This window comes from Cololabis saira, chromosome 17, assembly GCF_033807715.1.
Source record: "Cololabis saira isolate AMF1-May2022 chromosome 17, fColSai1.1, whole genome shotgun sequence".
NCBI lineage: Eukaryota > Metazoa > Chordata > Actinopteri > Beloniformes > Belonidae > Cololabis > Cololabis saira.
This window is the reverse complement of record NC_084603.1, coordinates 7,323,240-7,375,115: the sequence shown is the minus strand read 5'-3', so window position 1 is coordinate 7,375,115 and position 51,876 is coordinate 7,323,240. Positions and strand designations below refer to the sequence as shown.

At 38.0% G+C, this 51,876-nt stretch overlaps 2 protein-coding genes across 4 annotated transcripts; one reads left to right on the top strand and one right to left on the bottom strand.

Moving 5' to 3' along the window:
* The first annotated feature begins 21,158 nt into the window (after positions 1–21,158).
* On the top strand, positions 21,159–32,412 carry msh6 (mutS homolog 6 (E. coli)). 2 transcript variants are annotated; one of them, XM_061744842.1, is made up of 10 exons: positions 21,159–21,531; positions 23,415–23,617; positions 23,712–23,890; positions 25,034–27,611; positions 28,893–29,179; positions 30,124–30,241; positions 30,334–30,423; positions 30,523–30,677; positions 31,916–32,115; positions 32,198–32,412. In XM_061744842.1, the coding sequence occupies exons 1-10, from the start codon at positions 21,266–21,268 to the stop codon at positions 32,277–32,279; spliced, it is 4,158 nt and encodes a 1,385-aa protein (XP_061600826.1). In that variant the 5' UTR covers positions 21,159–21,265; the 3' UTR covers positions 32,280–32,412. The 2 variants fall into 2 exon arrangements, with proteins under 2 accessions (XP_061600826.1, XP_061600825.1); XM_061744841.1 differs by having other exon boundaries at positions 23,412–23,617.
* On the bottom strand, positions 32,362–51,340 carry LOC133463349 (F-box only protein 11). 2 transcript variants are annotated; one of them, XM_061744843.1, is made up of 22 exons: positions 51,068–51,340; positions 43,511–43,635; positions 43,319–43,400; positions 42,013–42,157; positions 41,375–41,504; positions 40,841–40,924; positions 40,619–40,751; positions 40,423–40,529; positions 39,485–39,596; positions 38,922–39,028; positions 38,534–38,671; positions 37,982–38,199; positions 37,698–37,878; positions 37,497–37,619; positions 37,192–37,277; positions 36,269–36,345; positions 36,009–36,152; positions 35,397–35,507; positions 35,160–35,267; positions 34,930–35,038; positions 34,740–34,838; positions 32,362–33,827 (listed from the first exon to the last, which is right to left on the bottom strand). In XM_061744843.1, exons 1-22 carry the CDS (start codon positions 51,159–51,161, stop codon positions 33,698–33,700), a joined length of 2,643 nt encoding a protein of 880 aa, XP_061600827.1. In that variant the 5' UTR covers positions 51,162–51,340; the 3' UTR covers positions 32,362–33,697. The 2 variants fall into 2 exon arrangements, with proteins under 2 accessions (XP_061600827.1, XP_061600828.1); XM_061744844.1 differs by having other exon boundaries at positions 42,013–42,154.
* Positions 51,341–51,876: the final 536 nt, after the last annotated feature.

Genomic DNA, 51,876 nt, shown 5'->3' with positions numbered 1-51,876 from the left:
CTGGAGAGAAGGGGACAAACTCGTGACAGCAGCGGAGGTTGCGGGTGTTGAGGCGGTGTTAATCGACTTCTACAGATCCAAATTCATGTGCAATGCAAATCTTTGGCCAAGAGTTCAGACACTGCAATCATCCATCTTCCAGCATGTCCTCTCTAATGCCCCCCTCCCTTCCTCACCCCCACTCACCCAGCCCATTCTCTTCTCCTTCACTGTCATCTTTGCATTCACTTTCCACCTACTGCTGCTAGAAAACCTTCCTGCTTCCTCTTTTTTTTCATGCAAATCCCTGCTCCTTCCTCGTGCTCATCACTCTTACACTGTGAATAATTTACACGCCATAAATGTATATATCTGTAAAAGCATTGGAATGTCCTAAAAAGCTATTTTACAATAAGGTGTAAATTGAAGCTGAGTGACTTCAGTGCATAGATCTGAATAATTTCCTTTACTCCCCAGTCTCACCCAAGAGGAATAGAGAAATTGACTCAGGTAGTTAAAACTTCAGGCCGGTCTTAGTTTTTCCTGCATGCCATTATGGTGAAGCCATAGCTGTACATAAAACAGAGTTCTCTTTAAAGTCTATTTTTCTACATACAGCTTTCAAATATATCTTCATGTGGATAACTGGGAGAAAAAAAATCCTCACTGTCACATGTCTCTAATGCAATCAGCAGATTGATGAGACGCGGCTTTTAGCACTTATAAACCCTTACAAAAAAAATGCAAATGAGAAAAAAAGTGAACAGAGCATCTCCAGATATTAAAGGAATAATTTGACATTTTTACACAGTTAGATCAGATTGATACCGCTCGTACATTCTAGATTGGAATCAGCTTTTCTTATCAAACTGTCTGCGAGACTCAGTGCTACATATTTCCACAATATCAATTTGTTCCTTCAGCAGTTTCCAGCACAGTGGCAGTGAGGGGAGTGCATATGGCAGCGCGGCGCTTGCAGCAGCACCAGCGAGGTTGATGCACTGACACAGCCAACAGGAAAAAAAGTGGCAACCCCTGCCATACTTTAGCAGAAGCATGGGCATGCTGTACCTATAACATATTGAATTCAATTTTTTGTTTCCCTGAGGAAATGTGTCTCCAAGCACTGGGAGAAGGAAGAGGTGGCTGCAGGGAAGTGGTCTAGAATATCTTTGGTGAATGATGTTAGCTCTCCTCAGCCCTCTTCTGAGGTTTCAGTTTGCAATGATAGAGGTGTCAGGGTTTCTTCTGTAGCTTTAGTATCAGTTGCTCTTCATCCGTAGCCTCGCTATCTACAATATATGTGTAAATCCAAATGACAGAGGACCGAAAAAGACAACTAAAGTAAAGATGAATTCAATTACCACCCCTCCTTCCCCCAAAAGAGGTAGCTTGATGTAAAATGATATTAATTTAAAAGCATTTTCCTTCAGCCTAAAAAACATCAAGCTTTTAAGACACAGAATTATTGTATTTAGAGTAATGTTAGGTCACCTAAAATGCATGCGTGGCTTTAAATCAATTGCCTTATTAGTCCTTGCATATTACGAAAATGTTCATTTTTGAAACAATAATAGTGCATAGAACTTGTGTGTATTGTACTTTACACTTTAATCTTTTTTTTGCAGTTTTGCAAAATTGATCTCCATTGATTGCAATGGTTTTAGCTGCCACACCTTCCTCTGTGTGTTCTGCAAGCGGAGAAAGGTGGTCTGCAGGCTATTTGTATGCATTAAAAGAAGATATGCCTCTTCTGTGATCTCCATGAACCTACGTTTTAGAGCTATTAATAAATTCATGTCCTAATAATAAACAAAAGTTTAGTCTGAAATGATGCAAAGAGTGGAGGTTGCAGTCTATGTACATAATATGGGCTAATAGCCGATTTGATTCACAGTGCATGAGAAACGCTGAAATTGGCAAAGTTGATTTAGGCTCAGCTTGTTCAAATCACTATTTCCAGTAAAACCCATATTGCAGCGTCTTCACGCTGCTCTGCGGGCAACATCTCCTTGCTGTTTATAAATAATAAATAATGAAATAAATAAAGCTCCATTAAAAACCACGCCACCACGGTCATTACTACTTCAGTAATAAAATCAATTGTTTGGAATAAATAAAGAGTGGGATGTTGTTCGCTCTGCAGTGACACAATAATTGTCTTTTAATCAGCATTTAGCTCTTTTTTTTCCATAATCATGATGTGATGCATAACATTTGCTGTGTGCAGTTTGAAGAAAAGAAGAATCCATGAACTATTTAGTGTATTTAGTGTTTAAAGACTGTTAAATCCCTGTTTTTTCCAGGAGCAACACATTTATTTGACTCTACAAAGAGTTGCATTGTTGGCTTTGATGGAAATCCACAGAACATGTATGTCTGGTGTTTTGTCTGTTTTCTATGAAGGCAGATGTGGAGCTGGGACGTAGCTCTTGATCTGGAACGTGCTATGTGTTTGTGATCCACAGTTGTGTTGACCTCTGACTCTGCTGACATCAACATAACTGCACACCTCAGTGTGCGTCTCATGTTGCTTGCATCGTGGTGTAACATCCAGTTAATGTATGCAAATGAATTATGTTTGCAAGTTGCACATTTATACAAATGATTGTACTTTTATATTTATGTAATTTAAAGGTAAAACCTATACGATACAAGAAGATGCTCCATTAAACTCTGATATTTACTGACATTCTTTTGATTTCTCTGAAGTGTCATTTTGTATTTAAAGTTAAACGGTCTAATGGCAGATTTTTCAGGCAAGCTAAAGGGAATTATTTTTTTCAATCAGACTTTTCAGAGAAGTCCAAGTGATATTAACTCTGATATGACATGATTGAAGCATTAAGTTCACTAATGATCCTGCTGGAGCCGTGTCACAGAGCTCGCCAGACAGCAGCAGAGATTCCAGGAAGTTACTGAGACCTGCCAAGAAGCGGCTGCTGCGTAAGCCCTGCAAAGCCAAGACACAACATTTGTACACCCTGGCATTTGTGCAGATCAAATAAAGCTAAAAAGTCTTAAGAAGCGGGTTTATTTGGGAGATATTATTTACTTAAATGAAGCCAGGAAAGCTTATTTCCTTTGTTTTTATGGTATTTATCTTATATTGAGCTTTCTGTTAAGTCTTTTTTAAATTAACCAGTAATACATCCAGTAGTTAACAGCAATGAGCAAAACTCTTTATGTTGCCTAATAAAATAAGATATAAAAGATTATTAAAAAACCTGAGATGATGTGAGAATTCTGCATTCAAAAGTACATTCAATATCACAATAAGGCCATTGAACCACAGGATCAGTTCCCTGGACATGTTTTTATTTGTCTATTTCAGCAGCAAATATGTCTGTGTGTGTTTCTAATAATCCCCTAAAATAAACTACTCTAGATGAGAGATAAATGAAAGAAAAAAGTTTCTATCATCATTCACTAAAGGCTCTTTGACTGTATTTATAAATGCTGATTTATCAGTAAATATCTGTATGTAATTCCAATAAATTAATTTCCTTGAGCGTTGTTCTACCAGAACACACACGGCTCACAGAAAGAGCCATGAAACAGCTTGGCTCTTCAGTAATGGGTCGATCAGGATGTTAGGCATAAAGGGGAACTTGTAATTGCATTCATTATTGAGATGAGTCTGATCCAGCAAATTATGCCGAAAAAACAGCATACATTATCTCGCTGCACAGGGGTTAAGATGAGTCTGTAGAGGAAATGTGCAACAAAGTCTGTCTTCACCAGCTATTTTCTTTTTAGATTCCTCCTGTGAGGACAGACACATAACATTGCAGTTTTGCTGTTAAAGCAGCTGATGCACGGCTAAATTGACTGCACCTTTTTTTGTTTTTATTTTTTCCTCCTTATGCTCAACCACCATTGATCACTGGTGCTGTTGTTTACTGGAATATCAGCATGTTACCAGAACCTTCTTTTTTCCCACATGAGACCAAATAAAAGGTTAAAGCCACCTCTACAGAAACGCCTCCAATCTTGCTTTAATTTAGACAATTACATGCCTGAAAACAAATCCTCTGTTCCAGGCACACAAACAGAGCTGTCTGATCTCAGCGTGAGCGGGGAGATTATTCCACAGGGAGACGGGACTGCAGTGAAACCTCCAGCAGCAGGCTGAAGCGTCTCCTCTGGGTTTCAGCTGCTGTCACAGCCACGCGCCTCCATTCTTACACTGCGGCACTGTAGCCCTATCGTTCTTTGAGGACTGTTCACACTGTTTCTCTGCACCTCACGCTTTTTTCTTACACACTTTATCTTCCATTTAGTACAATGTCAACCGGATTCAAACATTGTGGCTACAGCTGCAGTCAGATTAAGCCTTTCCATGGTACCACATGTAAAATGTAATTCATCTTCATTTAACATCCTGAAAAGAGGTTTGATTGAGAAGCCTTTGGTGGTAAGATGGTTTTCAAAAGCTTTTCTGATCCGTCTTGAAAGAAGAAAACCGTGACAGACAATATTATAGTAAGGTGGCAGGTGGAAAATGATCATTTGAGCCTGGAGACTTGAAATCACTTAAGGACCACATGGCATGAAAATCAATTTTTACTGTGCTGCATTTTGTGTGATTACCAAAACTGCCTTAAAGGAGGATTTTCATGTCAGTGCTTCAATGTATTGCTCACTGAGAAAAAAAGGGATATAGCAGTTTATAATGTGCCTCTACTGTTTTCCGAATATAATTGTAAATATTAGTTTGAACTGCATCATAGGTCGCTGAGCGGGTTGTTGCTTCCTTTAGATGGATTTGTGAACTGTTGTTTATTAAAAATTCACCACCTGCGTTTTCTTAGTTTCATGGTCCAAACTCAGCAAATCCTTGAAGTCACTGGTCACTGGCTGCTTTATTCAGTCTGCGCTAAAAAAAAAACAACGCTAATAAAACACTGACAGGCTTTGTTGCTACCTTCCAAGGTGAAATATTGTGCATTTCTGCCTCCTTGAATTTCAAACAGAATTTAAAGGTGCTACAAAGGTGGAATACACTAATGGTCTGAATCCTGCAAAGAAAGCTAAAAAGCCTTGTGTCCAGAAAGTTAGAAAACTATTTTAAACTATTTGGTAGTATTAAGAATTCTTGTCAAGAACATTTTTCTTATCCCATTGGCAAAGACAATTTTTCTTAAAACAAGACAAAATTAAATAGATTGATGGAGCCTTGTTCCTACTTAGATAGTACCTTGTACTATCTAGTCCTATAAGCTCAACAGGGGCTGTTTTTGAAGTGTTCAGACGTATACTGTACCGTAGGAGGTGATCAACACTGAGCAAGCCTGCACGGGTAGAAACTAAAAGATGGTTCTCAAAATGGAATTGCAAAGAATTGGGGAATTCTGTTGTCTCCAGTACATAATATCATGAAGGGATTCAGGGAATTTGGAGAAATCTCCACACACGAAAAGATAAAAGCTTTAAAGCAGCCTGTAATATGTGGGATCATCCGCAGTACATTAAAGACTGCAGTGGAGATCACTGTGTGGGCTCAGGAACACTTCTGGAAGACCCCGCTGCTCAGAGACTAAACTAAATCACGTTCTGCGTGTTCTGCAAAAGCAAAGCTGCTCTGTAGGAAGTCTGTGCGCCAGCCTGCATGCAGTCCAGGGCTGTCGTTCCTCCGAAAGCATTTAGCTAATTATAACAAAGGATGTTGCAAACAACTGAACCACTGACATTATATAGAATAATAGAAGAGTCACAAAACATTTATCTTTCAAAACAATGTGAACTGGACTCATCAGTTCCATTATCAGGTAGATAAAAAGTTAATCTAACAAAAAAATAAACATATCTGTCCAAGATTGTGTTGGAGGCATACGTTTCAACATGATTACAGTTTATTTTAAGACCATATCAAGCTTGGACTTCAAATGTTTTGAAAATGAATACATTCTGCTTTAATTTAAACAATCATTGTAATGAGAAGGTTCATTTTTCGTAGCTGCCATCAACTCAGATCTTTACTTGTAATAGTTTATAGTTTATTATTTAGGCTTGACATGGAGTAATAACATGTTTCCCCACATTCGTGATGTGCAGGAACCTCTCTTCATACTTGCCTTTAAAACAGGACAGTGGTGTGTTTAGAAAGCGCGGGGGAGGCGAGCTCTAATGGTGTCTGAAGAGACCACGAGCATATTTGATTTAAAGGTAGAGTGTGAAAATCAAAAGCCATTGTGGAAATGGGAGATTTACATGCAGAGGAGGTGAGCAGTCTGAATGATGAGGCAATTACCTTATAACATCTGCTCTTTTAATAACCACCAGGGTGAAGATAGAGGAGGAGAGGGGTTAAAAGATAAAGGAAACTCACCGATTCAACTAATGAAGTTAAATATGATCTTGTCCTCCGATTAAAATAGAGTGATGCTTCCTGTTGCAGAAATGAGTCCTTCCCTGCTTGTTTAATAAACCAGAGTTCACAGCAGATAAAGCTGAGGTAAATGCAAATCAAGCTGAAGGTTTGGAATAAAGGCTTCCAGCTTTGACACCTCAGTGCCTCAGAAGTGGAGACATAAAGTATGTTTCAAATGTTTCTTTTTTATTATCTTTAGTCATTTAAAGTCATTTAAAACAGCACAATGTAACTTTCAGCTTTTGTTGAGTTTGGCGGCTCCTTTGGACAAAAGCGGTATTGCTTTACCAGAAAGAACACTACGTTTCCCATGAGCACCGTGCATTTGTTTTGATAATTAAATAAGACAGGACGGACTTTCAAAACAAATTTTCTGTTTTCAGCGGTCGTTTGCAGGATGGATAGCGAAGAGGTAATGTATCTATTTTTGGCTAAACAATATAATATGAATAATAATAATAATAATAATATGACGATGTTAAAAATCACTAAGTTCAATTTGGTTTTATTAGTGAAGTCACCCCCGCCCCCCTGTGCTGTTTCAGCGAGATAATGCGCCCCAAACTGCAAACGTTTTTTAGAGGGACTTCGTCATAGATTAGTAGTCCAACATACTTACTGACAAAATAAAAAAATACTTTATAACCTGTGAATAACTGAATGCCCTTCCTTGCAGATCAGGGGCCTCATTTATAAAGCTCGCTTGCGCACAAAACAGGGCTTGAAAGTTGCGCAAGCCACCTTCTACGCCAAGGTTGGGATTTAAAAAGAAAAAACTAACCGAAAAATGTGTGTATCTCTACGTCAACCCTGACCCTTGCGCACGAACAGTCTGAAGATATGGGGAACTGGCGACGCAGGCGGTGAGGTGGTGAAATAAAGCCAGATTCATGTCGTACTTTTAATGTCATCACATATCAGACTTATAATATAATAGCGCGGATTGTGTCCCTCTGTGTTTGAAGCACAGAGTCAGTCAGGACACTCTGGTGCTGCTGCTGCAGCCGCGGTGCAGGACACGCCGGGAACCTCCTCGTCACCCACCGCTTCCAACCGTAGAGTGACTGAGGACAGAACAAATGAGTGCTGGGCCACGTGAAACCTTTACGCACACGCGTAAGCCTAAATTATGGTTCCGCGTTAAAACGACGCAGAGCCTACACCGTAGGTTGGTGTAACGCGGAACCATAAATCAGCCTTAAAGGTTTCACGTGTGCACGTAAAACTCATATATATATATATATATATATATATATATATATATATATATATATATATATATATATATATATATATATATAAATAAATATATATATATATATATATATATATATATATATATATATATATATATATATATATATATATATATATATATATATAAATAAATAAAAAAAATCCGTGTCCCTTAAGGGCTCCGTACCTCTTTTCTCTGCACCATCTGTCCGTGGCACTCACGGTGTTTACCGCAGCAACGACGTGCTGCCACTCACTCGCTTTATTATTATATAATCAGCAATATTAAAATAATAAAAGGATTGCAATATTTCAGTTGATTTGTAATGAATCCAGAATGTATGACATTTTTGTTTTTTTAATTGCATTATAGAAAATAAAGAACTTTATCACAATATTCTAATTTTCTGAGACAGTCCTGTATATTAAGGTGGAAAAGTTACATAGTGCTGCTTTAAAGGAGCTTGAGGCAGGATTTATGAAAAAAATCCGTATACATTTTAAGTTTTCTAGTAATAATGTCAGATGAAGCGTTCCAAACCCAAAAGAATGAGCCCTCTAGTGTATCTCTCCGTTGCCTTGAACAGGCTGTGTGCTGCAAAATGTGCTGCAATTCGGGCCCAAATTTCCCGCGCTGGGCTGCGGATGTGACGTCACATGACGCTGCATGTGCGTTCTCCCCGTTCTCCCGTGCCGGCTTCGCTGTTGGCTGCAGTACCCCCAACGGCCGTCGTGGTGAAGGGTGGCGCTAGAGAGTCTCATTTCTTAAAAAGGAGCCTCATGCTCCTTTAAGTGAAGAGTTTACATTCTACAGTAAGACATCCTTTTTTTTGTGCATCTTGATTTTAGTATTGCCCCAAGCAATAGCGAAAATAAACAAGCCCTCTTCGTATCAGAAGATTATTAATAATTACTAAATTACTAAATTAAAAACTAACCCTGAGTAAATGTTAGGCCATTAAATGAAAGACAGAAAAAACTAGAAGCAGCTTGAGATTTAGTTGGGTTACTTTTAGTAAAAACCTTTAAGATGGTCAAACATTTTTGTTTTGTTATGTGTTCAATAGTTCCTGTGGGATGAGCAGCTGGCACATCTGGAGAGGAAACATCGATGCTCAAAAGGTGTATAGTTTTAAAGCAACATGTGCCCAGAGGACAGCTTTTTTCAGGAAATATATTGCATCTTTCAGTAAAACAATCTCATGTATGTGTCACAAAAGCATGCATCTGTATTAGAAGAGTCCAGCGCATGTAGTGGAGGCACCACAGAGCACTGTGCACCAAAACACCAGTCACAGAGCTGGTCTCTACCCCCAGGGCCTGCAGTGCTGCACAGTGATGGAGGAATATTTCTGCAATATCTTCATGTCTGTAAATCTTGGTTCTATCTTGTATATTGTGTACAGTAGCTTTTATTTTGGTTGATTTCTTTATATTTTATTTTATTTTTTACTGACCGTTGAGAGACAAAGTGTGCCAAATCAAACTCCTCGTTTGTTTGCACAAAGCTGGCGAATTAAGTTGATTCTGTCATGACATAACTGTGCTCCACCATCTGCAGTCTTCATCCTGCACATGTCACGACTATGAAAGTGACCACTGCACCGCAGGAACCACCCTGAAGGAATCATACAGTGAATACATCATTCATACACAAACCTACTGAGATGGACCTGCTTGTTTTGCTTCTCGAGAAGCTCACAACAGATTAGAAACATCGGCAGCTAAAGCTGTGCTTAATCTATAAAGAGTTATAAGGTTAAAGTTATTGATCGCTGCTCAGTTAAGGAAAAAAACACTAAAAGTCACTTCATTTAAGCACGATTTCACAATATAATGAAAGTAAACCATTTTAGGCTTTGATTTTGTACTTAGTGTCTTAAATAGTCTTTAGTGCTTCTTGGGATAAACTTAAAAGCCTCCAAATGTACTCAAATGTGCTATTTTGAGACACCATGAATGTCAATGTGTACTTTTTAGTGAACTATCTGTAAACCTTAGGAAAGTGTTATACTTGATTCCATCTTTCACACACCTATTTGTATATTTATCATATTTTGAAAATATGTGTACACATTTTTATGTGTAAAATAACATCTCCGGTTTACTGAGAATATTGTAAAAATATTGTAATATTACTATCAACCACATATTGATGTTGTCTTACAGTAGTAGACAAGTACTAGTGCTAGTATGTACATTTGTATCACATCTACTACTATTATTAGGGCCCGAGCACTGACAGTGCTTTTTTTTTCTCGTTTTTATTTTTATTTTTCTGACGAAATGAGGGCCTTTTTGCCCCCCTAAACGTGCCCCAAAAGTCACCAAATTTTGCACGCAAGCCAGGCCTGGCGAAAAATGTGATATTTCATGGTTTGCATTAATGGGCGTGGCCTAATGGCTCAACAGCGCCCCCTAGAAAACTTTGTGCCTCAAGCCCCACAATACGGTTTGACGTACATGCACGAAAATCGGTACACACCTGTATCATGTCGCAACTTTAAGAAAAGTCTCTTGGCGCCATGGCCGAAACCGAACAGGAAGTCAGACATTTTGAATTAATCGTGTAATTTTGGCGCAATTTATGCCATTTCTTCGTCCGCTTCTTCGCCCGAACCGTAACGTACACCCAGGTGTGTTATACAACAAAATGTCTTGATCCTGCGACGATGCGCATTACTTTGCTCAGTCAAAAGCGTTACCGTGGCGACAAGAGACGCCAAAAAGCGGTTTGACATAAAGACTCGTGGGTGGTGTCATCGGACTCGGTTTTGAGTCCTTGACCATAATTGGTGCAAATTAGCCCCGCCCCTTCTTCTGATTGGTCGATATTTGATAGTCCCTATTTTCTGCCATAACTTTTGAATGGTTTGACATAGAGAGTCGTGGGTGGTGTCATCTGACTCGGTTTTGAGTCTTTGACCTTCATTGGCATGAATTAGCCCCGCGCCTTCTTCTGATTGGTCGATAACTGATAGTTCCTACTTTCTGCCATAACTTTTGAATGGTTTGATACAGAGAGTCTTGGTCCAGGCCTGAAGAATCTACATGCAAATCATACAAGCTTCCACTGCAGCACGCCTGAACGTACACAAGGGTGCGAGGGCCCGTTCATCGCTGCTTGCAGCTTTAATTACTATTATTACTGCTGCTACTCTGGAGGCCGTGATTGTGGCCATAAAGTGTTTTTTGGTAGTTGTTTACATTTTCTTTACATTTCTTTTCACTTGTCGTATCTGTTCATAAGAATGTTGCCTTTCATTTTATACATTAATTTCTACAAGAGGTAAATGAATAAGTCACAAAAAGTAAACAAGAACATTTAAGTGTCATTAAGACAGTTATGAAAGTTATTTTTTGACTGTGGGGTTTCTATAACATCCTTTTAAGGCTCCTTTCTTTGGAGTAATAGAGAGATAAATAAACTCTTCTGACTTTCTCTGAATCTGTATATTTTGTCAAATCAAATGACTTGATGATGAAAAAGTGTAGTAATATCTGATATTTCCTCATTGGTACTTTATAATTCATGATGACATATTTTATTGGCGTAGGTTCTTGAAATAGCATAACTTGTAAAGCTTAAATGTATAAATGCATCGAAATACTGAAAAAAATGTAATAATGTGTGCTATAAAAAGGCCTATCTCTTCTATCTATCTTCTCTATTTTAGTCACAAATTCCTCATTTCTGTGCCAACAGAAAAATAGCCCTGCAGTTGGATTTAAATCTGCTGACTGCGTTCTGCTATCTGTCCCCCTTCAGCTCTCCCAGAGGCAACTGAATTAACATCCAAATGAACCTTTAAGGTGTTTCACTAAGGTGTAGTAGAAAAGAGTTATGAAAGCACGACAGACTTGGAAGACGAGTTTGTCATCATTTAATTACTGTCTATGTTTTATTATGAAACAGTAATGAAAGCCTGTGATCATAAAGTCTGTCTTAGAACCTACGAGAACCTACAGTATGTTTATCTGGTAACCATATAAAGCAGTAGATAGGGAAGGGAAGAGAAAAGATAAGAGAAAGGAGGGAAGAGCTGACTTTTATTTCATGTTGTTTCTCTCCCCATGCAGTCTCAGTGGTGCTTCGGGAATTACTCTCTTCATGAGCCTCTTGTGCGCTTCTCATTATCGTTGTGAAACCCCATCAAGCTTGCTCTGTTGCAGCAGTGATTCGGGAATGGTTGGAGGGGATGTGAGACACGCAGGAAGGACAAAAAAGGTAGATAAATCAATGAATAAGCAACAAAAAAAAGACAGACTGTATTGGGTAAGGTCATGGTGGTGCAACCAATTAGAAGAAAACTGGAATAAGGAACAATAAGGAAGGAAAGTTTTGACAGCTTTCTTGCAGAGTTCATTAAGGACATTGCTTTTAAATTGAAAACATTTTTATATAGAGTTCTTTTGAGGATAATTGTTTCCAATCAACAGAACTGGTGCAAGATATTTTAAGTGACTCGCAGGAACTATATTTTAAAACATCCTTATTCTCTCTTGTGTCATTTGTTTTTCATGCCTTTAATTAATAGGATGTGTTTTCTGTTCGTATACCATTGCGTTATTGATTGAAACATTCATACAGCATTGACTCATGCAGTGCAGTGTACAGTTCTGCATGGTGTTTCAAGGCATGAAAGTAGCGCAGGACATGGAGGAGCCCCCCCTTCAGTTTGGTCTGCCTTTGAATATCTCAAAAATAGAAAAGTGGATCTGCAGAAAAAAGGTACACGGGCAAGGCTTCAGAAAATCACCTGGGAGTTTGATAGTCTCAATAGCTGACAATAATGATAGAAAACAATATTTACTATGTGTAATCATCCAAACATCCTATATAACTCGCACATCTTCTTCTTTTGACTGGTAGATTTGGGGAGGTTGCAGGTGCACCTTGCTTTGCTTTTTTCTGCCTGGTTGCTGCCATTTGTAATAAAATGTTTTGTTGCTCACCAAGCTTCAATTTGGCACTTTCTGTATGCAGACTTGTGACCATTCCAAGGACATTATCTTGAATCTGCGGAATAAAGTGGGGAAGACCAGTAGTCTGTTTTGCAGCTCACTGCACGTCTTGCAGATGAGGTTTCCGCATTTTGCAAAATTGAACAGAGCAGAAGGGCAGAAGAAGATGCAGTGTTTTATAGGGTTATCCAAGGCTGCTTTTTAGACTTCTTGGCCTTTCTATTTCATACAACAGTTGACACAGCTCAGACGAGCACGCTTGCAAAAATGCCCGTCATCCAGAAGGATTGTGTGGAATATAAATACTTTACGAGTTTGAAAATCTAGTACATGTTGTTCCGAGCGTATACAAGGCTGAGGGCCGAGGAGAAACTTGCCATTATAAAACTCACTTTAACATTGACCACAGAAACTCACCATGCCAACCACCGCTGCTCCTCGCTGTTACATCAGTCCTGTCATTTAGTTTGTGAGCGAGCAGCCGCTGTGGACGGAGGAGGTACAAGCAGAGGGGGCACAGGAAAAGAAGAAAAAATGAGGACGACTGTTAAAAGAAAGAATTTAATTAGTGTGTTTCTTGTCTTTGGGTTTACTTTTTTTTCCACATGAATCAGCACATTTTGGATTACTGTTTCTTTTTCTTCCGTCTTACATCAGAGATTTGCTTCATCTTTGTTTCCTAAGAATAACCTCGTCTCACCACTCTCCTGCTGATCAAACTTAAAACCGCATCTCATATAATTACTCGCTTGCATACATTAGAATCTTTTTGATCTCATGTAAAAATAAATATGTTGCGAGAGCTTGCTGCTTTCCATCAAAACTAGGTCCTGATAATGATCTGGAATTGATGCTGTGTAAAACTGCAGCTGTTGCAGCAACTTTGAAAGGTGGAACTACCTCACACACCCACCTACTGTAATGAGCAGCAATCTGGAGCTAGTTTGTAGCAACATAGCTGTGGCTCACATTGCAGTGGCTCGCATTTACTTAAATTGTTCGAAAGCATTTATTAAGTCATTAGCAATTTTCAACGGCATTTCACTCAAGAAGCAAACAAGCGCTAACAAACCTTTTCCCGAGATTTTCAGCGAAGGTAAGCAGGTGTAACTGAATGAGGAAATTGTGATGGTTTACATGGATTGTCACCCTCACATAATGTCGTTCATAGTACACGTCATTACACAGTGATTGCTGTTGATCTTTGTAAAAGAAATTGATGTCCATTTATCCATCATCCAAGGATGGCAGGGTCTGCTGGAGCCTATCTCACTCATCCTTGAGTGAAAGCCAGGGGTGCACTCTGGACAGGCTGGCCGTCCACCACAGGGCCAAACAGGGACAGACAACCTCACAACCTCACAACCCCTCCTAGAGTCCGGGTAGGCTCACCAGGCCACTTAACGTGCATGTTTTTAGGAAGGAAAATGCAGTGCAGACACACAAAGAACATCCACACAGAAAGACCCAAACCGGGGATTTGCACCACAAACCTTCAGGCTGTGAGGACACAGTGCCAGCCGTGATTTATCAAAAACTATCTTGTTGAGAAAATGCCTTTGTTCGCTTCGGGTGAATTTTGTCCTTGTTAATTAGTTTCAATTAAGGGAAACAATGAGGAATTGCTGTGTTTTCTCCTGAATGTAAAACATCTTTAATTATTTACTACTTCAAAGATATTTAGCTCCATTCATCCCACCAAAAGCCAGCGTGTTAACTGTATGACTTAGGTCAGTGGTTCTCAAATGGGGGTACGCGTACCCCTGGGGGTACGTGAAGGCACTCCAGGGGGTACATGAGATTTTAAAATATACATATATTTAAAAAGTACTATCCATGCAAAAATCCTTTAAAAATAAATATTTCATAAATAATTGAGGAAAATATAAGTCTAAATTCATAAAATGAATTTTATCTTCAGGAGTAGGCTATTCAACTTATCATCCTAAAACCGCAGAGTATCCCCCACACCAGGATGGTTCCACCAGTACTCGAGTTGAGGGGGGATGAGGGGGGGTGGCATCCCCCCTGAAATAAAAACGGTCCAAATCATCCCCCCTGAAATAAAAACGGTCCAAATCATCCCCCCAGTAAAACTGCCATCCTGCCTTTCCATCCCTTATGTCATTTCATCAATTAATGTGGTTTTACTGTTATTTCAACATTTAGAGTCATCACCAGAAAAATAACACCAGAAAAATAACTTATTTGACAATTTTCACCTGTTTCAAGTACATTTTCACTTGAAATAAGTAGAAAAATCTGCCAGTGGGACAAGATTTATCTTCTTATTACAAGCAAAAAAATCTTGTTCCACTGGCAGATTTTTCTACTAATTTTAAGTGAAAATCTACTTGAAACAGGTGAAAATTGTTGTTTTTTCCAGTGATGAGTCTTGTTTTAAGTGTAATAAGATTTTTTTTTTTTCACTAAAATGAGACATTTTAACTAGAAGTAAGACAAATATTCTTGTTAAGATTTTGAGTTTTTGCAGTGATCCATTTTACTTATCCTGTGAAGGACAGAGTCATATTGATAAGTTCAGAAAAGTGTTTTTTGTTTTTTGTGTTTTGATGTATTTGATGTAAGCCCAGTGGATATTTAAAGCTTACAAAAGGCTGCATTTAACTGCTGCTATGACATTCCTGCAGTATTTCTGCAGGTGTTTTGGTCACTGCTATTATTTGTAATATATTATATTATTTGTAATCAGCACAAATTATCTGTCCCCATATGATAAAATCCACCATCCCCCCTGATTTTTTTTTACAACTCGAGTACTGGGCTCCACCTAACCTGTCAATCACCTGGCTTCACCTGTCAATCACTTGGACCAACGATGGAGTCGTGGTTGAAGCATAGCAGCAATATTTTTATGTTTAATAAATCAGTTACTGATGGCACAATGCTCTGTTTTAGGTCTTTTTTTACAACCAAAAATGCTTTGCGCTGGTTAGGGGGTACTTGGCTGAAAAAATATTTCACAGGGGGTACATCACTGATAAAAGGTTGAGGACCACTGACTTAGGTGATAGATACTCAGGTCATTACCTGAATCCAAGACATACCTTCATTTCAATTCTTGGCAAAAGGATTGTCACATCAGGATCCATGCTGGCGTGACATTTCATTTATTGCTTATATCTTGAGCAGTGATGGTAAAACAGTCTCCGCGGATTGTAACAAAACTACTCCTCTTTTGAAGTTCCATCTTAATTATATGCTTTCTATCACCCACGCACAGTGAGCCAAAGTCATATGTGGGTGGATGTTTGGTTGTTTTGAATATGTAAGGATGCTCTTATATCTGACTGGTTATTGCAGTGTTTACTCACACTTTTACTGGAACACAAATACATACTGTTAGATATTTTCAGCTGAAGAACTTTGCCAGCAAAAGGCCAGTAAATGTGCACTTTTCCTCTAACAGTTTTCTATGTTTTCCAACTATGAAAGCAGCAGAACAAATGACATAATGCAAAATACCCAGGGATCAACATATATTGTTATTGTAAATTATTAATTCAACTTTGTGAATTTTTGGGTCAGATTCTGCCTTCAGCAATTTTAAACATAACATGTAAATATTGTTCTGTCATTTCAGAGTTACATAATAAAAACTGCATTCAGACTTAGACATACTGAAGTCTTTATAATGAGTATGACATTGCTGCGGTTTCTCATGAGGTGTCTGGTATTCTGCTGCGCTCTGCTGGTTGTAACTGACTTGTACAGCTAACACAACCAAAGTAGGAGGCCTGTAATGCCAGAACCTTCTAACTGCATCATTAAGCTGCACATAGGGGTCATTAATATCCTGTATTCATTATTTTTGCCTACATAAAGCTTTAATGTCATAATGTCACAGAAGGGACAGAAGATGGAAAAGTGTGGGCTGCACTTATAGGCAAACAGACTGAAGACATGACCATCATATGTGCCATCTTGTGATTCACATGATTCTTACTCATTATATCTTTGCATTCTGTTGAGGGAGGTATCATCTTCCTTTTTACTACAAGTTTTTCTAATGATCATCCTTGACCCCTCCTCTAGTCTCCATTTGAGGTAATTTGCTTTTAATTAGCTGCTCTTCGGAAAGCTCCATCTGCTGCTTCCACATGTACACAACTTTCTGTTGTCATGGCAATTTACCTTAAAAAGTTTTGTTCATTTTTTTGTCAGAATTACAAATAAAAATCCTACAGGCAGAGCAGAGTGGGATTTATTTTCATAAATCAAAGTTACAATGGATAAAAGCTCATTATAAAATCTCAAGCCAAAACAAATAAAGACACATTTTGGCAAAGGAACTGCAACAGGCTGCCGCTTGAACATCGCCGCTCATCTGTTCCAACCTTGCTGCCTTGTTCTTTATCTTGCGTTATCTTGTGTGCTTAATTTATTGCTAAGCATGTTTTACTTTATTATGGTTGTTTTTGTAGAACGTTATTTCCTTGTGCATAGTTTTGCTTCCTGCTTAATTCACACCTGGATTAAGTTACTCATTGCAACACCTGCATCACAATATTCATTAACTTTCTAACTATTTGTACTCCTGGGTTTCTTTTGCTCAGTGCCATATTTGTCTAAGTTACTCCTTACAATTGTGAATTTTCATTACTGTTATTTGTTGATGGAATATTTTACCTGCTTATATCTACAGAACTCTCCATCGGATGCATCCTCAATAAAATGGGCAGAGCAAGGAAACATCCAGGTATTGCACCTCTACTTGATGCAGACTACGGCCATTTAAAAAACTGCATACTACACTACTGGTGCATACCTCTTCATACAGTTTGTAATGTGTGATGATTTTGTGGTGTATAATGATGAGCCACATAGTCCTAAAAGTCTGCACAGACCAGCTTGTGGTACAGGGTCAGTGACTTAAAGAAACTGAACAAGTTGATAAAGAGGGCTGGCAGTGGTTCTGTTCTGGAAACTGTTCAGTAGCCTATGGATCTGGTTGAAAAAAAGAGAATAAATCACAAAATGAAGAAGATCATGGACGACCCTGAGCATGATTTAGGGACAACCCTGAATCATTGTGCACAACACAATGATTCAGCAACAGAGTCTCTTTAGTCAGGGGCTTCTTCGGATCCACTGCAACACAGACCACTACTGAAATCTTTCCTGCCTACAGGCATAAACCTCCACAATGACTCTCTGAAGAGACTTAAATCACAAAAACCACTGAAACAATGAATTTCCTTTTGGGAATTAATAAATCATTTTTGAATTTCCCCAAAACGCAGTATGTGAGCAATTGCACAACCTGCAGCTTGGGAGACGTGCTTATTCTGGGAAAATGTCAGTTCAACTGACTAGTCTTGCTTGCTTACTGTATCCCAAAATCCACTGTACCACTAGAATAAAAGTCAGTCACAGCCGTCGTGTACCCAGATTTCAGGTGTTCTTGCTTTTATGGATGCGTTATATTAACTAACGATGACCTGCACTTAAGTGTGCAGAACATATTGAATGCACAAGACAACTACGCAGTTTCAAAAATTGCTTTTAAATTAGAATATTATCTCGGATGCGATTGATGACTATATGAGTCCACAACAATAGAAGTACAGACAATAATGCATCTTGGAAAATGGCCCTGGGTAGGTGTGCATGCATGCCAGATGATAATATCCTATTTTTATATCAAATTGCCTCGACCAGTGAAACCTCATACCACACTAATCCTCTGATGAATTCATGTGATGAAAAGTTTCATCACAGCATAAAAGAAGCCAGGCATAAAAACTTTGCAATGACTTGCTGTAACTTCACTTGTCTCTCTGAGGACAAATGGACCTAATCCAAGCTACTAAAAAATTTAACGACGACATAAGAGTCAGTGGACCCGATCCGCTTGGACTGTGAAATATTCAGGCCAGTATATTTTGTACACCACACATAGCGCACACACTTGTGGGGTATAGAGTGAAGGATAATACATATGTAACATCATATGTTACATTTTTAAGCACCATATTAATGCACTTTAACCTTTCTACAATGTTCATCTATATGCACTACAGCAAACTCTGTCTGATAAAGTCCTGTTCTGACATTTTCAGTTACCAGTAAATCAAAGCTTCTTCTGTTTTTCTTGAAATATTGCAATGATAGAATAGGCAAAATCAGTTTTAAAGGGATGGCCATGGTCTCCAACTCTGTGTTCAGATGGTCAAATGGTTAGATGGTCCAAAAAAGTAGAAATGTTGTTGTCATGGTGCCTCCATAATAAACTCAAAGTCTCACAAAGATATTCTACTTTGCCATTTTGACATAATATTACCTTCTAATCATTTCAATCCACACCGCAGATGATAACGGGGCATTGATTCCTAAAATGTGTCACAAAATTTAAGAATTCATAGTAAGCCTGCATTATATTAGTTGAGGTTTCGTGTTAATCTGTTATTTTCTTGTGTAATGTGATACATAATACTGGTTTTATGGTAGTTGGTATCATAATGTATCGAGTGGCTGTTTTAGCAGACAACCTCTTTCTTGAGATTATGCCATCATTCAAACTTCAGTCTCACTTTTACATGTAAACTAAACCTGTAGCCTACATGATGTCCAGAAACAGGCTGTCTGCAAAAGATCCTGTACGTCCGCCCTCAGCTGCATTTGATGAGTACAGTAATAACTACTGTTGCTCTCCTTGAGTTAATCCATGCAAGACGAAACTAAACACAAAGTCATGTAAAAAAAAAAGTACAGCGCATGACAATTTTAAGGTGCACCAGGACATAAAAAAACAACAAAAAAACAAATTCTTATCAAGTCTAAAAATTAAGTAAATAGACACACCGATGAATAACAAAAAATGGCAAAATAAAGTGCCCGTATTTGAAGCATATTGTTCAGCCTTCCCAGGGTTGGGCACCCTAGGAGTTTGCCTTCAATTCAAATTATGTCCACAAGACACATTTCTGATTCTTAAGCCTCAATTAGGATGTTACAAATTATGACATAACAAATAGAAAAACTAAAAAACATGCATGAGCAAGAAAAGATAAAGATAACCATTGGAAAGATAACCAAGAGAAAGCCTCTCATCTCTAAAACGCAGGATTGATTGTTGCAGAGAAGGTGATTGGCTGCAATCTTCCATCTCTCCAGGACCTGCACGCCTCCAGGACCCTGAAGCGGGCAGGAAAGATTGCAGCAGACCCCTCCCACCCCGGACACAAACTGTTTCAGACTCTTCCCTCTGGCAGGAGGCTGCGGTCCATCAGGACCAAAACCTCACGCCACAAAAACAGTTTTTTCCCAACTGCAGCTGTCCTCGTCAACAAGGCCCCGGACCCCCCTCTCCCCCGTCCACCACGGACTGCCCCCCCACCCCACTCTACGTTACATTAACGTAAAGACTCCAATCCTGACATTATGCGTTACATTACCGCACATCCTAGGTCAACCTTGCACAGACTCATATCCGGCACTTTAAAACCTCATGTTGTACATTTTCTCTTTTCATTATATATTTGCTCTTTGTACTGCACCAATCACCACAACAAATTCCTTGTGTGTGTCTAACAAACTTGCCAATAAACTTATTTGCAGAGGTGTCAAGTAACGAAGTACAAATACTTTGTTACCTTACTTAAGTAGAAATTTTGGTTATCTATATTTCACTGGAGTAATTATTTTTCAGACGACTTTTTACTTTTACTCCTTACATTTTCACGCAATTATCTGTACTTTTTACTCCTTACATTTTAAAAACAGCCTCGTTACTCTATTTCATTTCGGCCTTTAAAAAAAACTATCCAGTTAAATTGCTCCATCCAGATTGAGTGAATTTGGTTGTGGTTGTTTCAGATGTTCTTGTCCAGTTTTGTTCTTACATCCGTTCCCTCAGATTCCTGCAACTAAACTTGGATGTACATTCCAATAAAGGTTAGGATAAATTATGACATGCCTCTGAAGTTTGACTTTTTGCACCATTACAATACTTATAGGCAACTAGTCATCATATCTCCTGCTCCCTGAAACACATGTTAATGCTCAATAGTACACAGTATGGTTCTTTAATATATTTGCATTATACTAAGATGCATTCATTTTCAATGGCTTTTGTCCTTAATGGCTTTTTTTCCCCCTTACATTACTTTTACTTTTATACTTTAAGTAGTTTTGAAACCAGTACTTTTATACTTTTACTTGAGTAAAAAACTTGAGTTGATACTTCAACTTCTACAGGAGTATTTTTAAACTCTAGTATCTACCTGAGTAATGAATGTGAATACTTTTGACACCTCTGGTTTCAAGTAGGAAACTCAGGAGTGAGTCATTGATTAACTTGCAAATATTATTTTGTGTTCATTTCTAGCCAATCTGTTATTGAACGAGATGGAGCGTCATGAACCACGAGGGGTGGTAAAGCCTCAAGTAAAGTTCCTTAAAAATAAAGTTTACCAGAAAAAAAGAGGAAAAGGTTTATTCTGAGCGCCAACACCATGACCAACAAGAGGAGCGGTGTTTGGATCACGTGACCCGCGTCATCGCGTAGCTGCGTTGTGATTGGCGGAGGCCCATGACCACGCCCACACCACGTGGCCACGCCCACACCACATGTGTGGGTTTCCCGCGCAGGAGCTGCTTGCTAGTAGGCGATGCAGAGACGCCCCGGGCTGACACTGCGTGTTGGATTATCCCTGAAATACGGCAAGAAACGCGTTTAAACCCACAAACATGGCGAAGCAAAGCTCGCTGTTCAACTTTTTCACCAAGTCTCCGCCGCTCTCCAAGCCCAAGCTGAAGCCGAGCCCCTCTCCGGCCGAGGCGGACCTGCCTTCCTCCGTGGAGAAGTCCAGCTCTTCTCCCAAAGAAGAAGCCAAGCTGGTACAAGGACAGCGGCCAAACAAGACCCCCAAAGTTAACCAGAAAAGTGGTGCCAAGGCTGTGAATAAAGGATTCAAGAAGTTATTTGGCGACAAGGGCCCGAAGACTGAGAATGGGTTAGTTTTGGTGCCGTCTAATTGCCGGAGTCACGTTTCCCTGTTTGTTATCCGTCTGCAGAAAATGGCGAAGATGAGAGGCTTAATTGACTCTCATGCGTTTTCTAGAAGGCAACAGTGCTTGTACACTTGGACAAGTCTGTTGAATGCTGTAAAGTGGCTTTCCTGATAGCTTTTCCTGGTAATTTCGCTTTAAATTGTCCTCAGATAGTGAAATGGTAATGCTACCTTTGACATGCTAATATAGGATCTGTGATTAAGTTGAAAGGACATTGCATTCGTTTTTGTCGTTTGTCAGAGATGAGATTGATGGCACAACACCTGTCACCAAAATAAAACTATGCTGCATAGTTTTTATTCAGAGTAAAAGTAAAATTTGTCTTTGCATTGTGACTGCAAGTTCTAAGTTAGTATTTCTTTCATTAAGCCATAACTCTGCACCAATGCACTTACATACACTAGGAGCTTTATGGTCGAATGCAAGAGTGAAATCAGGGTGTGATTTTACATTTTTGTGATGAAGATTTTCTCTTGGTCAGATTCAGACAAATTATCTTGTCTTGAAAAGCTTGCAAGATGTACTTCTGCAGTATTTTGATCACAAACTGCACCTTGTAACCTGGTTTGTAAAAGCTAGTTGTCAATCAATCAATCAATCAATCTTTATTGTCACATCATATTACTCAGTAACATGGGTAAAAAACTTGTTTGTGCAGGCTCATCATTTACAGTTAAAAGATAGACATAAAAACAAAGTGCATAGTGCATGAACAATCTACATTAAAACAGTACGTGGAATAAAAGGATAGAAAAACGATAAATAGTCTTGGGCTTGTGTGTATGATATAAAAATCTATTTGCAAGAGATATGCTCAGTTCAGTCTTTCACAAGAACTAAGTCTTGTTCAGCTACGACGGAGTATTAGGGCCAAACTAAAACAAATGCATTTTTGGAAATTACGATAATAAAGTCATAATGTTGCGAGAATAAAGTCGTAATAGAATAAAGTCGTAATATTACGAGAATAAAGTGGTAATTTATGAGAATAAAGTCGTAATATTACGAGAATAAAGTGTTAATTTATGAGAACTCTAACAGGAAGAGCATCTTCTCCCTGTGTTAATACTCCGTCGTAATATTGAGCATCTTGTGAAGTTATATTTATAATATATTTAATATTACGACTTTATTCTCGTAATATTACGACTTTATTCTCAAAAAATATTACGACTTTATTCTCACAACATTATGACTTTATTCTGGTAATTTTACGATTTTATTCTCAAAATATTATGACTTTATTTTCGTAATTTCCATTTCTTTTTTTGTCTTAGTTTGGCCCTAATACTCCATCGTATTCAGCAGTCTATTTGCTGACGGATAAAAACTGTTCAGGAATCTGGTGGTGCTGCTCTTTATGCACCGGTACCGTTTGCCCGGCCATGGGTGCGGCAGTGGCTGGAACAGGCTATGGCTGGGGTGATGGATGTCCCGGATAATGTTTTGGGCCTTAGCCACACAACGTCTCTCATGAAGTTCCTGGAGAGGTGGAAGCTCCCCTCCCACGATGCGCTGTGCTGTTCGCATCACCCTCTGCAGTGCTTTCTTTTCTGCAGCGGTGCAGTTTCCGAACCAGGCCGTGGTGAAAACAAGCTTTAAAATCATCACTTTAAATATTAAGATTAAATTTAAAACAAAATAAACAACAACCAGGAAATATTTTGCATAATCAAGTCTTGAAAACATTTGCCACATTAATTGTGTCAGTTATACCAGCTGCAGTTTAAATCAAGGGTACATGTGTTTGTCTGCAGCAGTATTTAACTTCTTACTGGTACCTTGTTTTTTGTGGTATTTACTTTTATTTTCCTGTCTTTAGCAGCTCGACCTGCCCATTCAAAGCTGGTGCCCTTGTGTGGGCGAAACTGGAAGGACACCCTTGGTGGCCCTGCATGGTTGTACCGCAGCCCCTGACTGGACAGCAGATGAGGGGACGTGGGGGACAGCAGCGCATACATGTCCATTTCTTTGATGAACCTCCTACCAGGGGATGGGTTCGGACCAAATACATCAGAGAGTACCAAGGTTGGCCACTCATAACTCCCAGTGTTGTCAAGTTTTTAATTCCACTGTGTGCCTGGGTATCAGAATAAACGTGACTGTTGCATGTGATCTGCAGGCTCTGACAGCAGTGACGTTAAACCTGGAGGGGTGTTCTTCAGCAGCAAACCCGTGATCCGCCGTGCAATGGAGCTTGCTGATGGATTTATTTTTGACAGTCCTGAAAAAAGATTAAAGATGCCTCTTTGCATGGATCCATCTGACGAGGAAGAGGACGACGATGATGAAGAAATGGAGGTGACATTAATATAATGCTTTTTGAAATGTTAAAAACAATGTTTTTCGTAATGAATATTGTGTAACAGCAATGATAACAGAGGCTATATTTGTCAACACTAGGGGTGTAACGATACACTAATCTCACGATACGGTACACGATATTGAGGATACGATACGATATTATAGCAGTATTTTTTTAACAACCTTGAATGAGGAACATATGACTGGAAAAAATTTTCTTTTATTTGAAACACACAAAATACAAAACAATACCGTGCGTTTGCCCTATTGTTACAGTTTGTAATGCTTTATAACTGTTTAAGTTTTAAAGAGAAAGCCAGGCCAACCATTTTCCACAAACTGAACTAAAAGTAAATGTCAGGTTTGCATTATGCATCTTCAGTTTCAGACAAATAAAAATATTTTGCCACAAACTGAATAGTTTCTCTCATGTATGATTTGACTTTTTTCTTTTCCAGAAATTTAACAACTAAAATTAAATGAATAAATAAAAGTAAATACATACAATTTTACATCATAAAAAAGATTGATTCATGCTCACCTTATAAGTGTAAAATGAGATTTATTTCTGTTAAGGTTATTTTGGTAATTCAGGGTTCATTATTTTATAAATATATTCTTTATATTCTGTAAATCAGGGACTATAATGACACTAGTCAGTTTATCTGAAGTTGTAATGTGTTTTAGATTGGGCGGAGTGATACAGCACTAGGTGCTGTGTTGATGCTCTAAAATCCTACGCTGTTGAGGGACATTAAAGTACATTCCAACTCAGCAGAAGTTCTCCCTGTGTTTATCCTACTCACGACCAGAAAAAGGTTTAATTTAATAAGGTAAGGCTTAACTCTACACCAGCCTTACATAAGTAAAAGTTCAGAGCTCAAAACGGGACTAGTTTCTTCTGAGCGGAGTCAGATTTTGGTCGGCGGGTCGAGGCACGGTCGTCACGCGTGGTCGGATGCGCGTTTCTAGTCAACGCACTAGATTAATATTAATAACCCAATGTCGCGATACACTTTGTCACCTCCACGACACGTTTCGTGCCGTTATTGTATCGCAAAACTTCGTGGCACGATATATTGTTACACCCCTAGTCAACACTAATCCCATCAATAATACAACTTTTATTGTTTTTTCCAGATTGACAAGTCGACAGTGACTGATGAAGAAGTGAGTGATGAGGACGAAAAGAGAAGTGAGGAGGAAAAGCTGCCTAAAGTCAGTCGACGTGCATCCCGTGCTTCGACAGAAAAGGGAAGCAAAGCCAAGCGCCGTCGTATTATTGTAGCCTCTGACAGCGACGGGTCAGATGAGGAGTTTAAACCAGAAAATGCTTCATGTAGCACTGAAGATGAGGAAGAGGAGGTGACAGTGAGCAGTGAAGATGAGAAGGAGGAAGAGAGCACCCAAGAGTCAGAAGTAGAAAGCCCCATCAAGCCCGTAAAGCGCAAACGTCCTGCAGAGAAAGAGAAGCCTGTGAATCCAAAAACAAAGACATTTGCCGGCCCATCGGCTGCACCAAAACGAGCACCGGCAGCAATCGTGGCTAACACAAAGTCTCGTTTGTCCGCCTTTTCTGCTCCGGACAACTTTGAGAGCCAGGCGAATGGATCAGCAGCAGTCGGAGGGGAAACAGTTTGGGATCACGAGAAGCTGGAGTGGCTGAAGGAAGGAAAGAGAAAAGATAGTAAAAGGCGGCGACAGACGGAAGACGATTATGATCCGACCACACTGTATGTGCCTGAAGACTTTCAAAACAGAAACACTCCTGGTATGCGGCGGTGGTGGCAGCTCAAATCTGAGATGTTTGATGCAGTGCTTTTCTACAAGGTTGGAAAGTTTTATGAACTTTACCACATGGATGCAGTGATTGGAGTCAATGAGCTTGGGCTGACGTTCATGAAGGGGGCCTGGGCTCACTCAGGCTTTCCAGAGATTGGCTTTGGACGTTTCTCAGATGGATTGGTCCAAAAAGGCTACAAGGTGGCTCGTGTGGAGCAAACGGAGACCCCAGACATGATGGAAGCACGCTGCAAAACCATGGCCAAGCCTACAAAATTTGACCGCGTAGTAAGAAGAGAAGTGTGCCGGATTATCACGCGCGGCACACAGACCTACAGTGTGTTAGACGGTGCTCCTTCAGAGTCTCAGAGTAAGTTCCTCATGAGTTTAAAGGAAAAGTCTGAAGGAGAAAACTCTGGTGGCCACCGCACCTATGGTGTTTGTTTTGTGGACACCTCTGTTGGCTATTTCCACATCGGCCAGTTCCCTGATGACCGTCACTGCTCTCGTCTTCGCACCCTGATCGCACACTTTTCTCCCGCTGAGGTCTTATTTGAAAAGGGCAACCCATCCGTTGAAACACGCAAAATACTCAAGGTGTCTCTGTCCTCTGCTCTTCAGGAAGGACTTAATGCAGGAACGCAGTTCTGGGATGCTCAGAAAACCCTCAAAACTCTCTCGGAAGAAGATTATTTTAAAGAGACCACTGGAGAAGATCAAACCGGGAAAGGTTTTCTCCCAGCTTTTCTAAAAACGATGACCTCTGAGAGCGATTCACTGTGCCTAACTCCCAAAGAGGGTTACGAGCTGGCGCTGTCGGCTTTCGGGGGATGCATCTTCTACCTTAAGAAATGTCTGGTAGACAAAGAGTTGCTGTCCATGGCAAACTTTGAAGAATACGTCCCCGTTGATGTTGAGTTGAAGAAAGCTGCCGGACCTGCTAGTTTCTTTGCACAGACGTCTCTGCGGATGGTCCTTGATGGAGTGACGCTGACAAATCTGGAGATCTTTCAGAATGGTTTGGGGGGAACAGAAGGGACCCTGCTGGATCGTTTAGACACCTGCTCTACCCCCTTCGGCAAGAGGCTGTTGAAACAGTGGCTGTGCGCTCCGCTATGTAACCCCAAGTCCATCCGGGACCGGCTGGATGCGGTGGAGGACTTAATGGCCGCTCAGGCTCAGGCGACTGAGGTCTCCGATCTGCTGAAGAAACTGCCGGACTTGGAGCGTCTTCTGAGTAAAATCCACAGTCTCGGTACTCCTCTGGACCAGGACCACCCCGACAGCAGAGCTGTTCTCTACGAGGAGGTCACTTATAGCAAGCGCAAGATAGCAGACTTCCTTTCAGCGCTGGAAGGTTTCAAAACTATGCAGGAGATCATTTCTATCTTTGCTCCAATCTTTGGGCAATTTCAGTCCACGTTGCTCAGTCAAGTTGTGAGTCTGAAAAGCGAGAAGACTGGCCTCTTCCCGGATTTCTCTGCTGAACTCAAGCGCTGGGAGACCGCGTTTGACCACCAGAAAGCCCGCTCTACCGGCGTTATAACCCCTAAAGCTGGCTTTGACCCCGAGTACGACCAAGCTCTGTCAGAAATCAAGAACTGTGAGCGAGACCTGCAGGATTATCTAGAGAGGCAGAAGAAAAGACTTGGCTGTAAGAGCATGTCCTACTGGGGAACTGGGAAAAACCGCTTTCAGATGGAAGTTCCTGACAGCGTCTCGGACAGGAATATCCCCGAGGAATACGAGGTGAAGTCTACAAAGAAAGGCTGGAAGCGTTACGTGACAAAGGAGACCGAGAGCCTGTTCGCAGAGCTGCAGGGATTTGAGGAGAAGAGAGATGCAGCGCTGAAAGACTGCATGAGGAGACTCTTCTACAACTTTGATAAGAATTACAGAGACTGGAAGACTGGTGTGGAGTGCATGGCAGTGCTTGGTAATGACATTCTCTTTACCTAAAGTTAATCATAACGTATTTATTTATCTATATTTAAATATTTGTTTTAGGGCTGGGCGATTTCGGACAAAAATAAAATCCAGATTTTTTTTTTTTTCTCTGAAAACCCGATTTTCGATTTCGATTTTTTTGGTAAAACTACAAAAGACAATGGAATAAATTGTTTCAAATATTTTATCTTTATTTTTAAAGAAAAATAGCAAACAAATTTCCCTATTGGGAATTAAGTGCAATTGAAAGATACTGTAAATCCTCCTTGAGTTTAGTAAAGTGACAACATTTACAATTTTCTTGACCAAACAAAGATGACTAGACGAGCTCTGTCTGTAATGCAGCCAGCTGCAAAAAAATCGATTTTCCGATTTTCCTTTTTTTAACATCGATTGTGATTAATAAATCCGATTTAGATTTAAAATCGATTAATCGCACAGCCCTAATTTTTTTACAGTACAAATAAGTAGGGCTGTGCGATTAATCGATTTTAAATCTAAATCGGATTTATTAATCAAAATCGATGTTAAAAAAGGAAAATCGGAAAATCGATTTTCCTTTTTTGCAGCTGGCTGCATTACAGACAGAGCTCGTCTAGTCATCTTTGTTTGGTTAAGAAAATTGTAAATGTTGTCACTTTACTAAACTCAAGGAGGATTAACAGTATCTTTCAATTGCACTTCATTCCCAATAGGGAAATTTGTTTGCTATTTTTCTTTAAAAATAAAGATAAAATATTTTAAACAATTTATTCCATTGTCTTTTGTAGTTTTACCAAAAAAATCGAAATCGAAAATCGGGTTTTCAAAGAAAAAAATCGGGATTTTATTTTTGTCCAAAATCGCCCAGCCCTACAAATAAGTGGTGTTTTTCTGATTTTTCACCATGTTATTTATTTGGATTACATGCCTTATATCTGTATTCTGCAGATCATGCTTCTAAAGCATATTTTAAGACATTGATATTGCACCAGGGTGCTTTTTGGAAATTATCCAGTCATTGAATGAATATTTCAAATAAATATTTGCGTTATTAATACCAAAAATGTTTTTTTTTTCTGCAAGGTTGAAATTTCTCACAGGTGCTTCTGACAGAGGAAGACAAAATTGCATAATTTATCACTGATCAGTGTTTCAGCAACATATGTGAAACGTGTTTCCATCATTTTTAGTTTCTATTTATTAATGAAATTCAGCAAAAAAAATAAAAAGTAAAAGGTTGATAAAAAAGAAACTGAACATGTTCCCAATGTCTGTCCTTTCCTTGCAGATGTGCTGTTGGCTTTGACGCGCTACAGCCAGGGTGGAGATGGTCCGATGACCAGGCCACAGCTGGTGCTTCCCCACCAGGACGACAACCAGGCGGCACCCTTCGTTAAACTCACGGGATCCCGTCACCCCTGTGTCACTAAGACCTTTTTTGGCGACGACTTCATCCCCAACGACATCTTCATCGGCTGCCCTGGAAGCAGTGAGGGTGATGAGGAGGGAGGCTGTGCTTCCTGTGTCCTTGTCACAGGACCAAACATGGGTGGAAAGTCCACTCTTATGCGGCAGGTGGGCCATTTATGGATGCTGTATGAAGCCACTTAGGCTTTGGAGGTTGATGTGAAGTCCATGTTTGCTAGAGATGGGCGGTATGGACTAAAAAATGTATCACGATCATCTCTGGCATTTATCCCGATAATGATAAAAATGACGATAAAAAAAAATACCAATTCAACTCCATCTTTTTAACTATAAATCTATCTCGCTCTCAGATCCGCCATGTTTGTTACACAAAAACGTCATCAACGGGAATTTATCTTTTTCTTTCTTTCTTTCTTTCTTTCTTTCTTTCTTTCTTTCTTTCTTTCTTTCTTTCTTTCTTTCTTTCTTTCTTTCTTTCTTTCTTTCTTTCTTTCTTTCTTTCTTTCTTTCTTTCTTTCTTTCTTTCTCTCTTTTTCTCTCTTTTTCTCTTTTTCTCTCTTTCTTTCTTTCTTTCCTTCTCTCTCTTTTTCTCTCTCTTTTTCTCTTTCTTTCTATCTTTCTTTCTTTCTCTCTTTCTTTCTTTCTTTTTCTTTTTTTTCTCTCTTTCTCTTTTTCTCTCTCTTTCTTTCTTTTTTTCTCTTTTTCTCTCTTTATTTCTTTCTTTTTTTTTCTTTCTTTTTTCTTTTTCTCTTTCTTTCTCTCTTTTTCTCTCTTTCTTTCTCTTTTTCTCTCTTTCTCTTTCTTTCTTTCTTTCTCTTTTTCTCCTCTCTTTTTCTCTTTTCCCTCTCTTTTTCTCTTTCTCTCTCTCTCTTTCTTTCTTTACGTTGTGCGTCGATTTAACACAGAACCATAAATCAGCTTTACACAAAAACATCATAAACGGGAATTTATCGTTTTTACCGCGAGATGACAAATTCTTGTCGTGAGGAATTTTTTTGGCGGTATATTGTGAACGGTAAAATATCACCCATTCCTAATGTTGGCCCATATTAAGATGTTCTGGTGTTTTTTTTTTTTTTTTTTTTCTACAGTGTGGGCTTGTGATCATTCTAGCTCAGCTTGGGTGCTTTGTTCCAGCAGAGAGCCTCAGTTTCACACCAGTTGACAGGGTCTTCACCAGACTGGGAGCCTCAGATCGAATCATGGCTGGTAAGGTTAAACACACATTCATCATTCATCAGAGCGTGAGCTTAGCTGGCACTTGGAGGGTAAATCTTGACCTCTTGCTCTGCTTTGTGTAGGAGAGAGCACCTTCTTCGTGGAGCTGAGTGAGACTGCCAGCATCCTGCACCACGCCACTGAACACTCATTTGTGCTCCTTGATGAATTAGGTACATGTTAAGGTTTTTCATAGTCTGTCTCTTCAGCTTTGTTGTGCTCATGTTGGTACTGTTTTCATTGCATAAGCACTGACTTATGAAATGTTGTAGGAAGGGGCACTGCCACATATGATGGCACAGCGATCGCCAGCGCTGTTGTGAAAGAGCTTGCTGAGAAGATCTGCTGTCGCACACTTTTCTCGACACACTACCACTCTCTGGTGGAGGATTATGCCAACAACCCTGCTGTGCGTTTAGGACACATGGTAAGTCCAGAAATATCAATGTTGACTAATACAACATGACAAAGGCAAACATTTGCTAATGCCGTCCCTGACCCAAATCCCATCAGGCACTAGTTCCCAACATGATTTTTATTTGCAAACTAGCACCAAGAAAAGGTTGTATTCCTCCCCCTTCATTCAAGCATATTTGTACGGTACATACATGCTTTGTGTGTATGAAAAAATGTAAGCTGTAACTAGGGCTGGGGATCGATTAGATTCCGATTCTTAATATTCAGAATCGATTATCAAGATTCGATTCGATTCCGATATTGATTTGGGTTAGTGTTATTAAAACTGTTTTTTGAGCTGTTGAATAAATTATGACTGTAGTTATGCAAAATATTACTACTAGTATTATATTGAGATTAAACAGCAAGTATTGCAGCTAATGATGCTGTAAGGACCAATCAGCTCCCAGAATGCTGATAGAACTGCTTTCAGAAACATTGTGGGTCAGAATTATCAAACAGATCCAGGGAGGAAACAGAGGACGAAAGAAATCGGTTTTATTTTTTCCCACATTCCGTTTTTATTTGTTCTATTTTGGTTTTTAATTTTTGAGCATTTGGTTTTTATCATTTTTTGCAAATGTAACCCCAAGACAGTATATAAAGTAATGAAATATAGACAATTTATGCAATTATAACCTAACACTTTAATGTTTTCATACCTTTAAACATATTTAAAGGCAAAAACATGGCACCAGTTATTCTTGTGTCCAACAAAACATTCCTTTTTTGGGGATAAACAAAAAAATAACCAAAAGTTGTAATGTAATGATGAAAAAAAAAAAAACGTAAAAAAAATCGATCTTTAGACATATGAATCAATTTTTAGGAATTAATATGAAAATCGATTTAGAATTGGGAAATCAATTTTTTTCAACACAGGCCTAGCTGTAACAATTGAAACCTGTTTAATACCTTGAATGATCTTAGACTGATAAACAGATTCAGCAGTTTGTGACCTCATTCAAATTAGAGCACATCTGTCCCGGTGGTTGCTCCTCTAACCTCATCCTGCCGTTTTAACGCTTTAGCTCCTTCTACAGACTCTCACAGTTCAACTTTCACATGTCCCAAACGTAAACTTGTAAATTGGGATTTGATGTGCATTTTCACAATTGCTGTTAACTCTTGACTGTTTATGAAAGCAACTTAATCCAACCGTATGCAAGTGCTTTGATTGAAGCATCATGTCTGTGCTTGTCCGTTCAGGCATGTATGGTGGAGAATGAGTGTGAAGATCCGAGCCAGGAGACGATCACATTCCTCTACAAGTTCATCACCGGTGCCTGTCCTAAAAGCTATGGATTCAATGCTGCCAGACTGGCAAGCCTCCCCGAGGAAGTCATACAGGCAGGGCACAAGAAGGCCCGAGAGTTTGAGAAGAGCACCATCAGCCTGAGACTCTTCAAGTACGTTCTGGTGTTTGTGTCCAATTCTGCAGAGCAAAGATCTGAATTTATGCTTTAATAATTTCCATTTCATCTCTTCCAGGAAGCTCTGCCAGTTTGCTGAAGATGTCACACAGGACGGCACACACTTTACTTCACTTGTTCAACTTCTTAACACACTGTAGTTCTGTTGTAAAACATCTTGCTGTTGCAGTTGTTTTGTTTGTTCGTTCTCACTTGGAGGGGGAAAAAAAAAAAACACTACTGTAATGATCTAATAAAGTTTATTTTTAAAAAAATGACAATGTTTCATCTAGGAAATTAAACCCTTTTAATTCACACTAGCGCCTACATAACGGTTATTGAATACTTCACAATATATTAAGTCTAGATGTTATGATACATGCATACATTTCAGTCTGTATGAGAACCCACAATCACCAATACACATGAATGGGTGGGGGAGGGGCAATGAAACCATAAAGCGCTGTATATAGATACTTGTCTCAGCTTCAGTAGAGTAAAAGCTGTTCAATTCTCCAGCAACATTGACAAATGGAAAACCAAGTCTAATGCTTTCACAAGACTTGACTGAATAATAAAAAACAAAGACCAAGAGTATGCAATACCACAGAAATATACACAAAATGAACGGCAGTCATTTTCCATGAGATACTGACTCAACAGAACTTTACAACAGTTGGTAGGAAATTAAAAATGTATTTAGTTTGACATGTTCTTCAAATTAAACTCAAAGATCAGACTTTCTGTACATTGATGTTGCAGGCAATGAGTCACAGCATGGAGAATTTCAAACAGACAACACAAGTCTTGTGAAAGCACAGTTCTGCATCTATTTTTATGTATTGCAAATGTAAATGAGTCAACATTGCTGGAGAAAATGTAGTGTTTTCCTCTCTTTTCAGATCTCTTTCACAGAAAGAAGTTAGATACTGCGACATGAGTATAATTACAGCAATTCTGGGGAATAACCAAAAACAAAACACATTTAATAAAATAAATGACATTCAAGTACATTAAGATTTTTGCGTGAAAATACAAAACTACACAAAAAGCATTAAAATCAAATCTCAACAGTTGTCTTGAGGAAGAAAAAAAAAAGCTGAAGTGCTAGGTCATTTTTCCCGTACATTTCGTACGAGCACATTGGTTGCTCAGTGGTGGAAGCATCGTTGTATTGGGGCTGTAGCCTCTCATGACAGCAGTTCTTCCTTTAAGTGTCCACGATGGATCTGTACATAACTGCAGTATCTTGTTTTTGCACTCCTTTGAAGAAGATGAGCTTCTGACCCCTTTGTGTCTGGTGCTCTTCTGCTGTCCCACTGATGTCATTGTTTTGTTTTTTGTCAAAAGGAACAGAGAATGCGAGGCATCCATTATCAACTTCTTTTTTTAATGTCTTTTTTCAAGTTCACATCCCATGTGTTTGTGGGGTTTTTTTTTTTTTTTTTTTTTTTAAGTTGCTCTATATGCTCTGTCAAAGTGGATTTCTTTTTAAGTTTGAATGTTATCCTCCATTGCACAACTTAAAGTGTCTTAAGTCCATTACCGCTGAACTGCAGAGAGGCCTCAGGTGTTGAGCTCAGTTGTGTTGCAGTGTATTGGACTCTATAGGGGGAGCGGAGTCATACAGTGTGTCTGTATCGTGTGTCGGCTCTCCAGCTAACGTACAAGGATTCGACAGCGTCCCAGCGCCACAGTCACAGAAGAACCTGCAGGGAACAGGACCAATCATTAAACTCCGTTAGATTCATCGTTTTCAGACACATTAAGAAGCTGCAATACATCAAGATAGCAAACAGACACCACTTATTCACATCATTGCTCTTTCTTTGACTAAAAATGAGAATGACTTTCACTTCATAATTAAACCAACTAGACTACTGTATGTATACAGGACTGTCAGAAAATTAGAATATTGTTATAAAGTCCTTTATTTTCTGTAATGCAAAAATGTCATACATTCTGGATTCATTACAAATCAACTGAAATATTGCAAGCCTTTTAATATTGCTGATCATGGCTTACAGCTTAAGAAAACTCAAATATCCTATCTCAAAAAATTAGAATATTCTGGGAATCTTAATCTTAAACTGTAAGCCATAATCAGCAATATTAAAATAATAAAAAGGCTTTTAATATTTCAGTTGATTTGTAATGAATCCAGAATGTATGACTTGTTTTTTTAAATTGCATTACAGAAAATAGAGAACTTTATCACAATATTCTAATTTTCTGTGACAGTCCTGTACATATTTTGCAACATCCTACCCATTAAAAAAAATAAAATCACAGAAAAAAAAACCCTAAATGAGTAGTGATTTATCAGAGGCCATATCCCCCTCATCGACAAAATTAAAGTTTGTCCCAATAATACGTGTTAGAATATATAAAACATTATTGAACTGAATAATCTTCATTGGGAATGATGAGTTTTGGCGGTCCCCTGGAATGCTGCTTGACAAATAAAAGGTTTAGCTTATCAGTAGTAGCAAAATCTAGTAAATTTAAGGTTCCCTGCCAAAGTCTGCAAACCCGCCCTGTGCAGACACAGAACAGGAGAACTGGTCTGAATCATTCTGCTTCTACGACTCACTGTTAAGAAACTAATCAATAATACTAACCTATCGTGTCTGATGAATTCCACATCATGTCCTTGGTGACACTTCTTGATGCAGTTCACACAGATGGCATTGCGGTCGGTTGTGTTACAGGTATGACACCTGTGTGAACCCAGAGTTTAACAATCAAGAAAAATACAAAACAGTCGCATTACATCTGGTCATTTAAACTGCAATCATAAACAAAGATTACCTGTAAAAATCGTGCATTGGGTAGCTGGTGTAACTTGAAATCTTGTACAGGCACTGACCTCTGCTCACAGCCTTTTCAATGGCATCTTGATTGTTCAATATTTTATTATCTGGAAATAATATAGCAGATATTTATATAAAACAACTCACTGAGATTGATTTATACCAGACACATAATCTATCACTGATTTGCCAAGAAAATGTAGGAAAATATTTAAGAATAAAGAGTACCTTTCATTGTAACATTGACACCAGATGCAAGAAACAATCCTCCAAAACGATTGTTGAAGATCTGATTGCCTTCTAGGGTTGCTGTGGCATGGTTGGTGATCTCAATACCTTGTAGTAAAAACACAAACTCCCATTAACAAGACACACACAAACATTTGCAAGAAAAATCAGCCTACAATTCAGAGGCCATAACAACTGTTAATACTTGGTGAAAACTTGGGTGCAGGTTTTACCCACCAGCAGCGAAGCCATCAAATATCCGGTTTTTCCTCAGTACAGGATGACTGTTGGTGCTAATGAGAACACCCGCTTGGGCATTTCTGAAGATGTCATTCTCCTCTAGCAAACCTAATGGCAAGAAAACAAATGAAATGATTACTCTACCAAACGCACTACTGTTGATTTGCTGTTTTCAGCTTGTCACATTATGAGGAATAACGCTGTTGGTGTGTGATGTGTAGTTGCTGGTATGTTTTTGAAAAGGACAACAAGAGCATCAATGTTTTAGCTCTCCTTAATTAACCTTTTTTAGTTGCTGCTGAAGCTCAGTGTCTCCGAGAACAGTGTTTTAACTGAGATCATAATAACGTTCCTGTGGCAATTAATGACTCCTGACTATGTTCAATAGTGTTTGGTGGATAAACGTTAAAAATAAATAAATAAAAAGTATTAGTTCAGAATAACTACAAACTTCAGAACCCACCATTCTCTACAACAATGCCACAAACATCCCTCGAGTTACTGGTGATCTTAAAATGTGTCTTAATAGTATTAAATTGATGCATTAACAGTTACAGCAATAATAATTAACTACTCAGTAACACTTTTAAAAATAAATAGATCAGCCACCTCTCCCTCCATTGAATATACAGATGCCGCCATCTCTCCCATCATGGATCTTGTTCCTCCGCAAAGTGGGGTTGCTGTCCGTCTTGATCCAGACTCCCGCCATCGCATTGTCAAAGATCTCATTGTCCTCAATGAATCCTAAGCCTGAAAACATTAGCATTTTCTTAACTAATGTAACATTAATCAAACCGTGTGAATGGCATTGACATTTTACTTTTATGTGTCAACAATATAATTCAAAATCCATATTTGCTTCTCACCTGAGTTGTAAACCAAAATACCCCCATTCTGTCCTCCCCAGATCTTGTTCCTCCTGATCTTGGGATTGCTGCCAGTCCTGTAAACGAAGAAGTAGTAGAGAAGAACGTATGACGGGTAAAGGAGACCACTGTTTTGGTAATACAACCTGCAGGTTAGGGATGGGCGATATTTTACCGTTCACGATAAACCATTAAAAAAATTCCCCACAATAGGAATTTGTCATCTCGCGGTAAAAGCGATAAATTCCCGTTGATGGCGTTTTTGTGTAAAACTGATTTATGGTTCTGCGTTAAATCCAAGCACAATGTACGTGAAGGAAGGAAGGAAGGAAGGAAGGAAGGAAGGAAATGAGCCTGAAAGAAAGAAAGAAAGAAAGAAAGAAAGAAAGAAAGAAAGAAAGAAAGAAAGAAAAGCAAGCAAGCAAGCAAGCAAGCAAGCAAGCAAGCAAGAAAGAAAGAAAGAAAGAAAGAAAGAAAGAAAGAAAGAAAGAAAGAAAGAAATTTATAGTTGAATTGGTATTTTTTTTATCGTCATTTTTATCATTATCGGGATAAATGCCAGAAATTATTGTGATACATTTTTCTGAAAGCTAGAAAGAAAGAAAGCTAGAAAGAAATGAGGCAAAAAGAAAGAAAGAAAAGCAAGCAAGCAAGCAAGCAAGCAAGCAAGCAAGAAAGAAAGAAAGAAAGAAAGAAAGAAAGAAAGAAAGAAAGAAAGAAAGAAAGAAAGAAAGAAAGAAAGAAAGAAAGAAAGAAAGAAAGAAAGAAAGAAATTTATAGTTGAATTGGTATTTTTTTTATCGTCATTTTTATCATTATCGGGATAAATGCCAGAAATTATTGTGATACATTTTTTAGTCCATACCGCCCATCCCTACTGCAGGTGTTCTGATTCAAGCTCAACTTCAAAATTTCACACAAACCTTATCTGAACTCCAGAGTACATGTGATTGTAGATATCATTGTCCTCCAGCACACCGTGGCCATTGTCATAAAAGTAGACCCCAACCTGTTGAAATGAAACTGATTAGAGCGTAATTTATTACAGTTATAAAAATGAGTATGATTCATAAATCAACATGAGTGATCAGCCTCAAAGGGATTACTGAAAATGACAACAATAAGTGACAGCGACTGCAATAAGCAACATCTGATCACATCACGGTCTACATCCCGCCTCTACTGGTGTTATTTCTCATCATTAAGTGAAATTAGCTTGTAATCGTACCTGCTTCCCGCTGTGTATCCGGTTCCTCCTCAGTACTGGCGTACTGCCCGTCGTTACCCACACTCCCGCCAGTGTGTTGCTGTACACCTCATTCTCCTCAATGACTCCTTGTCCTTTTTCATGCTACAAAAACACCATTCATCAGTGCTGCTTCCAAATCATTGCGCATGTTATTCTCTCTAAAATATATCAAATATTTACCACATATATGCCACCGTGTTGGCCGTCATGGATCTTGTTGTGCCTGACAATGGGACAGCTGTTTGTCCTGATCTGGATTCCTGCCAGGGCGTTACCGTAGATATCATTTCCTTCAATGAGTCCTCGACCATCACCAAAAATATAAACGCCACCTTGATTGCCATTAAAAATGGCATTTCCCCTATTTTTAGAAAGAACAATACATTTTTCAATACATTTTTTTTTTTTTTAAACTTGTGAAATTATGCTTTCAGATGATTTGACTTTTTGACACTGATACTGACCTTATTGTGGGGTCACTGTTTGAGGTGATCCACACCCCTGCAAAGTTATTTGCATAGATCTTGTTTTCAATGAACTGACCACGACCCTTTTCATGTACATAGATGCCGCCCGTCTGACCGTGATGGATCTCACAACGAACCACGGTTGGATTGGCATACGCCTTCACCTCAAACCCGGCTATACGGTTCCTATGGATGTTGCAGCTCTCAAAGTAACCCTGAAAATAGAAGGATAAAAGGTTTTGTGAATCTCTTTAAAAAGTTTGTTTTCTTAAAAAGGTCAGGCACAAACAACTGGTTAAACAAATATAAACTGTACATTTTTTCTATGACTATACAGAGAATAAAGACTCGTTTTCCAAATGATATGCAATCACAGATTGTGCATGGCATCATGCAACAGTGGCTATGTAGTGACACCCCATCAATCCCAACTGCAATGCTAGAAGCTTATCTCATGAAAGTAATTCAATTTTAGTCAAAATATTCAAAGAGGAAAAATTAAAATGTGACCAATTGTAATATTTTAAGTGTTAAAAGGCTCCATCTTACCATGCCATGGTCAAACGTAAAAACCCCTACATCTCTGCCGTGGTGGATGTGATTCCGTCTGATGATTGGGTTGCCGTGGTTCTTTACCCAGATCCCAGCCAGAGCATTGTTTGAGATCTCGTTGTCTTCATATATTCCCTGAAAAATGAGCAACATAAAAAAAAAAAAACATTAATTTACATTTTCGAACCATTCTTTAAATTCTTCATACACGCTATAGTCCTGTTCTCTAAGTCAGTATTTTCAAACTCGCTCCGTGGGCACCTGTGCTCTGCCCATTTATTATGTTTGCCTGTCTCAACAAAGTTGATTCAAGTAAAATCAATCATATGCATTGTTGTGGCACACATGAGGTCACCAGAGTTCACTCAGACAAGGACTATATTACCTGTGCATGGTCAGTGATGTAAAGACCAACATTTTCACAGTCACTGATGTTGCAGTGCTTGATTGTGGGACAAGCCCCCTGGCCGCTGACACAGACCGCTGACCCCACTGAAATGAGGAGGATAAACATTAATGTCACTCAATGTGTTAAAGCAACACCATTCAGTCACTGGTCCATTATGATCCTGTCAGTTTATTCAAATGTGTCTATAAAAGTGATGAGTCACAGTGCACCCAACATTTTCCATACATTTAAGACCGGCAGTATATTGAGGTTTATTACTGAAATCCTCAGTGTCACAGTTTTTCCTCACAACATTGCCATAAAAACTCTTACTTGCAAGTCAGGATTGCAGCATTTATGTAAATCCCAGAAGTGATGGATGAAGGCACTTAAAGATATCACTTTTCCATATCTTTAAGCTTTTTAAAAATCAGTGTTATACTTGTGAGGGTTTCACTGAACTAGCACTGTAGTTACTCTTTTAATGACAAGATGTCAGTGTCTGAAGCAGCAGATAAGTTGGGAACCACTAAAGTAAGCCATAGGAGCAACTGAATTACCTGTGCATGTGCTGCGTATGATGCAGTGGTCAATGATGGGACTGCAGTTGACTGTAATCTCCAAGCAGTGGTGTGCATTGTGGTGCTGGGCGGATTTATCATCAGGATTGAACTACGGCAGAGATAATAGAGATTAACAACTTGCATAGAACTAACTAAAATCAGGATTATCCAAAGTCATTAAAAAGAATATACAGGACTGTCTCAGAAAATTATTGTGATAAAGTTCTTTATTTTCTGTAATGCAATTAAAAAAACAAAAATGTCACACATTCTGGATTCATTACAAATCAACTGAAATATTGCAAGCATTTTATTATTTTAATATTGCTGATTATGGCTTACAGTTTAAGATTCCCAGAATATTCTAATTTTTTGAGATAGGATATTTGAGTTTTTAGTAGTAGTAGTAGTGTTTATTTCGAATATGAATCATATAAAAAAAAAGAAAGAAAATAAGACAATCGTCTTAACATGAGACATAACAAAGTACATATTCGAAAGGGAGTGAGAAGAAGTAAAACTTATAAACTCTCCCCCCCTCTCCTTAAATATGACTAGCTAACACATGCAAACATAACATTATGCAAACATAATAATAAAAATAAAAAAACAAAAACAATCAAAACAAGACAATAAAAACATTGTAGCAACATAAGCTACTGACTAGTGTAAGAAAATAAGGATAAAAATAGATAAATAAAAAAATAAAAAAAAGCTGTAAGCCATGATCAGCAATATTAATATAATAAAAGGCTTGCAATATTTCAGTTGATTTGTAATGAATCCAGAATGTGTGACATTTTTGTTTTTTTCCAAATTGCATTACAGAAAATAAAGAACTTTATCACAATATTCGAATTTTCTGAGACAGTCCTTTACACCGGTATGTACTATTATTGTGTCAGAGTCGGGGAAAAAAAAAAAAGTCTTCTCACCCTGATGGTCATGTATCCAACATAAGCATCTTCTGAGCCTTCCATGAAAACAAACGTGGAGTCTCTGGTATTCTCAATTATAACTTTTTCTGCTACTTTTCCAGGAGCTATAAAATTATCAGAATGGTTTAATTGGAATTAATCCTTAAAAAAAAAAAAAAGTGCAAGATTAATTTACGACACTTTACACACTTACCAGCTCCAATCATTGTGATAGGGGATTCGATGTAGATCCACTCATCAGTGTAAATACCAGAATGTACAAATATCAAACCATCAAAGTGAGGCTCCTGACCCCCTCCAAGAGCATCCTCAATGGTGTCATAGTACTGGAGAAAATAAAATAAGCCAGGTGAACAACCAAAGGGTGGGGGGCAAGAATAAAAAAAAAAAATGTAATGAAAGAAAGGCCACTTACAAACATATTATCTCTCCCTTTGTATCTGGCAGGATTACTGTAGAAGTGCTCTGCAAAGCCTGGCTTGACATGGGCCCCTTTATACTGTAAAAATAAAACAGTACACAAAGAAATTAAATATAATTCATCTCATCCAGAGAAGAATTTACAATGGATTACATTTTGATAAGGGATGGTTAAACAAAATGCCTCAGACGACCTGCCCAAAGCATGCTCTATACGCTAATCACGTTTCACTTTACATTACGTATCTGTACACAAGAGTACCGTACAAATAAAGAAAGCAAACAGTGTCCCCTTTACACTAGCGTTAATATTGGTGAATACTAATAATTCTCGGTAACATGCTAAACCTTATCCTTAACAGATTAATCCCACTTCCCTAAACTCTTTGATAAACTTATATAGCATGAAAGGTCTCAATAACATGAAATTGAATTGTTATTTTACAGTGGGGAAATGCTTCATCTGTAATAAATCATTGTGGGTGGAGAAAGTATAGACATATTCAGGCTTCTTATGAGACTTGCATACCAGTTGCTGAAAACTCTCCTTCCAAGGGTTTGGCTGCTCGTATTCTTCTGGGTTTATCTGGTAGAACTTCCCTGCCTCCGGGTGCATCATGGGTCGCGTGTATTCAAAAACCTCCATGTACAGCCTCTTCCTGAAATATGAAAGTCCATCAAAGTCCAAACTGCTAATTTTTGTCAGAATTCATGATTGTATTAAAATATATACTTTATATTTTATATTTTTTTCCTCTTTTGATTCTTATAACAAATCCTTGCATACAGCTGGTAAGTTTTCCTCTAATGATAATCAAAATGTCCATGTTTGAGAAACTGTTCATCTTATATGGTGGTACTGGCAGTAAGAACCACACCAGAAATTCTACATTAATATTTTCAAATGTTAAAGCATTTACTGTGTAATTAATTTAAAGCAAGTTTTTTTGTTTAGATGATGAAATGATTTTTTTTTCTCCCCTCTTAATTCATTTTTAAAATTTGTCCAGTGCTTTCAGATCCAATGCACATTCTGAGCAAATGCAACCGAAGATCCTATCAAATCAGTGCATGACAAAGAAGTGGGCCTGTTATTGCAGCTGCTCATAGACTGCAAGCCAGTGCTTAATAAAATATGAATAAGATGTCAACGTTAAGCCGTCTCACCAGAGAATGGGGTCATTGGCCAGTTCACTGAAGCGTTTGCACACACATGCTGAACGGCACAAGTCTTGCTCCAACAGGTACGAGAAGATCTTTAACACCACCTCGTCTGGAAGCTTCTCCTGCAAATACTGCTCAGCTGGTGCTGCTGGGAGGAAAATGATAGTGGAATTAGAATTATGATAATATCAGAGCTGGAAAAATCTCAGAAAATAGTGATTTTAGATGGAATTAAAAACAGCACCAAGCATCAGGAGCACATTTACACAAATTACCAAAACCAAAACTTAATCTTAACCCTCAAAAGGGACCTAGTATAAATGATAAATGCACAGCGACCTAAAGATTAATGAACATTAATATTAGCCAAGTTTGTGGTGTCAATCTGTTGTTATGAATTATTCATGGCTATGCATTACATAGTGCAAATAACTAACAATTCATTATAATATAAAGTACATTTATGCCATTATATGAATCATATTATGCACATTTTCTTTCAGAACTAACTTGCAGATTGATAAAAATGGCTTTGTGTCAATTTTTATATCCAATTTCAAATTAAAATAGGATGAAATGCAAAGCTTGTTAAGAAAAACATAATATTTGCTACGGTAAATTGTGTTAAAATATTTCACATTGAAGTAACACGAACTCAACAAGAGTCAATATAACAGTTGGCTTCAATACCACAAAAATCATATAACAGGCAAACGTCTATTTTGAGCTTTTGGAAGAGCAGCAGTTTACAAGAAAGACTTTGAATCCCACTAACAACAGACTTTGTAATTTCCCCTTTGAGAAGTTCATGGAACCACTTCATATTTTACATCAAAAAAAGGTTATTACAAGAGCACATCCATTTTACTGAGCTGCCATCCCAGTACTAAGCTGACATGAAACAAAATAAATGTCAGCACGATTGGTGAATAAAAGTGCTAAACCATCTAAAATATAAACAGCCAATCTTGTTTTTCTAAAATGTGTTTTGTAATTGTTTATGTGACTATTATTTTTTTAAGAAAAGATCTGATCCATCAATCTCTGCAGCATTTCACACTATTTGAACATTCAAATGTCTCTTGTGAAAATATGAAAGATAATGGACTTCATAAACAAACAAAACTTTGTAGATTATAAAACTTACTAACACATGAGAACTTAATTTCACATTTTTCCCCCACTTAACACTGGACGTAAACTGTATTTAAAAGCTATTAAATTGCAACAATAAGATGTCACAGTCTCATAAAATGAGATGAGGAATACCCTTTATTGAAGATGAAGATGTCGGTTTTTTTTTAATTACCTGGTAAATCTTGAGACTTTCCTGAAACTCTCGGACGCTTAGGTCGGTGTCCAAAGTTTTCTGTTGTTGAAGTGGAAGCACCCTGTCGAAAAAAAAAAGTAATAGTGGAAACATCTGTATTAACTACTGCTTCTTTCAAAAATATATAACTTCAAGACAGTTCTTTTACCACCTTTAAAAAGATAAACATACCTCCATGTTTGTCTTTGTTGGACAAACTGTTCTCTTGGGTAGAGACTTTCTTCGAAGTTGGTAGGGACTATTTTGAGCTCCTGGACCAGATTCTTCAGCAACCATATCTGCAGGAACGTCCTCATCTACAGATGACCCATGGGGAAAAATAAATAAATGAATAGCCATAAAAAATTAGATTAAACAAAAAAAGGCAACTACACAATAACGACCAGGAATATGAAGAAATATAAGTTTATGTGCTGTCAGGAGTAGATATTTTCTGCAACATTTCATTAATATACATTAGAAAATGAAGTTTACAACTGCATATTTTGGATGCATTAATAAAAATATGAATAATATTTTATTATTCATTTTTGGGGCAATATCTACAACATGAAACTTTGAGTGATGATTAAAATTAATTTGCAAGTTCAACGGGTAGGACAACAGACAAACCTACATCAATAACTGCTGACCGTCTTATAGAATAAGAGCCTTAATCAGAGTATTGTGATAAACAATGTTAATTTGTCTCAACAGTGTTTGTGACAAGACAAAGGACAAAACATAGAAAGAAAATCCATCATGTTCAGTAGCTGGTCTGGAAGGAACAAGTGCAAATCCTATCAAGAGGGGATTCAATCAACAGAAGACAATCATAGCAGCTACACTGAACTAAAACATACATGTGCTTATAAGCCTATTCGCCATGATAGGTTGATTGCCGCCAATACTGAAAGATGCAAATGCTGAATGTGTCATGCTATGCTTGCAAAGATGATTGTCTGTTCCTTTTCCAATCGCCAGTTTACAAGCCGGCTAAAAGTTTGACTAGTAGCCAGAGAAGTGTATATCTCTTAAATGGAGGAGGGAAATTGCTGATGGGGGGGAATGGAAACAGGTTAAAATAGAGATGATCTGTGAGGACAATTTAAGCTTACTTTGTAAGTAACTGTTGACAGGATAAGGTAGACATGGTATAAAAAAAAACAATCACCTGCTGCTTAAAGCACAAGCTAGAATACAACACATTCAGCAGATTCCCCGGCTTTATTGATCCATTTAAGAAGACAGTGCTGCTTCGGATTTAAACAACTGTGTTGTGTTTAAGGTTGATATGGCTGCGTGTGAGGAGGAATCTGGGCAAGGCATCCAGAGCATGCTCCAGCTGATATGCCATTTAAATGATTTTCACACCCTGCCCACTCATTGCAATGCTGACCCACTGTCTCAAACTGCTACACCAGAAACACCGACAAATACAATCTGTCTCCTCAAAGACAAGGAATACATCACATTGATGGCATTCTCAAACTGTTAAGGTAAAAACAATCAGTTCCTGATTCTTCTGTTCCTCAGAAGAATCACTTCAAACATTCATATGAAAGTGATGGGAAAAAAAAACAGTGAGTCTAAGATAGTTGCTATTTGACCAAGTTCAGACATTAAATAAAGTGAAATGTATCTAGATATAGTGACATTTTTCTCACAATTGTGACATAACACCATAACAATTCATGTTAGCATGTCAAGCGCACACCATTTGTCTAAAAACACTTTTTCAGTGGATAAGACTTTTTTTAATGTCACTTCTCCGATTGTGTAAGTCAGTGTTGCACTGTTGCAGCATAGTTGTTAACAACTTGACAAAAATGTGATCTTTGCTTTAACCTGAGGATATGATTCCACTGTCACTGCTGTTTGTCACATGAGAAGCTGCAGCACCACACAACATTGTCACAGAAATTCATATGAAACTACTGGGAACATTGCATTGGGTGGTGCATGGGACCAGCTGAAATACTGCTTTATAGTCTGCAAACACATCAGCTCTAACAATTTTAAGCATTTTTTTGCTCGTTCACTTGACTCAGATGCTGCTGAAAAACAATTGAGTGCATGAAAGACCAAGAACAAAGAAACTTTTTACAAAGCTGGTATTTATTCTCTCATTTACAAATGTGATCTGAAATGTGATTTTGTTTTTGAAACAGAAAATAAATATTGTTCAGTGTGATTTTCTGTCCCCTTCAGATAAGTAATTAGCTTTGCTGTGGACACCTGGACAAAGCAAAATTAAAAGATCCATTGACAGCACCTGTGTGAAATACACCAATTAATATCCTGAAATTAACTAAAGAATTCAGACGACAGAGTAAAAACTACTCTGAGCTTTCTTTGTTGGGTTGCTCTGCTAAAATTTCAAGATATAGCCTCTGTTCACGTTCATGAGAAGAACCATATTGTCCTGACTCCCATCAGATTGAGAGGACAAACGTCTCACTTGTTCAGCAAATAACGTTTTGATTTATTCAACCACTAATGCTGCTCAGTGTCCCTCAGATATAATAAGTAGATAATTCAAACTTCTAAGTGTGGCAGCTACATATCAATTGTGTCCTTAGCTGGCAACTGTTTACACCAAGAACACTTTTTTTTTTAAGCTGGTATTTATTCACTCATTTACAAATGTGATCTGTCAATTGTGTTGAATACCTGATCACTATGCCAAATTAACAAAAATCTATTAAACATCTCTGCACATAATTGTGACTTAGACAGTTAAGGCCTGGGCAATGACGATTGTTTTTATAGCCCATTTAAAAAGAAAAAAAAACAAAACACTAAGCTTTGCTATTGTGACATAATGTTTTGGAAATGTATCAGGGTGATTGGTCAGAATGACACCAATTTCAGTTGCTACCAGATTAAAAGAAAGTGCATGTCTGAAAAAAAACAACTAAAAACTATACCATCCTGTCCATCCTCTTTGATACAAACTGAAATAACATTCCAGTATCATAGTTTTTACCATATTATCTGAACAACACAGACATTTTGTTTTTGAAACAGAAAATAAATATTGTTCAGTGTTATTTTCTGTCCCCTTCAGATAAATAATTAGAATCAGGTTTATTGGCCAAGTCAGGTCAAACAAGACTAGAAGAGAATTTGACTCCTTGTTATTTTACAGTAAATAGACAAATGACAGCTCTTATTAACATATATACATATTATTTTTTTAAGTGAAAGGTGCAGCAGTATGAGGTAGACATGGTTATTGAAAGGTGCATTGTTACAGCATATGATTGTGGTTATTAGTCATATATAGTCCATGGGCCAGACCAGATATCAGCAGTACTCGAGTTGAGGGGGGATGGCATCCCCCCTGAAATAAAAACAGTCAAAATCATCCCCCCTGTAAAACTGACATCCCCCCTTTCCATCCCTTATGTCATTTCATCAATGAATGTGGTTTTACTGCTATTTCAACATTTAGAGTCTTCACAAGAAAAATAACACCAGAAAAATAACTTATTTGACAATTTCACCCGTTTCAAGTAAATTTTCACTTGAAATAAGTAGAAAAATCTGCCAGTGGGACAAGATTTATCTTCTTATTACAAGCAAAAAAATCTTGTTCCACTGGTAGGTTTTTCTACTTATTCTAAGTGAAAATCTACTTGAAACAAGTGAAAATTGTTGTTTTTTCCAGTGATGAGTCTTGTTTTAAGTCTAATAAGATTTGTTTTACTAAACTGAGACATTTTGACTAGAAATAAGACAAATATTCTGTTAGGATTTTGAGTTTTTGCAGTGATCCATTTTACTTATCCTGTGAAGGACAGAATCATATTGATAAGTTCAGAAAACTGTTTTTTATTGTTGTGTTTTGATGTATTTGATGTAAGCCCAGTGGATATTTAAAGCTTACAGAAGGCTGCATTTAACTGCTGCTATGTCATTCCTGCAGTATTTCTGCAGGTGTTTTGGTCAGTGCTATTATTTGTAATATATTATATTATTTGTAATCAGCACAAATTATCTGTCCCCATATGATAAAATCCACCATCCCCCCTGATTTTTTTTTACAACTCGAGTACTGGATATCAGTACCACTCAAGGTGACCAAACTTACTTATGATTTTTGAAAAGATCCATGTCTATAGATGATATTTTGGTATGATAACCTTCCTGAGTGGCAGCTGTATCATAGTTATCATCTCATGAAGTTACCCACCCCCTTCAGGTTAATTGATGATTCTAAATTGGGTATATTATACATTTCCTGAATCCTTATGGTCCTGTGAGTATTCCAGTTTTTGTATTTATTTATTTTTTTTGTATTTTGTGTCTCTAATGTTTATAAAACTAAGCTGGTTCCTTATCTCTTTGTGGTGTCCTTTATGTCATGTATTTGCATGATAAAGACCAGTTTGTGACATTAGTGGCTGTTATAGTTTCATAGGAGCCTAATGATGCTCTTCTAGTTTAAGGATCACAATGACCGGTAACAACAATATAGTAGGAGTATATTATACATTTCCTGAATCCTTATGGTCCTGTGAGTATTTCAGTTTTTGTATTTTTATGTCTGTTGTTCCTAGATGACACAGGGCTAAAAGATAGTATATCATTTAGCCAAAAATTGTGTAAAAATGTGTGTTGTTTATAGTTTAAAGAGCTGCAGTGACCTCTATGTTGGTCAGAAAGATTCACATCTTAGCTTCAATGAATGCTTAAAAGGTCCCCTTTAAAATTATACCAAGGACGATATTGTGAAACATTGACAGATATCCTGTACATGAGTCTAAACCAGGATATGCACCAGCATCTAAAGTGTAATTTTCTGAAGGGGCTGGGTAACTTCATGAGCTGATAACTATGATACAGCTGCCACTCAGGAAGGATTATCATACCAAAATATCATCTACAGACATAGATATTTAAAAAAATTATAAGCAAGTTTGGTCACCTTGAGTGGTGCTGACCAGTGAAATTTTGGGCTCTGGCCCCTGGACTATATAGTAATAAGCTTTGCTTAGATACCTGGACAAAGCAAAATTAAAAGATCCAATGACAGCACCTGCGTGAATACACCAATTAATGTGCTGAAATTAACTCAGATGGAGTAAAAACTACCCTGAGCATTCTCTGTTGGGTTGAGCTGCTAAAATTTGAAGATATATCCTCAGTTCACTTTCACAAGAACCATATTGTCCTGACTCACATCAGATTGAGATCAAACGTCTCACTAGTTCAGCAAATAACGTTTTGATTTATTCAACCACAAATCCTGCCCAGTTTCCCTCAGATAAAATAAGTTTATAATTCGACTTCTACATCTCAATTGACCGCGGTTGAATTGGTTTGATATTGGATATTATGAATTCAACACCCATAAAACTTGTGATACATAACACCGATTTTGGTCAAACCACTTGTGATGTGTTCATGGTCATCTAGACTATATATCACAAAACAGTAATTATTAAAAAAAAAATCAAATATATGGGCTGATTTAAAAATCATATATATGGGCTGATTTAATGTGGTTTAATGAATTCAACACCCATAAAACTTGTGATACATACCACTGATTTTGGTCATATTGCTTGTGACGTGTTCATGGTCATCTAGACTATATATCACAAGAGAGTAATTATTATAAAATCATACTATGGGTTGGTTTAATGAGATTTTATTAATTTGAAAACAATCGGTGTTATGTATCACAAGTTTTATGGGTGTTGAATTCATTAAATCAGCCCATAGTATGATTTTATAATAATTACAGTCTTGTGATATATAGTCTGGATGACCATGAACACATCACAAGTGGTTTGACCAAAATCGGTGTTATGTATCACAAGTTTTATGGGTGTTGAATTCATTTGGTGTTGAATTCATTAAAACTCATTAAATCATCATTAAACCTCATTAAATCAGCCCATAATATGATTTTATAATAATTACTCTCTTGTGATATATAGTCTAGATGACCATGAACACATCACAAGCAATATGACCAAAATCAGTGGTATGTATCACAAGTTAAATGGATGTCTTTGAATGTCGAATATCCAATATCAAACCAATTCAACCGCGGTTCTCAATTGTGTCCTTACCTGGCAACTGTTTACTTAAACTGTGTCCCATGTTCCATAGCAGGAGGAAACTAGAATAAATGCAGCTTATTCGAGACGCATTTTTACAATTGGAGACTGCACATTTTGCATTGACGATTGACATGACAGATATATGAAGGGAATTGTTTGTTTTTATAAAGCCAAACAAAACATGCTGCTAATAAAGACCCAGTAGCCTCGGCTGGGTTAGCTGCGTTAGCATGCAAACCCCGTTAATGTTCCCTGCGCACGCAGCCCTCGAATAAACCTTTGTCTAACACCACTCTCTTCCACACCTAATGTAACTGTAAACCACTAAAAAGGCAAAAAGCAGCTGCCGTTTGAGGTCAGACGAGCCAAAGAAGGACAGACTCGGGGCATTAAATCAAACAAAACAAAGCGCGGCCTAAGCACCAACATAAAAGCCTCGGTGTTTCCTGACTCCCGAGGCGAGTCTCGGGGACGGGGCTGTTAGCTCCCCGCTGCTAACAGCTGCTAACGCTACAGGCTGATCTATACCTCTGCGTTACACCGACGCAGAGCCTACGGCGTAGGGTATGGAGTAAATTAGATTGGGATTTGAAATTATGTAGAACCTTAACCTTATTTAAAAAAACATTGACTTTGACCTTATTTGGGGACCTTTTTGGGATTTTTTTGCCTTTATTGGACTAATGATCTGAATCATCGACTATATGAATGAATGTGTTTACACACGACTTGATTATTTAATTTATTATTCATTTTTGTTCTAGTATTGATAGACATATGTTAAATAATTTTGAATTATGTTATCTATTGACCATATGAGGGAGGGAAGGGGAGAGGGTGTGCTGTTTTTTATTTATTATTATTATTATTATTAATTTATTTTGGTTTAATTAATGTTATGAAAAGTAAAAAAGGGGAAGAAGGATGATTTTTTTCTTTATATCAAATTAATGAGTGGTGAGTTGGGTATTTATTTAATTAGTGATTTGATTTTTTAAGGATGAAGGTAACATGTAGACTGCACCTTTATTTTGAATTTTTTTTTTATTTCTTGAGGAAATTTTGTTATCCCCATGGAGGCAATTTGTTTTACTGTGAGTCTTTTCTCTTACTTCTTGCTTTCATTTCATTACTTTAATTAATATTTTTGAGAGTAGGCAAATAATAAGCTTTAGAATAGAATAGAATAGAAGACTTTATTTATCTCCCAGAGGAGAAATTCAGTCGTGCAGCAGCCAAAACACACACACGCTTTATACAAAAATATATAAAAAATGTAAAATAGAAATAACCAATAAATAGTTAAATAATAAAAAGAGCAATATAAATATATAAATATATAAAAGTAGAAAAAGAGTATGTACAAGAGAGAAAAAAATAGTTAACACACACAAAAAAAAAGGATAATATTATACTTTGCTTCAGCCTACACCTTTTTCGGTCTAGATGGTATTTGTATATTGGAATTTTTTTGTAATATTTTGTTTGAACAGTGTATTCGTTTTCTTGTCATTTTTATTTTTTTTTTTTTGTGATGTCAAGACCTAAATAAACTAACTAACTAACTAACTAGGGTACGCGGCGACGCGCAACCCTACGCCGTAGGCTACGCCGTAACCCTACGCCGTAGGCTCTGCGTCGCTCTAACGCAGGACCATAAATCCAGGCTTACCTCTTTCCTGGTGGTTCCTCTCCGGCTGCACCGGGCGCGGCCTCGACACTCGCCTGGGTCTTCTGCTCACGTTGCTGGCTCTGACGGAGTTCATTTGGCGGCTCGTTTAATCGGAGGGAAGCGCGGAAGAGCCGTCTAGGTCTCTCTGGTCGGCATCGCGCGCTTTGCCATCTTTCTGTCCGTGGCTGGAGAGAGAATCGTATCGCCGTGTGTTGCTCCCGTTTTCCCCCCTGAACTGGTGTTACGTCTGGCCCCGCTGAGCTGGAGCAGGAGGAGCCATAACACAGCTCCGTCAGCCTCAGCGTCAGCCCGTCACATCACATGGGGGACGGCGGCGCCGCCCTCGGCCGGGCGCTCCATTCAGGCGAGGCAAGTTTATCTGTTTATTTAGTTGTTTTTTATTTTTATTTATTTTTATTTGATTTGTTTGTTTATGTGTTTATTTATTTATTTGTTTGTTTTATTTTATTTTTTATTTTTGCACAATTCAACACAAGGTAATTCAAAGTGCTTTACATCAACATTAAAAGCGGCAAGACACAATTAAATAGTAAATAAATAAAATCAAATGATAAGAAAAGAGGTAATGCAATTAAAAAAACAAAAATGTCATACATTCTGGATTCATTACAAATCAACTGAAATATTGCAAGCCTTTTATTATTTTAATATTGCTGATTATGGCTTACAGTTTAAGATTAAGATAGGATATTTGAGTTTTCTTAAACTGTAAGCCATGATCAGTAATATTAACATAATAAAAGGCTTGCAATATTTCAGTTGATTTGTAATGAATCCAGAATGTATCA

Excerpts from the sequence above, each read along its gene's own strand:
- msh6 (XM_061744841.1), top strand. The coding sequence starts at position 21,266 with ATGGCGAAGCAAAGCTCGCTGTTCAACTTTTTCACCAAGTCTCCGCCG. Across the intron at positions 29,180-30,123 it reads AGTCCACTCTTATGCGGCAG|TGTGGGCTTGTGATCATTCT; the intron begins GTGGGCCATTTA and ends TTTTTTCTACAG. Across the intron at positions 32,116-32,197 it reads ATCAGCCTGAGACTCTTCAA|GAAGCTCTGCCAGTTTGCTG; the intron begins GTACGTTCTGGT and ends CATCTCTTCCAG.
- LOC133463349 (XM_061744843.1), bottom strand. The coding sequence starts at position 51,161 with ATGAACTCCGTCAGAGCCAGCAACGTGAGCAGAAGACCCAGGCGAGTG. Across the intron at positions 38,200-38,533 it reads TTACGTTTGACCATGGCATG|GGTTACTTTGAGAGCTGCAA; the intron begins GTAAGATGGAGC and ends TTCTATTTTCAG. Across the intron at positions 37,278-37,496 it reads GGATACACAGCGGGAAGCAG|GTTGGGGTCTACTTTTATGA; the intron begins GTACGATTACAA and ends TCATTTCAACAG.